The following is a 72,089-nucleotide window of genomic DNA, read 5'->3' as shown; positions in this document are numbered from 1 at the left end:
GAGTACACGACCTCTAAGAAGGAAAAGAAGTAGCATAGAAATTGATGGATTGAAGAGTTCAGGGTTGGGGGTTTGAGGAACTTCCCAACAGTTAGTTCATATAATCAAGATGGTTAGTATCTAGTTGGAAATTAAGGCTGGAGAATCGCCTGTAGGACTAAAGAGAGAGTCAGAGTAAGGATTTTGAGAACGGGTACCATGGGATGCTTTCGTGTTGATAGTCAGTGGCAAATACAGCATGTAGAGCATGGTAGAGCGGCAGGAGAGCCGCAACATTTTTCCATCAGCGAGCCAGTGGTGGAAGGTTTTGTAAGACTACGGGTAAGCCGCAACATTTTTCCATCAGTGAGCCAGTGGTGGAAGGTGTTGTAAGACTACAGGTAAGTCGTAGCATTCCCTAGCAGCTTAGTTAGCGGAGAGTGGCCGGAGGCCCGTATCTCCTAGTTAGCAGGGTTTGGGCGAGGCCCTTACCTCCAAGTGATCTAGGTAGGGATCAGGAATGGGTAGTTGATGAGAATAGTATGGAGCTAGCCTACATAGCCCTAGATAGGTGAGACCTTGGGAGAGGCCGCTCCAGGATGTAGTTGGGTGAGGCCCATGGGCGAGGCCCGTATGTGAGTAGCAGTATATGATAGACCTGGGAGCAGGGTTGATCAGTAATAGGGTTTCAGGTGAGATCCGTGGGCGGGGCTCGGGAGTTTATAGTAGCACAGGTGGGACCTGGTAGGGACCTTAGGGTCAAGTTAAGGGATCGAGGATCCCAGGACTTGTAGCGCCAGGGTGGCAGGATAGATAGAGAAGTTTGGATAGTAGAGGTTCCTTTCGGAAGTCGTTGGGAGCGACTAAGAGATTGTGACAGTCGTAGTAGCTGGTGGTTATCCAGTGACCCAGTCATCGGAAGAACCCGTTGAGAGCAGGGTGGTCTCAGTTCTTTTGGAAGGCAGATGAGAGACAGCAGAACTTTGAGGCGGGAGTAATGGATTCGGTGAAGGACAGGTCCTTCACAGTGACAGGGGAAGTAGTTGGTTATGGAACGTTGCTTTGGGAAGGCCAGAAAAACGCACAAGGAAAAAGGGGTGAACCCCTAGGATGTCCAACATCAGTACTCAGGGAGTACCGGAAGGATTGTCAGTTGAGTAAGTTTTGTTCCCAGGATGGACAGGGTAAGGGTGAACCCGAGAATTCTATCCATGAGGATTAATGATCATCAGAATGACCGAGCGGAAGGCCAGCGGAGGTAGGCAGCTGGTGTTAGATTTTTAAGCAGGGTGTTGAAAGAAGATTGTAGGGCGATTCGCCGTACAGAAACTTCGAGGACGAAGTTTAGTTTAAGTGGGGGAGAGTTGTAACACCCAGAATCAGAAAGACTAAGAAAAGAAAGGAAAAGCTATAAGTGAAGGAGTCAACTCGTCGAGTCCAGGGAAGAACTCGACGAGTCGGAGCAGGATCCGAGTTATAGAATAAGTGACCGACTCGGCGAGTGGACTCGGCGAGTCTGGTCTGGACAAGAAAATCCTTAATCTTAGGGTTTGCACCCTATTTAAAGGACCTTATGTCCTCTCCTCAGCCCCCCCCCCCCCCCCCTTTTGGCCAATAGCTTCTTTAAGAGATTCCAAACCCTAATTTGAGTAAGAAGAGGAGGAAAGTGAGCTTGGGACTTTTGCAAGAGGAAGATTCGGAGGATTTGACCACTAAGGAGCTGGAGGATTCAACTCTTTGGTTGTGAGCATCAGTTTGAAGGTAACAATCTATCACCTTGCCTTGTTGCTTCTAGATCTTCTCTTGGATGATGTTTTGGGGCCATTTTGGCATGTTAAGGAGCCATTTCGAGTTAGAAGTCTAGATCTGAGGTTGCTACTTCAGATTTAGGCTTGTCTTGGTCCAAAAACCCATAAAGTATCAGCACTTAGTGTGTTGGTGAAGCATGTTTGTCATAAAACCTAGCCCTAGAGTGTTTTAAGCCTATAGCTCCTTGGTTTCACGTAAAGTTGCAACTCTACGTGAGGAATAGACTTTGGAAGAGTGGATCTATGAGTTGGAGCCCCTGCATGGCTCGAAAAGCCACTATATGGATTAAGAACTGAAGCTACTTGGCGAGTCACATGGGTGGACTCGGCGAGTTGGATGAAGATAGGCAGGAACTCGATGAGTTAGAAGGACAACTCGGTGAGTCTGTTGAAGATTGTTGTGGACTCGGCAAGTCAGTTCTTGGACTCGACGAGTTGGATCGCAGAACCTCAACCTTTTATGGTTAAGACTTAGATCGGTGAGTTGAGTAGTGACTCAGTGAGTTGGACAGGATGAGACTCAGAGATCATTGAACTCGATGAGTCAGTGGGGTGACTTGGCGAGTCAAGGTGTATTGTGAGAGTTTCAGAGTATAAGGACTCGACGATTCAACGGGTTGAATCGACGAGTAGATTTAGTCAGGAAGGTTGACTTTGACCAGGACTTTGACTTTGACAAGAGTGGACTTAGTTGGCTTCTAGAGTTCTGTTTGGATCTAAGTGATATGTATATTGATATTGGTAGCTCAGGGAGCTAGTGGAGCAGCGATTCAGAGAATTGTTGGTCAGCAACCAGAGGGTTATCAGCAAAAGTTCAGCAGTGCAGGTGAGTTTCCCTTTGTGTGAATGGGTCTACGGCCACAATGTCGGCCCATGTAGTTATAAGTAGGAAGACCTGGGGTTTAGCCCTAGGCACAGTATGCTAGTATGACATTCGGGACTAAGGTCCAATGTTAGCGGGCAGGTGCCCAAGGAATGGTTTGTATGATAGTTATACTTGTTGTCTATGTTATACATGTATGTGCTTGGTAGGGTGGTGAGGGTAGGCGAGGTCCCATATCTCACCAATAGCAGAGTATGGACGATGTTCCATATCTCATTAGCAGCAGAGCAGGGGGTGAGGCCCAAGTTAGGAAAGGAGTGAGTGTTGGTTGGGCACGTATCTCACTATCAGAAGGAGTGTGGATAGGGTTCCACGACTCATCAATAGCAGGACAAGGGCGAGGCCCAAGATAGGCGAGGCCTTAGAACAAGATTTAGTAGTATATGTTCAGTTATGTGTTATATGCTATGTTGTACTATAGGTTTAGCGGGCAGGGCCCAGAGACAGGCGGGGACTAGAGCGGCGGGGCCGTTGTTGCGGGCGAGGCCCGAAGTAGCGGACGAGGCCCAGAATAGCGGGCATGGCCCAGTATGTGTAGTATGTGTTTATGCAGGGTATGTGGTAGGTTGGGGGAACTCACTAAGCTTCGTGCTTACGGTTTTCAGTTTTGGTTTCAGGTACTTCCGGTAGCGGAGGGAAGAGCTCGGGGTGATCGTATGGCACACACCATTAATTAGACAGCCTGGGATGTTTTAATTTGATAATGAAAATATGCTTGGAATTAATACTGTGAATTATGTTATGGCTTATGATATGTTTTTATGAATATGGTTTTGGTAATGAACTAAAGAAAATTTTTAGTCGATATTTTTGGGTTGTTACACCGTACCCCTTACAATGAGTTTCAAAAAGCTCACGCCATATATCATAATTCATTATTTCAAGGTCGAGAACTAGAGGAACCGCATGTCTGATGTTAATGGACGAAGAAGGTTTGTCAAGAGGAGAAGCAGAAGAGGAAGAATCCTTGTCAGACATGATTGGCGAAAGAGTGGGAGGGAAGCAAAATCGAGGATAAGAAGAAAACAAGTATCGATTCGGTGGCTAGGGTTGTCTGATACCAAGTAATTGTGATAAAATTTCATGCCTTGTATTACTTCATTAATCGTATTGTAACACCGTACAAATTTAAACAATTTTTCACTTTTTATTAAACCCATATAATATCATTCACATTCACTTTTCAAAACATTGTGTCAACATTATCTTAATACAAAACCCCAAGATCAAAAACACATAAACTCCGGTGTGCTTGTGTACACATCATGTCGGCGCCTTCCCTTGATCATCGTTGGTACCTGAAAAACATAACAAATAACACTGTAAGCATAATTGCTTAGTGAGTTCCCCAAAATACCACTCTAACACATATTAGCCACTCTAGGCTATAACTCTATTGACCCTCTGGCCAATGTGTCTCAATGGGACCCTCCAGCCCCAACTCTCTGTGGGCCCTCTGGCCCTAACTCTATGGACCCGAAGGTCCTCACTCTATGGACCCACTGGTCCTATTCTGTAAACTCTGAATCATGCACATCACATATCACAATAAATCACAACACATAAATAACATGCAAACACACTGGCACATATCTCTAAAATACAATGTTACATAACTCTGTTACCACACTAGGTAAAGTATAGTGAGAAGACTCACCTCAGATGTCTCGGTAAATCTCTGACTCGGTAGAGATACGATCTAGCCTCCGCCTAATCACATAAAGTAAATAATCTCATAAATATGACTCTCGAGACTAGACTCATCCCTCCCTTGGCACCCTTAGAAGGGTAAAAGACCATTTTACCCCTCTCTTGGCTCAAAGGCCTCATTGTTGACCAAACCCTAAAAGTCAGCAAAAGTCAACGGTCAAACTTTGACCCGAATCGTCGAGTGCACTTGGGCAACTCGGCGAGTCTACTCGTGTCCACTATCTCTCTAGTCTCGCTTGGCATGTCGATTCCCTCCCCTTGCTCGACGAGTTACACCTGGCATGAATCGCGGGGCCACCCCGACTCAACTCGCCGAGTCTCAAGATCAACTCGGCGAGTTGCGCCTTGAACTCCAGTCTTCTGACCCCCTTCTGACTCACTGAGTCATTCCCCCAACTCGGAAAGTAACTCACTGAGTGATTTACGTGAAACCCTAACCCTACTTGCCGAGTCTGCCCTTGGACTCGGCAAGTTCATGACATGCACAAACTCAATAGACCTCCTGAGGTCAAATCTATTCCTTTGATTCATAGATCTGACCTTCCCAATCCTGATAAACACGTAAAGCTCGAATCTTGACACTCATGGGACGTCTAGGAGGTTTCACTTGGTGATTTAGCCCCAAAAATAACATCCTAAGCTCATTATCTCCATAGCATAACATAAAGCAAGCTGGAATAAGCTCTTTAGACCACTATGGGTCCAGATCTGAAGTCTCAATACGAATAGGGGCCATTTCTCACAATTCATTCCAATAAAGGACATAAAAACTCTACATCTATGGATTCCTTCAACCAAACAGATAAAGGGGCGATATAATACCTCAAATATGAAGTCTTTTGATTGAAATCCACAGATGCACAACCTCCTTGGCCTCCTCTAAGCTGGAATCACCTCCTTCTTGCAAGAATCAATCACAAAGATCAAGAAATGGCTCCTTTCCTCTCACACACGCTGTAGCTCCTTTAAGGTTTCTCTCTGGGGTTTGGTAGCCGCAAATGACGGACCTAAGGGCCTTTAAATAGGTCCCAAACCTGGGAAATTAGGTTTTCATTAAATAGCATGGACTCGCTGAGTCCACTCATGAACTCACCGAGTGCAGTCATGAACCCGGATAAGAATCCGCGACCCTACTCGGCGAGTCTAAGCACCAACTCGCTGAGTTTCTCCACAAACTCCAAAAATAAATGAATAAAATAATATACCTAGGAATCCGGATGTTACAATTCTCCCCCACTAGAATCAGACTTCGTCCTTGAAGTCTCACTCTGCAAACAACTCTGGATGCTACTCACGCTTGGCTCCCAAGCCAACTCTGACCCTTTCCGATGCTGCCACTGGACCTGCACCAGAGGCACTTCCTTGTTCCTCAAAACCTTGATATTCCAATCCTTAATCGCCACCGGTCTTTCAACATAGTTCAGGCTCGCATCCACTTGAAGATCCTCTAATGGTACCACTGCCGACTCATCGGCTATACACTTTCTCAGCTGCGATACGTGGATGGTGTCATGAATCTGGCCCAACTCTGCAGGTAGCTCCAAACGGTAGGCTACCCTGCCTACTCTCGCGATCACCCTGAAAGGACCAATATATCGGGTCCCTAGCTTGCCCCTCTTCCTGAATCGGATCACTCCTTTCTAAGGAGAGACCTTCAGGAGCACAAAGTCGCCGACCTAAAACTCGAGCTCGGACCGGCGCCTGTCTGCATAACTCTTCTGGCGACTCTAAGCGGTCAACAACCTCTGTCTGACCTGTTGTATCTGCTCTGTCGTCTAAAGCACGATCTTTGTACTACCCATCACACGTTGCCCTACCTCTCCCCAGCAAATAGGGGTCCGACACCTCCTCCCATACAACAGCTCAAAGGGTGGCATACCAATGCTCAAATGATGGCTGTTGTTGTAGGAAAACTCTGCCAAGGGCAAATATGTGTCCCAACTCCCACCGAAATCCAACACACATGCTCGGAGCATGTCCTCGAGCGTTTGAATCTGCTCGCTCTGCCCGTCAGTCTGTGGGTGGTATGCGGTACTAAAATGCAGCCTCGTGCGCAATTCCTCATGAAATTTCTTCCAGAATATGGAAGTGAAATGCACATCTCAATCTGAGACAATCAAGATTGGCACTCCATGCCGCGATACCACCTCCCTCACGTACATCTCTGCCAACCTCTCCATGGAAGAGCTCTCACTGATAGCAAGGAAGTGAGCGCTCTTCGTCAACCTATCCACAATCACCCAAATTGCATCGACACCTCTCGCAATCCTTGGCAATTTGGTGATGAAATCTGTGGTAATTTGTTCCCATTTCCACTCGGGAATCTCTAACGGCCGCAGCGTACCATGTAGATGCTGGTGCTCGGCCTTAACCCTGCGACATGTCAAGCATCTCTCTACAAACCATGCGACGTCCCTCTTCATACAGGGCCACCAATACTCTCTCTTCAGGTCCAAATACATCTTAGTGGCCCCAGGATGGATCGAGAACTTCGATCGATGTGCCTCTTCCATCAAAATGGTACGCGTCCCGCCCACAAACGGTACCCAAATCCGACACTGAAATGTCATAAGCCCCCGGCTATCGGTAACGAACTCTGATACTTGTCCGATAACTCGCTCTCTCTTCTAGTTTTCTGGTCTCACGGTCTCAACCTGGGCCCCTCGAATGGTTTCCAACATCGGGGTCATCACTGTCAATCTCATGCAAATGTCTTGCATCGGGATACTCTCCGCCCTACGGCTCAAGGCATCGACTACCACGTTAGCCTTACCCGGGTGGTACAAGATCTCGCAATCATAATCCTTTACCACGTCTAACCATCTCCTCTGACGCATATTCAGGTTGGGCTGATCCATCAAGTACTTCAGGCTCTTGTGATCCGTGTATATGGTACATCGGACCCCATATAGATAGTGACGCCAGCTCTTGAGGGCGAACACTACTACCCCTAACTCTAGATCATGGGTGGGATACCTCGACTCATGAGGCTTCAGCTGCCTTGATGCGTATGCTATCACATGCCCCCTCTGCATAAGCACCGCTCCCAACCCTGATATAGACGCGTCACAATACACCACGAAATCCTCCATTCCCTCCGGAAGGCCTAACACCGGGGCTTCGCATAGTCTCTGGTGAAGTGTCTCGAAGGAGGCCTGCTGCTCTGGGCCCCATGAAAAAGCAACACCCTTCCGGGTCAACTTGGTGAGTGGCACAGTGATCTTGGAGAAATCCCTGATAAATCTCCGATAATAACCAGCCAACCCTAGGAAACTCCTGATCTCGTTAGGTGACCTCGGCACCTCCCAACTCATCACTGACTCAATCATGGCCGGGTCGACCAATATCCCTTTCTGGTTAACGAGGTGCCCTAGGAACTGGACCTCTCGCAACCAAAAATCTCACTTGGAGAATTTGGCATAAATCCTCTTCGATCTCAAAACTCCGAAGATCTCCCTCAAATGCTCCTCATGCTGCTCTCTGGATCTCGAATACACCAATATGTCGTCGATGAACACGATCACCGAGCGATCCAACATCGGCCTGCACACTCTGTTCATGAGATCCATGAACACCGCCGATGCATTGGTGAGCCCAAAAGGCATCACCACGAACTCGTAATGCCCATAACGAGTCCTGAACGCTGTCTTCCGGATGTCCTCATCTTGCACCCTCACCTAATGATATCCAGATCTCAAATCGATCTTGGAGAAACAAGATGCTCCCTGTAACTGATCGAACAAATCGTCGATCCTCGACAACGGGTAACGGTTCTTGACCGTCAGCTTGTTCAACTCCCGGTAATCAATGCACATCCGGTGTGAACCATCCTTTTTCTTGACAAAAAGGATAAGCGCTCCCCATGGAGAACTTCTCGGCCGAATAAACCCCTTCCCCAGCAGCTCCTGAAGCTGCGAGGATAACTCCTGCATCTCTGGAGGCGCAAGGCGATAGGGCGCCTTAGCGATAGGCGCTAACCCCAGAACCAAATTGATACTGAACTCAACCTGCCTCTCAGGAGGCACACCTGGCAACTCCTCCGGAAATACATCTGGGAACTCACGCACTATCGGAACCTCATCAACTAACCTCGATCTCTCTGAATCAACCCTCGCATCCATCACATACGCTACAAATCCCCTACAGCCCTGATGTAGACTCTATCTCGCTCTAGTGGCCAAACAAAATGCTGACCCAGAACGTGTACCCTCGCCGTACACCGTAAGAACTCCCCCACTAGGGTCACGAATGGTCACCAGCTGACGCTCGCATCTCCCGTCGTGATAGGGACTAAGTCAATCGGAAACTCCACTCCGAAAATCTCGAGTACACAACCTCGAATCACCTCTGTGGCATACACCGCTCTCTCGTCAGCTATAGAAACTCTCAGAGGTCGACTCAACGCCTCCTGACTAATACTAATGTGCTGGCTAAAAGCCAAAGATACAAAAGATCAACTCGCACCCGAGTCAAATAACACTAAGGCAGGTACAGAACTCACAAGAAAAGTACCTATGCATATCATAATATAAGCACCATATCTCAACATAAAAATAAATACATGAAAGAATACATACCAGCCACGACATCGGGCACTGCGCGGACCTCCTCCGCGGTCAACTGGAAGGCTCTCCCTCATGCCTTCGGTGCCTCGGTGTTTACGGGCCAACTATCTGTAGCTCTCACTGCAGTCGGGGTAGACCCCTAAGATGCTCCCTGAGCTATCCCTCGCAATTGTGGACACTCTGCCTTCCGGTGTCCAGTCTGGTTGCAGTGAAAACTGATGGGTTTTGAGCATTCTAACACTTCCTAAGTGTACATGCAACCCTAATAACCTTGGATCTATGTTTGTCTAATAATCATGCAAAGTTGTTTTCGAAGGTTATGAACCTATCTAGCATACATGGGATACAATTTTCTTTGTATAAAAGATAGAACTACATACCTTGTTGTTGAAAGTGTTCCTTGAAACCTTGTGAGCCTAGCACCTCAAGTGTGATGCCTCAAATGCTTCACACAACACCAAATGCAAAGAATAAACTTGAGAGAATACTCTAACACATGCAAAATCGGCCAAGCCCTCTTGTTTCTTAGTGTGTAGCCGATTTTGGGGAGAGTTACATTGCTTACATAGTGTGTTGCACTAGGTAAACCCTAATGTAACATGACTCCTCATTTCTTGATCCATGGGTTAACTCCATGGAGCATCCTATGGGTGGAACCCCACTTGATAATCCATGGAGCCTCTTAGCCTACTATATAAGATATGGAAGATTTACATAATCTACCCATATATTTAATTAGTTATCTTTTGATCACTTAATTAATTCTAAATTAACTCTTGATCAAAACTAATTAAATAATATTATTAATATATTAGAACTTATAATATATTAATAAACCATATGTGTTATTTCTCTCATTTAGTTCATCCAATTGCATGGTGCCATGCAACCCAAATGGACCATGCTGGGTCGGGTCAAGTACTTACCAGAAATAGTTATGGACTTAGACACCTTATACAACAGTCTCCCACTTGGATAAGTCTAATAACTATAACTGCAATACTTCAGGAACCGATCGGCAATCGTAGCTCTTTCAAGGTCTCTTGGAACTGAGAAGATGTTGATACGCCATTTAAGATAAGTGATCATATAATCCTCTGTTCTGGATATCAGCCGGACAATTACATGGAACAATGTCTTACTTATTGTCCAGCAGTTTGTTTCTCGATTCCCGATTTGTTTGACAAAGAACTTAATTGAACACATCAACTTAGTTTTGACCGGGCCCGGTACATAGGTCAAAACAAAATCATCGAGGGGCCCAGATATCAGCTTCTAATCCAAGAAGGAACAGATAAACTTCGACTCATATGTTTGTTCTACTACTAGTTGAATTATACACAAAAGCACGTTTTATAACATCGAGTTACCAATGCGGTTTCATACAATCAATGCATAATCAATTCATAGGTAACAAATCATATCTCTTCGTTTGAAGACTTATATGATATTACCGTCTCACGATCACTCAAGATAAAATTCCATGAATTGATTCCAGTGAGCGTGGGTTGATTCCAATACTCAGAACTTATGAGCATTCATGATTACTGTAGCCATGTCCAACACCTTAGACCTTTGCAACCAATCATGACAGTCTTACTTCATATCTACTTCCAACATATGACCGACTATGGAAAATTTGAATAATATGTAAAACCACAACATACTATTCTGGAAGTCAAAACATGCAAAAGAAATTATAGTAAACGATTGACAAAAGATAGTAACGCTTTACTCATAAATAAACACAACTTTTATTCATCATCAAATGTTAATTACACTTTACAAATTTCATAATTTATCTAACTACTAAAACTTATATCATCCTTTAGCCCTATGCTCCGAGCATGCTGAAGATGCTTAACCCTACTCAGTCCCTTCGTGAGGGGATCTGTTGGGTTCTCATCTGATGATACCTTCTTTGCCACGAGGATTCCTTCTTCTATGGATGTCTGATAAAATGATATTGTCTGTCGATGTTTCTGGATCTCCCATGATCCCTTGGTTCCTTGGCTAAGGCAACAACACTTTCACTATCACAGAAAATTTCCATGGGCTCCTTTATAGCTAGTACAACTCCAAGGTCTCCAATGAAGTTCTTCAGCCTTATAGCCTCCTTTGCTGCCTCGCTCGCTGCTATATACTCTAATTCACAAGTGGAATCAGCCACTGTCTCCTGCTTGGAACTCTTCCAAGTGATTGCTCCTCCATTTAGGGTAAAGACCCAGCCCGACTGAGAGCGGAAATTATCCCTATCAATCTGGAAACCAGCATCACAATACCCTACAACTCTCAAGTCATGACTCCCACCGAGGGTAAGGACCCAGTCCTTAGTCCTCCGTAGGTACTTGAGGATATTCTTTACCGCAGTCCATTGAGCCTTGCCAGGGTTCCCCTGATACCTGCTAACCATGCTCAAAGCAAAGGCTACATCAGGTCGAGTACAAGTCATAGCATACATGATCGAGCCTAATGCCGAAGCATAAGGTACTCGACTCATTTCTGCTATCTCAGCCTCAGTACTAGGGCTTTGTGTCTTACTCAATCTGGTGTTACTCTGGATGGGTAACTCTCCTTCCTTGGAGTTCTACATGCTGAATCTCTTCAACACCTTTTCCAAGTAGGTACTTTGACTAAGTCCAATTAGTCTTTTACTCCGGTCTCTCAAAATCCTTATCCCTAGAATATAGGCAGCTTCTCCTAGGTCCTTCATAGAGAAACACTTCCCAAGCCAGGACTTAACTTCCTGCAGAGTTGGGATGACATTTCCTATGAGTAGTATGTCATCCACATACAATACCAAAAAGCTCACTATACTCCCACTAGCCTTGACATACACACAAGATTCATCTTCACTCCTAGAGAAGCCAAATTCCTTGACTTTCTCATCAAAGCAAAGATTCCATCTGCGAGGTGCTTGCTTTAATCCATCAATGGATTTCTCAAGCTTACACACTCTATTAGGGTACTCGTTACTAACAAAACCTTCTGGCTGACTCATGTAAACATCTTCAGTCAACTTTCCATTAAGTAAAGCGGTTTTGACATCCATTTGCCATATTTCATAATCATGAAAAGAATCTATGGCTAACATAACCCTAACAGACTTAATCTTGGCTACCGGAGAAAAGGTTTCATCATAATCCACTCTAGGAGTTTGAGAGAAGCCCTTTGCAACCAGTCGATCCTTATAAGTGTGTACATTACCATCCATGTCAGTCTTCTTCTTGAAGATCCATTTGCACCCTACAGTCTTACGACCTGGTACATTCCCAACCAAGTTCCAAACTTGATTGTCATACATGGATTGTATCTCGCTATCCATAGCCTCTTTCCATTTAGCATACTCGGGGCCTGCTATGGCTTCCACATAACTGTTAGGTTCATCCAGACCTACTAGTGTCACATCACTAATAAGTGTCTCACCTTCCACAGTAATATGGAAAACATAGTAATGCTCAGGTGCATTCCTAACTCTCGTGGAACGCCTCAGAGGTACAGACTCGTCAATTGGCTCAACAGGATTTTCCTCCTCAAGTTGAGGGCTAGGGTTTGAAGTTCCTTCACCACTTGACTCTTGAAGTTCTTCAAGGTCAATTTGCCTCCCACTGTCTCATTGGCTTATGAATTCTCTCTCACGAAAGACTCCTCTTCTTGCTACAAAGACCACATTATCACTAGGTCTGTAGAAGAGGTAACCAAAGGATCTTTGTAGGTAGCCGATGAAAATACACCTCTCGCTTCGGGGTTCAAGCTTATCATGAGTCTCACGTCTCACGAAAGCTTCACAACCCCAAATCTTGATGTGGTCTAGTTTGGGTACTATACCAGTCCACATCTCGTGAGGAGTTTTGTAAACTTTCTTTGTAGGGAATAGGTTAAGGATATGGGCAGAAGTCTCTAAGGCATACCCCCAAAATGAGGTTGGTAGCGAAGCTCGACTCATCATGGAACGAACCATATCCAACAAGGTTCGATTACGCCTCTCAGCTACACCATTCAACTGCGGTGTCCTGGGAGGTGTCAATTGTGAGACAATCCCACATTCCCTAAGATAGTCGAGGAACTTTGAACTAAGATACTCACCACCTCTATCGGATCAAAGCATCTAAATGTTCCTGCCCAATTGATTCTCGACTTCCTGTTTAAATTCCTTAAACCTTTCGAAAGTCTCTGACTTATGCTTGATTAAGTAGACATATCCATATCTACTGTAATCATCAGTAAAAGTCAAATAATAACGATTAGCATCCCTTGTGGCATGTTTGAATGGTCCACACACATCCGTGTGTACATGTTCCAACAAAACTTCACCCCTCTCACAAGAACCTGTGAAGGGTGACTTTGTCATTTTTCCAAGTAAGCATGATTCGCAACTATCATCTGACTTTAGGTCAAATGACTCCAAGACTCCATCCTTTTGGAGTTGGCCTGTGCGTTTCTTGCTTATATGTCCAAGACGACAATGCCATAATGATGTTTTATCCAAGTTATTATTATTAACAGAATCAATACACAAAACATTATTTCCTAAGTTATCAACCACAAATACAGTTTCATACACACCATCACAAGGTAATGCTTTAAAATAAAGAACATTATTAAAGAAAGCATTAATCGAACCAACTTCATTATCAAATGAAAAGGTAAAACCTTGTTTATACAATGCATGAAAGGAAATAATATTTCTTGCCATTATTGGCGAATAACAACATTTATTCAAATCTAAACTAAACCCACTACTTAGCGATAAACTATAAACTCCAATCTTAGTGACAGGTGAAGCTTTCCTGTTTCCCATGATCAAGTTTATTCTTCCTTGCTCCACATTCTCACTTCTTCTTAGTCCCTGCAAATCAGAACAGATATGAATACCACAACCGGTATCAAGGACCCATGAGTTAGAATGGGGTGAGTTATTAGATAAGATAGTGTAAATACCTGCATGGTTGGGTTTAACTTTCCCATCCTTCACATCTTGCTGGTACTTTGGGCAGTTCCGCTTCCAATGTGCCTTTTCATGACAATAGAAGCATTCATCCTCTTTTGGTTCAGAAGAAGGAGTGATGAAACCTTTCTTGGTTCCACTTGAAGAAGAGCCATCAAGGGTCCTAGCCTTGATACCCTTCGAAGAATTCTTTCTCTTCTTCCCTCGTCCTTTCCCGATTGCCAAGACAGGGGCGGAGTTGGTAGGAGTAGGAGTAGTAACAACTGCCTTACCCTTAAGACCACTTTCCGCGGTCTTTAGGAGTCCTTGAAGTTTGCTGAGAGTGACCTCTTCCTTGTTCATGTGGTATGTCATGCGGAATGGATCATAACATGAAGGTAAGGAGTGCAAAATGATATCTATTGCAAGCTCCTCGGGGAAGTTCACATTAAGCTTCAGCAAACGGTCCACAAATCTTTGCATTTTCTGCATGTGGCCCGTGATGGGTTCACCATCCTTCATTCGGGTTGTTATCATGGAGGAGATGATTCCATACCTCTCTTCTCTTGCACTTTGATGGTATCTTTCCATCAAATCTTGGTGCATTTCAAAATGGTAGAAGCCCTCGTAGGACTTTTGGAGGTCGGCTGTCATAGTGGCCATCATGATGCATGCCACCTTGGTGGCATCCCTTTCATGTGCCCTAAAGTCAGCGATCTCTTGAGGAGTAGCAACTGTCTCATCAATCTCCTTAATCTACATATTGAGGACATATTCTTTGTCCTCGTAGCGGGTAATCATTCGGATGTTTCTGATCCATTCATTAAAGTTGGATCCATCAAAAGTGACTTTCCCACACAAGTTCATTAGAGAAACGGAGCCATTACGATTAGAGCCAGAAGCAGTAGTGTTTGCAGACATCTGAAAAGAAGAAAAGTTTAGTTTAGAAATAGAGATAGTCCTTAATAAAACACCCAAATGTAGTATTAAGGCTAGGACCCAATCACAATATATTATACTTAGAAGAGGTATGCCGTAATCTAAGTAATAGCATATTTGAAAGGTAGGTGAATGACGATTCACCAATTTCCACCAAAGACGAAATATTAAAAATATTTAATTTGGTTCTTAGAAACTCCTAGATTCTTTTGAGATTCAATGAACTTTTCAAAGGCATGTTTCAATCTCGAGTGTGCCCTCCAAGTTTTGTGACTGGGATGTCGAGGATCACAAAACGAGGTGTGAAGTAACCATGCAAATCACTTGGCACCCTTAATGTATTACCCCTCAATCGATGTGTTGGTTAACCACACACGCTCCATCGATACTATGATAAACATTAAGTCACCCTTTACCTACCTTGTTAAGTTCAAGTTAGTGTGCCGGTTAACCACACACGCTCCACTAACGACTTAGACAAAGTGTAAAGTGTAATTTCATGGATTAGCACCTTATTCACATTTTTCCTAAAGTAACTAAGATTGAGAATTTAATAAAACATTTAGTTACTTTATAATTATCATTATACTTTTAATGAGAATTTATAAGTCCTTTTCCAACCCGTTTGGCTAACGACCCTCCACCAGTCAAGCAAGCGATGGGTGAGAGTAGACACCCATTAAGTTGTCATTTTATAGGCAACAACCTTATACCCACCTTATAGACTGGCTTCGTGAATGAGGCGTACTAGCGGTAAGACGACTTTGATCTTATACATACATATATATATATATATATATATATATATATATATATATATATATTATTAACTTATAATATTATAAGTATAAGGGTTGAATTTTAACTTTTAAAATTCTAAGGGTTGGAACTAAAGTTTTAATCAAGACTTTACTTGTTCCAAAACTTGAGGACAAGTTTTGTAAACTTTCAAAACTTTTTATTTCTTGTAACTTATGAGTTAATTAGAGTATTAAAAATGAAGACTCTTCATTTTTTATAACCCATGTGTTCTTTTAATGGTTTTAAAACAAAGTGACTTTTGGTTTTCCATAACTTGAGGACAAGTTATGGGACTCCATTAAAACACATAATGATCATGAATTAATCGACCACATAGGTTACAAATAATTCCTATGATCATCTAAACATCATAAGATCAAGAACATGAATATGAACACTTTCATGAATCAAAAATTACACTTAAAACTTGTAATTTTGATAATATGTCATTGTAAATGGATTAACATGAACATTACACCAACTAAAACAAGTTTTAAAACACCAAAACAGTTTAGGGTAATGTTCCTAGTCCATTTCCAGCAACAAAAATCGAAATTTTGAAAACTGCAGCCTCTACTCGTCGAGTGCATGAACTGGCTCGACGGGTAGCTTGCATTTGGTCATGGACTCGTGGAGTCCCCCCATGGACTCGGCGAGTTCATATGGGCAGAAAACTCGATTTTTCAAGCAGTTTGCACAAAAATCAAACAAGCAAGCCTAGGCTCTGATACCACTGATGGGTTTTGAGCATTCTAACACTTCCTAAGTGCACATGCAACCCTAATAACCTTGGATCTATGTGTTGTCTATTAATCATGCAAAGTTGTTTTCCAAGGTTATGAACCGATCTAGCATACATGGGGTACAATTTTCTTTGTATAAAAGATAGAACTACATACCTTGTTGTTGACAGTGTTCCTTGAAACCTTGTGAGCCTAGAAACTCAAGTGTGATGCCTCAAATGCTTCACACAGCACCAAATGCAAAGAATAAACTTGAGAGAATACTCTAACACATGCAAAATCGGCTAAGCCCTCTTGTTTCTTAGTGTGTAGCCGATTTTGGGGAGAGTTACATTGTTTATATAGTGTGTTGCACTAGGTAAACCCTAATGTAACATGACTCTTCATTTCTTGATCCATGGGTTAACTCCATGGAGCATCCTATAGGTGGAACCCAACTTGATAATCCATGGAGCCTCTTAGCCCACTATATAAGATATGGAAGATTTACATAATCTACCCATATATTTAATTAGTTATCTTTTGATCACTTAATTAATTCTAAATTAATTCTTGATCAAAACTAATTAAACAATATTATTAATATATTAGAACTTATAATATATTAATAAACCATATGTGTTATTTCTCTCATTTAGTTCATCCAATTGCATGGTGCCATGCAATCCAAATGGACCATGCCGGGTCGGGTCAAGTACTTACCAGAAATAGTTATGGACCTAAACACCTTATCCAACAAAAACATACTGCAAACCCCTTGGGGTAATCCTTGGCCATATGCCCCTCCTTGCCACATTTGTAGCAAGACCCTGCTCTGCACACCCCCTCATGGCTCTTGTCGCACTTGCCACAAGTGCGGCCCCTCTGACTCCCAGATCTCAAATCAGCGGGCTTGGCCCACTGGGCTGCCGGCTGAGATGGCGTCGGTCGCCGATCTCTCCCCTGAGACTCAGCCTCCTCCCTAGCCTGGGTCTCCAGCTCTATCTCCCTCTTCCGGGCATTTTCCTGAAGCTCAGCAAATGACCGGTACGTCGAGTTCGCCACGAACTCTCATATATCCCTCCTCAAAATGCTCAGATATCGTCTCATACGTGCCTACTCGAAGGACACGTGCTCTGGGCAAAGCATCGCCCGCTCATGGAACATCCTCATAATCACTGTAACAGACTCAGTACCCTGCTTGAGGGTTAGGAACTCCTGGGCCAAACGCCCCCTCTCCACCTGGGGAATGTACTCATCTCGAAACATAGCAGTGAACCTCTCCCAGGTCACTACAGCAAGCTCGGCAGGCGAATAATGCGCCGTCACAAACTTCCACCAATCCTTCGCTCCCAAGCGAAGCTGGTTCAACGTAAACCGGACTCTCAAATGCTCCGGAGATGAGCAAGTAAAGAAACACCCCTCAATGTCTGAAATCCACCTCATCGCTGCAATCGGGTCCTGGGTCCCATCAAACTCTGGTGGTTTTGTGTTGCTGAACTCTCGGAACAGCAACGCATCACCACCCTACGGCCTAGTCGCAGCTATAGCTGCAGTGGCCGCAGCAACCGCAGCCTCAGAAAGAGCAGCGTATCTCTCGTCAAATTTCTCTATCAGAGTGGTCTTGATAGACCCGAACATCTCTGGTATCTCTGCCCTGATGGCCGCAGCCACCTCCTCATGGATGATCCTACAGATCTCCTCATCACTCGTATCGCTGGCCTCTGGTGTGTGGCGTGTCCCTACCATGATCTCTCTCTGAAATATAACATAAGGAATATTAGGGACTCGCTCGAGAATACTCACACTCGAAAACGCCACCCTACTTGTTCCTTAGTACTATGAGGATTCTTACTTGGACTGCGCACTGATCTGGTGTCTTCGGTAGTTTGGGCCCAATACTACCGTCCACACCGCATCAGCATTCATCCCAAGTCCTCCTCCCAGAGTCCCAGATCCCAAGTACTCTACTCTCTCTACTCATGTACTACTTACTAGCAGATCTCTCATAAGCTCCTCGCTGCTATCTAAACACTCACAAGCATTTCTAGCAGCAAAACTCCTAGACTAAGGCATCATATCACATATCAGGCCACTCTAGTCCTAATAAGAATACCTAGTCTACTCTAGAATGCATAACATAACTCATCATATAGCATAGCATAACATTTCTTATAACACTTATTGCAAGGGTATTTTGGGAAATCACCGTTCGGGTGCTGGCTGATCGTACACACGGCTCTGCTCTATTTGTCTCAAAAACTCCTTTTTAGTCTTTAAAAATTCACTTTATTATCAAAATATTTCCTCAAATCCTCAGTTTGAGTTCAGATACGCCCGAAGATGCATCTGAATCCCTCAAACCAAGGCTTTGATACCAACTTGTAACACCGTAAAAATGTAAACAATTTTCACTTTTTTTTGAACCCATATAATATCATTCACATTCACTTTTCAAAACATTGTATCAACATTATCTTAATACAAAACCCCAAGATCAAAAACACATAAACTCCAGTGTGCGTGAGTACAGATCATGTCGGCGCCTTCCCACGATCATTGCTGGTACCTGAAACACATAACACATAACACTGTAAGCATAATTGCTTAGTGAGTTCCCTAAAATACCACTCTAACACATATTAGCCACTCTAGGCTATAACTCTGTTGACCCTCTGGTCAATGTGTCTCAGTGGGACCCTTCAGCCCCAACTCTCTGTGGACCCTCTGTTCCTAACTCTATGGACCCGAAGGTCCTAACTCTATGGACCCACTGGTCCTACTCTGTAAACTCTGAATCATGCACATCACATATCACAATAAATAACAACAGATAAATAACATGCAAACACACTGGCACATATCTCTAAAATACACTGTCACATAACTCTGTTACCACACTAGGTAAAGTATAGTGAGAAGACTCACCTCAGATGTCTCGGTAAATCTCTGACTCGGTAGAGATACGATCTAGCCTCCGCCTAATCACATAAAGTAAATACTCTCATAAATATGACTCTCGGGACTAGACTCATCCCTCCCTTGGCACCCTTAGAAGGGTAAAAGACCATTTTACCCCTTTCTTGGCTCAAAGGCCTCACTGTTGACCAAACCCTAAAAGTCAGCAAAAGTCAACGGTCAAACTTTGACCCGAATCGTCGAGTGCACTTGGGCAACTCGGCGAGTCTACTCGTGTCCACTATCTCTCTAGTCTTGCTTGGCACATCGAGTCCCTCCCCTTGCTCGACGAGTTACACCTGGCATGAATCGCGGGGCCACCCGACTCAACTCGCTGAGTCTCAAGATCAACTCGGTGAGTTGCGCCTTGAACTCCAGTCCTCTGACCCCCTTCTGACTCACTGAGTCATTCCCCCAACTCGGCAAGTAACTCACTGAGTGATTTACATGAAACCCTAACCCTACTCGTCGAGTCTGCCCTTGGGACTCGGCAAGTTCATGGCATGCACAAACTCAATAGACCTCCTGAGGTCAGATCTATTCCTTTGATCCATAGATCTGACCTTCCCAAGCCTGATAAAGACGTAAAGCTCGAATCTTGACACTCATGGGACGTCTAGGAGGTTTCACTTGGTGATTTAGCCCCAAAAATAACATCCTAAGCTAATTACCTCCATAGCTTAACTTAAAGCAAGCTGGAATAAGCTCTTTAGACCATTATGGGTCCAGATCTAAAGTCTCAATACGAATAGGGGCCATACTCTCACAATTCATTCCAATAAAGGACATAAAAACTCTACATTTATGGATTCCTTCAACCAAACAGATAAAGGGGCGATATAATACCTCAAAGATGAAGTCTTTTGCTCGAAATCCACAGATGAACAACCTCCTTGGCCTCCTCTAAGCTAGAATCACCTCCTTCTTGCAAGAATCAATCACAAAGATCAATAAATGGCTCCTTTCCTCTCACACACGCTCTAGCTCCTTTAGGGTTTCTCTCTGGGGTTTGGTAGCCGCAAATGACAGCCCTAAGGGCCTTTAAATAGGTCCCAAACCCGGGAAATTAGGGTTTCATTAAACAGCCTGGACTCGCCGAGTCCACTCATGAACTTGCCAAGTCCACTCATGAACCTGGATAAGAATCTGTGACCCTACTCGGCGGGTCTAAGCACCAACTCGCCGAGTTTCTCCACAAACTCCAAAAATAAATGAATAAAATAATTGATGGATTTTAAGCATAAGAAACGTTCCTATGTGCTCATACAAACCCTAATGCTTGGTCATCCTAAACTGATTGTAGCAGGAGGGCAAGGGGTGGAGGATTATGTCGATAGCCAAATCCTCATCAAACTTAACATTAAGTTTGAGAAGACGATCAACATACCTTTGCATTTTCTGCAAATGAGAGGTTAGGGATTCTCCACTCCCCATCTTGGCGGTGATCATGTTAGTAATGATCTCATAACGCTCTTGCCTCGCGCTCTGGTGATACCAGTCCAGCAAATCCTGATGCATTTCATATGGATACATGTCCTCATAGGACTTTTGGAGTTCAAGGTTCATGGTGGCCAGCATGATGCAGTGAACTTTTGTGGCATCACGCTCGTGGGCCTCAAAGGTGGCCAATTCCTCAGGAGTAGCAACATCTGGGATGATCTTCTCAAGCTTTTCATCGAGGACATATTCTTTGTCCTCGTAGCGTGTGATCATTCGAATATACCTCATCCACTTGTTGAAGTTTGAACCATCAACTGTCACTTTCTGACACAAGTTCATCAACGAGAATGACCCAGAAGCGTTGTTGTTGTTGTTGTTTGCAGACATCTGAAAAAGAAAGGAACAAAGTTGATTAGAAATGAATCCCTAATTAAACACCCAAATGAGAAATTAGGGCTAGGATCCAACAACATTATTTACAACTTAGAAAGGGATGTCGTACTCTAAAAGTAAATAATTCGAAGGTAAGTGAATGACGATTCACTAATTCTCACCATGAAAAACGAAAAAGCAATTCAGGTTTTAAATGTATTGAAAACTCCTAGATCTTTGAGATTCATTGAACTTTTCAATGGCATGTTTAAATCTCGATATGCATTTCAAATTTGCAACTGGGATGCCGAGGATCGCAAACAAATTTGTGAATAACCATGCGAATCAACGTGGTGCACTAAATGTCTCTATCACCTAATCAATGTGCCGGTAAACCACACACGCTCCATTGATCTATGACAAACATCGAGTCACCCTTCGCTACTAATTTCATCCCCAAATTGATGTGTCGGTTAACCACACACGCTCCATCAACGTTTGACAAGGGTACGAAGCGTAATTCCATGGATTAGCATTATTTTCACATTTTACCCTAAAGTAACTAGGAATGGGAATTTGTAAAAAAAACATGTAGTTACTTTATATTCAACATTATACTTTTAATGAGGAGAGGGTTGCCCTATCCTACCCGTTCGGCTAACGACCCTCCACCAGTCAAGCAAGCGGTAAGTGTGAGTGTACACCCATTAAGCTCCATTTTATAGGCAGCAACCTTATATCCACCTTATAGACCAGCTTCGTGAATGAGGCCTAGTAACGGTAAGACTAGCGTTTTAAGTTATACATATATATATATTAATTAAGCTTGTAATAATATATAATAGTATAGGGTTGAATTTTAAACTTGTAAAATTCTAAGGGTTTGAAATTTAAATTATTCAAAATTAAACTTTTAATTACAAAATTCAAATTTCAAAACTTGAGGGCAAGTTTTGAACTTTTCAAAACATAAGGGATCAAATAACAAATAATTCAAATTAACCAATAAATTTCATAATTATCTATATTTGACCAAATCTTAATTTTAGTCATTAGATAATTACCAAATAACTTTTAAATAATCCATATTTATCACATAAATAACTAATATTTAAAAAGATTTGAAATTATCTATTCTTTTGGCAAGGATAAACACTTAATTTAGATAAAATTCGGATTTTAACTTCATAAAACAAATTAAGCATCAAGTCCAAGTCAAAACAGCACCCAAAACCCGAAAAACCCTAATTCTGACGAACTGACTCGCCGAGTCAGACCTGGACTCGCCGAGTAGGGGCCAACTCGCCGAGTCCAGATACTGACTCGCCGAGTTGAGTCGGGTAGGGACCAAAAAAAATCGATTTTCAGCAAATAAAGCAGTTAAGCATCACATACAAGTGAAACTAATCACAGCTCTGATACCACTGATGGGTTTTAAGCATAAGAAACGTTCCTATGTGCTCATACAAACCCTAATGCTTGGTCATCCTAAACTGATTGTAGCAGGAGGGCAAGGGGTGGAGGATTATGTCGATAGCCAAATCCTCATCAAACTTAACATTAAGTTTGAGAAGACGATCAACATACCTTTGCATTTTCTGCAAATGAGAGGTTAGGGATTCTCCACTCCCCATCTTGGCGGTGATCATGTTAGTAATGATCTCATAACGCTCTTGCCTCGCGCTCTGGTGATACCAGTCCAGCAAATCCTGATGCATTTCATATGGATACATGTCCTCATAGGACTTTTGGAGTTCAAGGTTCATGGTGGCCAGCATGATGCAGTGAACTTTTGTGGCATCACGCTCGTGGGCCTCAAAGGTGGCCAATTCCTCAGGAGTAGCAACATCTGGGATGATCTTCTCAAGCTTTTCATCGAGGACATATTCTTTGTCCTCGTAGCGTGTGATCATTCGAATATACCTCATCCACTTGTTGAAGTTTGAACCATCAACTGTCACTTTCTGACACAAGTTCATCAACGAGAATGACCCAGAAGCGTTGTTGTTGTTGTTGTTTGCAGACATCTGAAAAAGAAAGGAACAAAGTTGATTAGAAATGAATCCCTAATTAAACACCCAAATGAGAAATTAGGGCTAGGATCCAACAACATTATTTACAACTTAGAAAGGGATGTCGTACTCTAAAAGTAAATAATTCGAAGGTAAGTGAATGACGATTCACTAATTCTCACCATGAAAAACGAAAAAGCAATTCAGGTTTTAAATGTATTGAAAACTCCTAGATCTTTGAGATTCATTGAACTTTTCAATGGCATGTTTAAATCTCGATATGCATTTCAAATTTGCGACTGGGATGCCGAGGATCGCAAACAAATTTGTGAATAACCATGCGAATCAACGTGGTGCACTAAATGTCTCTATCACCTAATCAATGTGCCGGTAAACCACACACGCTCCATTGATCTATGACAAACATCGAGTCACCCTTCGCTACTAATTTCATCCCCAAATTGATGTGTCGGTTAACCACACACGCTCCATCAACGTTTGACAAGGGTACGAAGCGTAATTCCATGGATTAGCATTATTTTCACATTTTACCCTAAAGTAACTAGGAATGGGAATTTGTAAAAAAAACATGTAGTTACTTTATATTCAACATTATACTTTTAATGAGGAGAGGGTTGCCCTATCCTACCCGTTCGGCTAACGACCCTCCACCAGTCAAGCAAGCGGTAAGTGTGAGTGTACACCCATTAAGCTCCATTTTATAGGCAGCAACCTTATATCCATCTTATAGACCGGCTTCGTGAATGAGGCCTACTAACTGTAAGACTAGCGTTTTAAGTTATACATATATATATATATATATATATATATATATATATATATATATATATATATATATATATTAATTAAGCTTGTAATAATATATAATAGTATAGGGTTGAATTTTAAACTTGTAAAATTCTAAGGGTTTGAAATTTAAATTATTCAAAATTAAACTTTTAATTACAAAATTCAAATTTCAAAACTTGAGGGCAAGTTTTGAACTTTTCAAAACATAAGGGATCAAATAACAAATAATTCAAATTAACCAATTAATTTCATAATTATCTATATTTGACCTAATCTTAATTTTAGTCATTAGATTTCATAATTATCAAGGGCCACGAATGGGCTAACTATCTAAATACAAATACAATACATAATAATTGTGTATGCTAAGAGACATGGTCTAATCGCTTTGACTCAAGCTTGAAGGTTTTTTACAATGTGTAGAAAGAAATGGCTTGTGATAGTGGCTTTATGGAGTTTCCTTCGGATTGAAACCAACCGATTTTTATTTTCTTTGGCTTGAAATCGGATTTTGAAAAAAAAAAAAAATCAAAAGAGTATGAAAAGCTATGGCTGGGTTTAAATTTTCAATTTGATTATAGGGAGAATGAAAAAAATATGGTCTTAAATTTGGGGATGATTAGAATAAGAATCAACATTAACGGGAAAAGGGATTCGACAATAATACATTTGTACATGAAATAAACCTGAATCGTAATGAGGAGGGTATTTTTGAAATTTAACATTGAACCAATGAAGCTCTAAAAATGTCAGGTAGCATTTCGATTTCTTCACAAACAACTTGTGTTGTTTTAAAGTTGAAAACACTATCCTCAAGTGTTGCAAGTGGCTATCGAGGCTATCACTGAAAATCAAAATGTCTTCAGAAAAAAAACAGTAAAAATTTCTTAATATAATCCATGAAAACCTCATTCATTAAAGCCATTTATTATAATAGAGATATTATGTTAGAATCAGGACCAAGGGTGATGATAATTAGATTCCTAGATGTCATCGTAGACCGTGTAAATTCACTTTTTTTATTGCAAGAGAATTATCCCCAAAAATGACACGAGATGTAGGCACATGATAAAAATGCAAACTATTAAATTAAGGGGTAGGGAGAACAAAAAACGTGTTACAACAACATCAATTAATTAAATTAAGAGACTCAGTCACGGTGCTTATACGAAAAAGAAGGCTGCCCCTTTCAGGCTTCCACCAGCGTGCTCCTCCAAATACCCACCTCTGAGCGATACCTCTGGCCACTCCATCAGCGTGCTTTTACCCTAACGCCTCCACTCCAGCGACTTCCTCCGCCACTCCATCAGCGACTACCTCCGGCCACCAGACATGAGCGCCGCCACCCCAGCGCCTAGCCGGTAAGATTCTCTTCTCCACCTATGAACCGAGGGTTTTTTTGGGTGATTATTATCGAAATCATCAAATCATCGACTGTTTACTCTATCAATGTCAATTAGATTTGAAATTGATTAGTTTTTTTATGAATAAAGTGTAATGTAATTTTGATGTTTAAGTTAATGTTGTTATTGATTTCCATACGAATGCTGCTCTTTTGTTGTGTTTAGGGATTCAGAGTTTCAGCTATGGTTGCTGATGAAACCAACCTCCAACGCCACCTCTCAACTTTCAAACGAGCGATACCCACCTCCTCCAGTATTGCCCCTTCGCAGACTACACCAACCTCCTCTTGGTGAGTTATTATCTGAAATCGAGATAAAATCGTTTTTGTTTTCTGAGTCTTAGAAACTGTGCTATAAAATCGAATTCATATGACAGTATGAGCTTCGATGTATGTTTATAATTCCAACTGAGCTCTCAATCAAAGTACTAATAAGTCTATTTTTTTTAACACAAATGATCATGTCAAACTTCTTTCTGTTTGTGTATACCATTCTCATGTCTTGGATTCATGTGTATATTAATCATGCAACTTGCAATATAGAGCATGTTTTCTTTGTTTCATCATAATGAGAAAACATGTTCTATATTTACATTTTTCTAAGAGTAAAATACACGAATGGTCCCTATGGTTTGGGTAATTTGCACGTTTGGTCCCTAACTTACTTTTTTAACTCGGAAGGTCCTTACTGTTTGTTTTTGTTACGTGTTTGGTCCCTTCTATTTGTTTTTGTTACGCGCATGGTCCCTATCTTACCTAAAAAGACTATTATTTGATTAGGGAAAGATGATGGGATAGGTAGGGTAAGGTGAGTGGAGTGGGGTTGGGAGTGTGTTTATTTAAATAAATTAAAAAATCAAGGGTAAAATAGTCTTTTTAGGTAAAATAGGGACCAAGCGTGTAACAAAAACAAACAGTAGGGACCTTCCGAGTTAAAAAAATAAGTTGGGGACCAAACGTGCAAATTACCCTAAACCATAGGGACCATTCGTGTAATTTACTCTTTTTCTAATTCATTGTGTAATAGTCAAACCACATAAGTATGTCAAAACTAAAGGACAAAATAGATGAGAAGGAAGAGTCAGTTGCCTTCTATATTTTACAAGTAGAAAAATCCACATGTCAAATTGTGTCATTGGATTTCTAGATATTTTTTATGATTATAAAAAGTCTGAAGTCCTTTCACCTCATTATCTGACCATATATAGTATTATATTAAGTCAAGCTCATATTGTAGAATGTGAAAAGGTTCTACAACAGCCATAATGTGTATAATAGCAAATACATATCTTTTGCTTATTAGATGTGACATTGATCAAATGATAAATTCTTGGGATGTATAACTCTGATCACAAGATTATTCTCTATCATTTATGAACTAGTATATGTTCTATTTTTTATTTTATTTTTATTTATTATTATTATTTTTTTTTTTGTATGTCATTACATACAAGATTCTACAAGAATGGGGGGGCTTTTGCTGCTCAAAAACTTTAAGAAGAAAACAGGAGGTTCTTGACTTCTTTCTCTCTTGGCATTTAATTTATATTTTTCTTAACACCATTATTTCTGATTTGAAAATTGAAAATGTGTTATTGTATGTGATGAAGACCTCATATATAAAGATTATGAGAGCGAGTCCAAGCTGAAGCTATCAACCCATTCTGCCAACGGGGTGGTATAATTCTAAGATTATTCATATTTTAAGAATATATTTTTCCGACTACCGTATTAAAGTTTTATTTTTCACAGGGTCTTACAGCTTCAGCCTCAAAGCTAGGGAAGATGCATTTTGCTGATGTTAATTTGGAGATGAAGCGCCAAGCAATCACTTTCGAAATGAAAGTAAAATCTGACTCGAATGTAAGAAATTTTCCTATATGTATATGTATATGTATATGTATACATATACGTATACGTATACATTAACTTTTTTTCCTATTGATTATAGGTTGCGGTGTCTGCTATGCTCGGAGACCCTAACCGGGATTTGACAACACATCTCACTTTGAAATTGCCATCTAAACATGCAATGGTATTTTAGTAAATATTGAACATGCTATATATATATATATATATATATATATATATATATATATATATATATATATATATATATATATATAAATAGGGTTAGGTTCATGTGAGACGGCTTAATTTTGTGAGACCGTGAGACGCATTTTTTTATTTATTTATTTATTTTTTTAATTTTTTTTAGTTAACTCAAGTTCCGAAAATAATATTTAAAATTTTTTTTGGATTTTTCCATTTATTTTGCATTTTAAAATTATTTTTTAGAATATGTCAGTGTAATATTCTATTAGAATATTTCACGTATTTTTCAAAAAAAAAAGGAATTTATTTTTATTTTTTTTAATTAATTCAAGTTCCGAAAATAATATTTAAAAAAAGAATTTTTAGATTTTTCCATTTATTCTGCATTTGAAAATTAATTTTTAGAATATGTCAGTGTAATATTCTATTTAGAATATTTCACTTATTTTTCAAAAAAAAAAACGGATTTTATTTTATTTTTTAAAATTTTATTTTAGTTAATTCAAGTTTCGAAAATAATATTTAAAAAAAGAATTTTTGGATTTTTCCATTTATTTTGCATTTTAAAATTATTTTTAGATTTGGTCTCAAGGTCTCACAAAATTAGAATCACACACACACACACACACACCACCCACACACACACACACTTATTTATTTTCATTTTCATTTTCAGGTGGAACTGATGTACATGAAGAAATATCTCGCACTCAGTGGAAATATCAGCATAAAAGGCCATCCATTTATGAGTTGTTCAGCAACTGTTGGAAATAAAGTGATATCAGTAGGTGCAAATGTCGGTTTTCATATGAAATGCCAACGTCTCGCTGCATGCAATGTCGGTTTAAGTTATACGAAAAACGATCTTATGGCATCGTTCATTGTGTCAGTACCTCTCTCTTTTTCAATTACAGCATTGTACTATTTTACATCACTTATTGATTATGTTCTTCATTAATGTAGGTCGGACAAAGGGGACACGCTTACCTTTGCTTATCACCAGGATGTGAATCCTTCCTTGAAAACAGCTGTTGCAGGTGAGCTAACACACATCGTGTCGAGCAATGACACGTTGTTCATTCTTGGGGTCCAGCATGGCTTGGACCCACAGACGATCATCAAGGCCCGTGCAAGTAGTATGGGTAAATTAAGTGCCCTAGTTCAGCACCAATTTTCCCGCAGGGCGCTTATCACAGCTACTTGTGAAGTCGATTGCATGGATCTAAACAAACGATCGAAGTTTGGATTAACATTGGCATTGGATCCGTGATTATTCAGAAGTGTTGGGGGGTGGGGATGGGGGATTGTGGCGGAGTGATTGTTAACTTGTCCACATCGACACTAATTAATGACATATTGGGAAGTTGGACTCACATTGACACTAATTAGTTTATGAGTTGATATTGGGTTATTGAAATACAATATGGTCACATGAATATGATAGTTTAAAGTAAATGCGTTTAATGATAATTTTTATGAGTTTCGTCTAATAGGTTTTAAAACTACCATAGTTATAAATTTGTTTCATTTAAAAAATTATAATCTTGATCTACGAAAAAATCATATTAGATTCATATGTCCACCTACATATCTTTCGTTCTAATTATTATGTGAATATTAGTTTTATTAGTAGGCATATATTGAAAATTATTCATACTTCTTAAATGAATATTAGTTTGATTATGTTTCTTGTCATTTTGTATTTTATCATGGAAGAAAATATATTGTTATATGCATTTTAATTTGATTATGTTTATGATAATTTTAATATTTCATCATAAATATTATTTGTGACTATTTGTTATATATTCTCAATGGAAGACAATATTATTCATATTAATATGTTCCCTTTTAAACCACCCGTCGTGTATAGTTTAGTCGTCTCTCGAGGGTTGATTCTTCGTTTTCGGATGCGGGGAAGAAGCCCTAATAATATTTGAGGCAGGAGATACCTTGAAAACAATGATTGTTAGTATATCTGAGTTCTACTTAAATAGTCTAGGTTTTTATATTATTTATCTTTAATACGTGTAGTCCTCAATCATCTCTTGGCTGGCTTCCATCCCCTTGCTATATTCATATTTGAATTTGAATAACCACCACAATAAATATTCTCTGATGAAAAATTATGTCACTGTTACTGTGATAGTACAATATATATCTGAATATATTATTTTTCATATATAGGTTCATAATTATTTCCTAACTTTATTCGTGTGTTTATCTTTATCTTTAACGTTTGATGTCAACATTTTATAGATAAAAGATTGAAAATCTTTGAAGGCGAAGACAATTACTAGATCATTGAACGAAAATGACAGTGTAAAATTATGTCAAATTTGCAACCATGTTTCAAGAAAACATATTCAATGTATTTGTTAGTTCGAATTGCATTTAACAAAATTGTCGTGTTAATGGAAATTTTAATTGTATATTCACATGGAGTTTTATAAAAACTAGAAGGGAAGCCCATGCTTTCCATGGGTTAGAAAAAGGAATCGTGATGGCATATTAATATTCTTCATCCAAATCTAAAGAATATGGTAGATAATATCTAATATGAGGGATTTTCTTTTCTTTCCATCATCAACTCATTAATGAGTAAAGAAACATTTACATATACAAATTGAAATGGCTCCTTTCGAGACAACATATGTGTGTCCTGTTAAAAATCAGAAAAAATTTACTGTTCCAATTGTAAATGTAATTACCACTTCTTGCCACTACACAAATATTGTCAATTTTTTCCAACATATCAACTTCAGGAACCGCAATTGCATGGACAAAAGCAAGGTTGACGCACTGGCCTATTACTGCTGCTCTATGGATCGGATTTACCTAAAGGAATAAGAATATATATATATATATATATATATATATATATATATATATATATATATATATATATATATATATATATATATTTAAAACTAAGCAAGTCATAAACATCTTTTGGACATATAAATTTGGCATAATCATACCCAAGTTCATAACTTTCAATGGGCTTCCTTTGGAGAAGTCTCACATTATAAGCTTTGAATCAAGCCCTCCAGTGATAACTGCAAAAGAAACATACATCATCTTAATTTATTAAAGGGTAATATACATTTTTGGTCCTTGACTTTGTAAAAAATTACAGTTCTAATCCCAAATAGTTTCCTTTTGAAATTTTAGTGTCTATTTTTAATTGTGTAACAATTTTGATCCCTAAGAATGTTCAAAAACAATATTTTCAATAGTTTCCTTTTTGCAATTTTGGTGCCTATAGGGACGAAAATGGTTACAACAATTGATAATTGGTACCAAAATTACAATAGGAAACTATTTGGGACCAAAACTGAAACTTTTGAACAAACTCAAGTACCAAAAAGGTAATTTACTCTTCATTAAATTATAGCATTCAATTTCTTCCTATGCAACATTCTACTTCGAAAAATCTGTAACCAATTATAGCAATGTCATCCATAAACAAGTATCATTGATGATTTGATATGCCCTAAAATTATTCATAGATTCAAAGGCAATATAAGAAAGTACATCTTCTCAAGGTCTCCAAGGAAGAAACTACACGCTGCTACATATTTGAAAACAAATTAAGATGAGAAGCAAGAAAATTGTATGTGTATGTTAGGTGTTGGATGAAATGTTTGCTACTGTTATGTGTGTGTATGTGTGTGGGGGTGGGGGGTTTGCAACAGTAGCAGTAACAATGACATAGAAATTAGAACCCAACATATTACATATATACATCTTCTTTACCTTATTTTCAAAGTCATTTGCATAACCTAGTGTTCTTGTCATTGAAACCAAAAGCATGTGATATGATTAAAAAAATGTATTTGACCTGGAAAAAAAAAATAAAAGAATGTCATTTGATAATTAACACTTTATTTTTCTAAATATATTAGAGAAAGAGAGAGAGCGGGTGTGACTGAAAGCTTATGTAAAAGCTTACCTAGAGGGAAGCGGTATTGTTCATACAAAAAGATGTATATATTAATCATATGATCTTTTTGGGAGTTATATAAATCGAGTAAAATAAAAAAAAAAAATACATCTTTCTGAGTGGAATGTTAACTTGCATATTCAAAATGAAGAAAATGATCTTTTTTACATTCAAATATGCTTTGCTTTATATCAAATTTGTTTTCAAAGTAAAAGTTGATTTATAATATGCTTTGCTTTTTATAAAATTTGATTTAAAATATGGTCATTCATTCATCACACCTTAATACATGAAAATACAACAATACTATGAACTTCACCAAAATAAGGCTGTACAAATACTTTAATGTTGGTAGATGTGCAAGGTCATTAGGAGGACATCCGTAAAATGCAACACCAGCATCAACCTAAGGGACTAAAATGGAACTTGCAATAGAAAGAGAACCACGCATGAAATACCCATTGACACCAACCTATATCAAATTATCAAATAGCAACATCAACATCAACCAAACTACATTTCTATTTGCATAACATAGCAAGGTCAAAATCATCATAATTTATATTATATTAAACTAAAAGCAGATAAATAAAAATGAAAATTTCAAGCGTAAAGAATTACCTAAAGCCCCATTTTTCTTTTTCCTCATATACTTTTAAAGTCATTTACTATGGCAATACTAAACTTGAAGTTGAAGAGCAAATAAAACAACAAAAATAGATAATTATGGACTATACAATAGCATGAGAACTATTATGTCAAATATAAGTGTTCTAAACAATAAAGAAAAAACAATTTAATTTTAGTACCGTTTCTTAACATTTTTGTCCCATAAGTAGGCTAAGTTAAGAAACCAATTGTTATCGATTAATAAAAATTATCATCATACCCTTACATCTTTGAATATACAAGTTGGGATGACAAAATACTCCTATTTGCTAAATGTTGAACACGACTCTTTTATATGGGAAACAACAAGACTTTTATTATGACACTTAAGAAGAACTTACACTTTGTGAGACTACTACACACTTTGCTTTCTTTGAGGCTTTCTTGGATGGTTTGGAGCAAATGAGCTCCATACCTATTTATAGGCCTCTTAGGATGGTTCTAGATACTAGCATACACTTACTACATACTAGATAACTCTAGAACTATCTAACATACTCTACATCCTTCCATATGTTTCTAGAACGTTCTTCCATGTTCTGGAGAAGTCTAGGTTGCTCCAGTGTCTTCTAGAATGATCCATAACCTTCCAGGGTCTTCCATGTCGTTCTAGAGTATTCTAGACTCTTCCGGTATATTCCAGAGTCTTCCATAGTCTTCCATAATGTTCTAGAATCTTCTAGATCATTCTAGAACATGCTAACTTCTTCTAGACAATGACAAGATTCTATCGGGCTAGTGATGACCTTCAACACTCCCCCTCAGCACTAGCCCCCATTCTTCGTATCATGTTGAGCTGACATCTAAATCTTCACTTTTTCCTTTACTCAGCCCTTCGGTGAATAATTCTGCTATTTGTTTATCAGTCTTGATCTGTCGCATATTGACTTCTTCCTTGAGAACTTTTTCTCTTCCACATGCTTGGTTTTTTCTTACTTGTTGCAGTCGTTGCTTCGTGTATTGTTTTCGTAGTTGACAACAACATTCGTGGTTGCATTTTCTAGCAGCATAATATTGTTCCTGACTTTGTTGAACTATCTTGTGTAGTTTCTTATGCCTCCCTTTGAGAAACTTGTAAGCATGTGAGTTGTCCCTTTTACAAGCCTTGGAAAATTCCCACAATATTAACATGTTATGACGTGATCCCTTATTGATCTGCTCATCTCGTTTAGATGTTGCTCTGTTGAGAAATTCTACTTTGCTCTTACGAATTAATGTGTTTTTCTTCTTTTTCGCCTTATCCAGTTTCTCCATCACATGTTCCATTTTTCGTCTAAGATGAGACTTTTTATGCAACTCTGGTGATGTCATGTTATTATTCTCCTTTGGAGTATCCATCTTCGAATGAACGTCTTCCTCCTTCAAGGTTGTCATAAACTTTGTCTCGCTCTTCTTGATACCTTTGTCGAGTTTCATAGTTGATAGCATTCGGGATCCAATCATATTTCTCTTCAAGGGTACAATGTGAATTATTGAACCCTTAGTGATACGCATGGTATCATCTCTCTCAAATGACCAGGGTCGTACGTTGTCTAGGAAATCCATTCCCAATACCATACGATAGTCATCCATATGCACCACTGTCAAGTCTATGGTTCCTTCCCATTCTGCTATCTTAAGAGGTACTCCATATGCAACACCAATGATAGGCTTGGATAAAGAGTTGACGACTTTCAACCGGCCTGGATTTTTGGTGTATTTGATGCCCAACTTTTTAGCTTCATCTTTAGCAAGGAAATTATGGGATGCACCTGTATCTACCAATGCCTTGGTGTATCCTCCATTTACCCTGGCATCCACGAACATTAGCCTTCCTCTTGTAGTCTTATTCTCTTCAATAGCACATAGTACCTCAGCATCCCATTCATCATCTACTTCCTTTTTGGAGTTTACTACATTGCTTTCCACAGACTTTTTCTTTGACCAACAATCCTTGGACATGTGGCCCCACTTTCCACAATTGTTGCAGTTGCCTTCGAACCTCCTCCCCCGAGAACTCTTATTTTCGGTCTTTTGAGATCTCCATGGTTGTGAGGTTCTTGGCTGACTCTTCCCTTTGTCAGCATTTTTGTATCCTTCTTTAGAAGGTGGCTTGAAATTCCTCCGACTTTTACTTGTGTAGAGTGCTTCTTCTTCACTCTTCAGCGTGATGCCTCCCATTCGCTTAGCCATAGCTTCTTGGCTGGCCAACAAATTTTCAAACTCTACAAGTGATGGTTGAACGGGCCATCCTTGTACAGCAGTAACAAAGCTTCTATATTCCGGCCTTAGTCCATGGATAATGATCCTCTTCATTCGAGCTTCTGCAATGACGGATTGCGGATCTAGTTCAGTAATCTCCCGACATATCGACTTGACCTTGTGGAAATATTGAGCAATCGTCATGTCACGTTGTGAGATTGATAATAGCTCGTTCTCCAAAAGTTGTAGTCTCGTATCATTCTTCTTTGAGAAAAGCGTCACAAACGTGTCCCAAGCTTCTTTCGGGGTGTTCTCATCCCGAATATGCTCCAACATCTCTTCTTCGATTGTGGTCTTCAAGGCAAACATTGCTTTGCCTGCTTTGATTTTCCATCTACGCAAAGCACCATTAACGTCTTCCTCTGGTGGTGTAGTTTCGCTTCCACCAACGACCTCCCATAGATCTTGTCCTTGTAAGTAGGACTTCATACATGTTTCCCACGTTTTGTAGTTGTTGTTGTAGAGTTTCTTGATTCCTCCGACGACTTGGAGATCACCCATCGTGTTGGCAGTACCTCGGTAATACCAAACAAGCTAGTTTCGATACTAAACTTGCAGAGTCACAAACTACTCACGATACAACGAGAATCACTCGTTCTCACTATCAAGAAACTTTGCTCTGATACCAGATTGTTGAACACGACTCTTTTATATGGGAAACAACAAGACTTTTATTATGACACTTAAGAAGAACTTACACTTTGTGAGACTACTACACACTTTGCTTTCTTTGAGGCTTTCTTGGATGGTTTGGAGCAAATGAGCTCCATACCTATTTATAGGCCTCTTAGGATGGTTCTAGATACTAGCATACACTTACTACATACTAGATAACTCTAGAACTATCTAACATACTCTACATCCTTCCATATGTTTCTAGAACGTTCTTCCATGTTCTGGAGAAGTCTAGGTTGCTCCAGTGTCTTCTAGAATGATCCATAACCTTCCAGGGTCTTCCATGTCGTTCTAGAGTATTCTAGACTCTTCCGGTATATTCCAGAGTCTTCCATAGTCTTCCATAATGTTCTAGAATCTTCTAGATCATTCTAGAACATGCTAACTTCTTCTAGACAATGACAAGATTCTATCGGGCTAGTGATGACCTTCAACAATTGGCAGAGTCTCAAGATCAAGAAGGAGCAAAACCTAAATTTATCTTTCAAAAAGTAATGAAATTAATGCAAGAAGACAAATACTTTCTACATAATTAATAGATCAAAGGAGAAAATATGTGTACACATTAACATGACTTGCCTTGAATTGCTTCTACTTCTCCACTTTGAGTAAATATCATAACATTTTCCTACAATGATGGTTTATTGGAACTGTCGAGTACAAAGCTAAGTGTAAACAGAAGTACAGAACACTAAATTGGTTATATGCAGGAACAATGTTGGAACTTTCCATAACAAAAAATTGTAAAGATATGCTAAGCAGCTCTTTGCTCTTAATTACATCGCAAAATATTCAACATTGTTGCTATTAAAATACACCAAAAACAGGGGGAAAGAAAAGAACTGTTATTTGCTCTAACTTGATTAAGCTTTAATAGAAGGACCAAAATCACATTTGGAAAATATCTTTCAAAAATCAATTAAGCAATATTACCATTATTTTAGGTGTGAATTGTTGATTAACACTCAGTAAGTGCTAAATATTAAAAAAAATAATAATAAATAAATAATCAAATACCAGGTATGTAGCCGATAGATTCTCTCTTGTACAAAGTAGGAAACCAAGTAAAGAAAAGTTTCATTCAGCAACTATAAATTAGAAACTACCTTCAAGATCACAATTGAAGAAGGATTTTGTATAAATTGAATAGTAAAACATTATAAAGTCCCAAACAAATTAAACTCGCAGTGGTGTTTGTATCAGGCATTTTATCGAGTACTTGATGTGCGTCTCAAAACATGAAATATTGTAACATACACGTTTTGAAATTGTGTTTTAAGTAAATAATATTATGTGAATTTGAATGTTGAGTTCTAAAAAATTGTTTTTACTAGAATTGAAGTAAAACTATGCTTAGAATCATTCAGAAAGTATTGGAAGTCTTATGAGATTCCAATCAAATGTCAAATAGTGAAATTTAATGAAAATATAAAATTTGGAATAAGTAAAATTTTATTATTGAAAGTTGTAGATAATCTTGTTAGAAACATTTAGGCGAAAACCTCATCGAAATCCGAGTTATAACGAAGAAGTTATGACCAATCGAAGATCCGCGACAAAACGGGCACGGCGCCGAATGACATAAAAGTGATTTTTTGATAAACTACTTTTTAGCCTTAGTAATCTAAATTAAAGTCGTAGTATTCGTTAAACCGAGAATTTCGATAAAAAGAACGCCAAAATCTGACTTCGTATGAGGAAGTTATGATTTTTCAAAGTTTCAGCTTAGCAGTAGACAGCTAAAAACTCGAATTTTAGATCGAGTGATTTTTAGCCGACACAACCTAAACGAGAATTGAATTTCTCTTCATTAGTAGTACAACGGTAAAAAGTCTGACGAAAACGGATGTCAGATGAAGAAGTTATGAATTTTTAACGGATTTTCCTGTCCCGGTCTGTTAAAAATAATAATATTAAAAAATAAAGTCAAAATTAGCCGAAGAAGTCTAAACGAAAGTTGTAGATCATAATTTTACCTACGCGTGCATATAAAGAACGTCAAAAACAGAGCCCGTATGAGAAAGTTATGGATTTTACAAGATTTGGCACATTTTTCGAGAAATTTCGCATGAATAATGCTGCCACGTCATCCCTCGCATGCAGCCTCCACGTGTCGCCTTCTTATAGGACCGAGGTTTGCTGTGTCGCCTTCTGATTGGACCAAGTCCGCGATCCACTAAGCTTCAGACACCTTCACATGAGACACCCCTCGGATGACCCTCGCACCTACGTGGAGCCTGCCCATTGGACCGAAGTTAGGTCCAATCCGAAGCTGCTGTCTGCGAGCCAGCTGTTCCGACCCTCGCACCCGAGCCTCGCTGAAGTAGCCAGCTGGTCCGAGCCTCGCAGCCACCTGCCCTCTTCCCCTCGCTTTGGATCCGAACCTCGGCCCTATATAAGGGGTGCGAGACCTCCCGGGTAAATGTTAGAAATTTGCCACTTTTTACCCCTAAACTTATATTTCTTCTACTTCCACTCCCCCCAAAGCCCCGGTACTAATTCCAAAGCCCGAAACACGTCCCGAGACTCCCGAGAATCCCGAAAAATTTATCTTTTCGGTTTTGAAAGTCTACCTTCACAGAGCCCGGTTTTCAATAAATCTTCCGGTTTTCAACGAATAAAGTTATATTTAGAGCCAAAGTGTTGTCTAAATTAATATTTTAGCCCCGGTTATTTCACGGTGAGTTTAATATATAGGAACAATTGTATGCTATGTGTTATATGTGCTACGTGCTTTTCAGTGTTATTATTCCGGGTTATTTTCCCGTGTTATTTTTATTCACTATTTTTAATAGCAAAGAAATACCTTTGACCATGTGATCAGTGAAAGGACTTAGATTCACATTGGTACTGGTATGTAGCCTCTGTCCATGTAGAACATTTCTCCGTAAGAGAATGATTTTTATTCTATGGTATTGGCAGAAGGTTAGACAGGGCTATAAGCCTGAAATCTACCAAAATGTTAAATCCGAAGTTGTATGTCTTCTGTGCCATTTGGGCCAAAGCTTTATTGATGTATATCAAGTATGGAAATTGTTATATCTCATTGATTGTATATCTTTGAATCAAATCAATGATTGATATGGAAAGTTTGTCACATGATTCACATATCCCCTTGTTGTTCCTTGTTCCTCTTTGCTTCTGCCATATTGAAGTATATATATGATATAACATTATATCGTATCTATTATTAAACTCACTAAGCGTCACCGCTTACCCTCTCAACGTTTAACAAATTGCAGGAGATAAGCATCCAATATAGTTATATACTGGTAGAAGATTTTTGAATAGTTTGAAACTATTGTATCGATAGAAGCTTATGAATAGTTTGAAACTATTGTATTTTGCATTCCCATATGTATAAAACTATAGAATCATGGGAAGTAATATATAACACTTTAAAATAATCTGTTTGTATCCAGTAGTTTGTAACCTCTTTATCAATGTAAAATATTGTTTTTATGAATATGCAAGTAGCATGTTTTGGAGTAACTATATTATCAAGTATGAAAGTTTGGGTCTTTCATACATACAAAAGTTAGGGTCTTTCAAATATATTTCATTAAAAATGTAAAAAAAAATTCAAAAAACTTCAAAACAACAACAAATTACAAATAGCATGTTTTAAAATCCTTCCCCTATTAAGCTTGAATAAGTAAACTTAACCCTCTCCATGGTGGAGTCGTCTTCTCCTACCACCAACTTTGGTTGCTGGAAAACTCATCACCGCCACTAAGGCTATCTCCAACCCACCCCCAAACTCTATTTTTTTCCCATTTCTTCCCCCGTTCTCCTCCAACCTTACCTCATTTTCATCTCCATTTTTGGATATATGAATAGTATTCCCCAAATACTATTTATATCTCAGAAAATAAAATATGAGGGAATATTATTCTTATCTCCAAAAATGGAGTTGAAGTTTCGGTTGCCAATTTTAGTCTCTCTCATTTTTATTTTATAAATTTTTAGTTTGTTTTTGTCTACTAATTATAATTTAAATGCAATATTTAATATTTGTAATATCATGTTATATACTAATTTATATTAATTAATCATAAATATAGAGTTTAATATTTATTTATCGAATTCATATAAAAAAATTAAATATATACTAAAGACTTGAAACATAATAACATAATTTATAAAATATAGTAATCATATATGATCGTTATTTTGATATAATTATTATAAATATAAGATTATTTATAATAAAGTATTAATTAATATGAATTTATTGTATTTAAACGTTTTATTTATAATAATATAATTTGTAATATTCTTGTAATAAAAAAATATAATATATATATTTGTTAAAATCTAATTAGTAGAGGAGTGTATTTGACAATGTATATCAGTTATAAAAATAAAATATTATAAGAATATATTTTTTGGAGTAAAAAATAGGATAAAAAATGAAATAAGATTAGAGATGAAACACTATTTACTATGTTTTTTACTTCGGGGAAAATTTGAGATGGGTCGGAGATAGTCCAAGCACACTGCTTTTGTTCTTACAACATGTAATCAATGTACAACCAACTGAAGCATATGTACAACCACATTACTACACCACCTGATTTTCTCCATTCCCTTTTTTTCTGTGTTCTCCGACCACACACCACCATCCCCTCCCCACCTACATCGTCTTCTCCAGTGAGCTCAAAGAATTCAAACCAGAAAAAATCCAAAAAAAACCTGATGCAACCACTAAACCACTTTAGTAACCATATGAGAAATTTGATAATCTAAATCAAAATCGCCGTCGTTGATTTTTCTGATCAGAAAACCCCCACACACAAAGAAATCAATCGGAGACAATTACGTTGAAAAAAGAAGACCATTCCTCCATCTCCTTCCTCTCTTTGATGGAACCACCACCAAATACCGTCGCCGCCTCTCATCAATCTATAACCCCCACCAGTAACCCCTGTGATTACAATATGGGTTTCTTTACCCGGGCATTGGTCATATTCTTTAACAAGCACTACCACTTGTACTAGTCGTCTTCTCCGTCCAACAACACCACCACCGATGATATCAACCATTTACCAAAAACTCGAATTCATTGAATCTGATTGATCCACCATTGATTCATGACAATGGGTACGGCTCATGAACTTTGAGTCGATGATGACGAATCCCAACTCACCAACATTTAACCTTTAACCTGGCGAATACAATGGCTCGAGTCACTGTTACCATCAGAGACGGGGAGGGAGGGGATGAGGAAACATGTTCTTTAACCATACCGATCTGAGTAGGTGTTTGGTATAGTTTTGAAAATAGCTTATTAGCTTTTTTGTTTTTTAAAAATTTAATAAGCTAAAAAAGTGTTTGTGTATTTAAAAAGCGTTTTTTAAAACAGCTTTTTGGATTGAAAAAAATAAAGCTTTCAAAAAGATGGAAAATCCTAGTTTTTAGTCATTTTACTTCTAAAAAACAGTTTTTCTTATCCAAACATTTTTTAAAATCCGTTTTTTCTAAAAATCATAAGCTAATAAACATTTTTCTTAAAAATCACTTTTGCGATAAAAAAGCTAACCCAAACACACCCGGAGAGAGTTTGGAGAGATAGATAGAGATAAGAACCCGTGAGAAAAAGGAGAGGAAACCTAGACACAATTTTCTTCATCAAAACTCTTTGGTTGTTAGCTCAATTTAATCGGTTTGCTTTAATTTCATTTTCTTGGTATTACACGGGTTTCAAAAATGGCAAACATGACACATGATAGGAGGGGAAGGGAAAGAAACGAGGGTTGGGGTTGGGTCAAGTGGGCCTATCTAGAAATACATAAATAATAGAATTAATTAAAAAAAAGATATTTATAAGGATACAATAATCTTTTTAGTTGAGACATGGACCAATCGTCCAATAAAAACAAATTATAGGGATGATCCGAGTTAAAAAAAAATTAGAGACTAAACACATATATTACCTCAAACCATAGCGACCATTTGGTGTAATTTACTCAATTATTTATAGTCAATATATATACTCGTCACAATTCTCAATATGTTCCATACCATTACCTTTGGTGATCAAGGTTATTTACATTTTATTTAAGGTATCTTGATCTTTTTTGGAAATAGGATTATGGTTTGCACTTTGATATTAGTGAAATAGAATATTAGTCTGATTTTGGTGAAATAGAATATTAACTATACAATGACACCAAGTTTATGAGTTGATATTTTAAAGTAGAATATTAGTCTGATTTTATGGTCACATGAATTTGATATTTTAAAGTAAATGTGTTTAATGATATTTTTATATGATTTTCTAACAAATATATTTCCACAAGACTTTGTACTGTATAATGACTTTATTGTTATCGATTTATATTATCATATCTGAAAATGATTGGCTCGACAAGCTTTTTACATTTACGTTTTTCCATGTATAATCACTCAAATATTGTGTTAGAATGTTAAATATTGCTTTTTAAAGTGTTAACCATGTAATGAGTTTCGACTAATACGTATATAATCACCATAGTTATAAATTTGTTTCATTTAAAAAATTCTAATTTTGATTTACTAAAAATCCATATTAGACACATATGTCCACCCACATACCTTTCTTTCTAATTAATATGCGAGTATTATTTTTATTAGCCGGCATATACTGAAAATTATATATAATTCTTATATGAGTATTAATTTGATTATATTTCTTGTCATTTTGTATTTTATCATGGAAGAAAATATATTACTATATGCATATTACTTTGATTATGTTTATAATAATATTAACATTTCATCATAAATATTATTTATGACTAATTTTTATATGTTCTCAATAGAAGAGAATTTATTCATATTGATATGTTTATATTCATATTTAATAACCCCCATAATAAATATTCTCTGAAGAAAATTTATGTCATTGTTATTGTGATAGCACAATTTTATTTGAATATATTATTTTTCATATAAAGGTTCATAACTATTTCCTACTTTATTCGTGTGTTTATCTTTAACGTTTGATGTCAACCTTTTGTAGATGAAAGATTGAAAAGTTTGAAGACGAAGACAATTACTAGATCATTGAATCAAAAAGAAAGTGTTAAATTGTGTCAAATTTGTAACCATGATTCAAGTTATGTCAAATTTGCAACGATGATTCAAGAAACCATATGCAATGTATTTGTTAGTTGGAATTGTATTTAACAAAGTTGTCTTGTTAATGGAAATTTTAATTGGAATTTGTTAGTTTGTATATTCACTTCAAGTTTTATAAAATTGTTATGTTTTGGATATTCTAATATGAATATGTACTTTTCATATGTTTTTAGTATATAATATACTTTTTATAGAATAATAAGTAAAACACCAATTAAGAGTTCTAAAAAATGTTATTTGGATCATGGTGACATGGTAAGATAAGTGGAAGATATGGTGAATAACATATTGACTCATGTTCAAATCTTGACACTACTCGGCCTCTGTTGCCCTGGAGGTTCGTCTGCAACAACTCCAGGTCATGAATCATAGTCTCATGTTTGCAACGGGGTTGACAGTACGAGAAAGCTAGCCTGAAACCCTTGTTAGAGAAGTTCTTTTTTCCCGAAAGAAAGAATTCTAAAAAATGTTGTGAATAAATATTTATATTTTGGATATTCTAATATGTAGTTTTAATACGTTTTTTTAATATATAATAATATCTTATTTATCTCGTTATACTAATAAAAGATTATTTCTTTTGTCATATGTCATCATATTAAGTCTCCTAATTAATGTTATGTTACTTGTCAATCTATTGATTCTCTATTTTAAATTTTAATTTTCTCACTCTAATTACATTAAATTAATTTACAATAAAAAAATTAAATTAAATTAATAAAGATTATAAGATGATATAATTTTATGAATTTTTATTTAAATCAACGATTATAATTTATATAATTAAAAATATATCTCTTAATTAATAATTTATTTAAAATAATTAATTAATAGTTTTGAGTTTTTACTATGAAAGTTTAATTAATTTTATAACTGTGGTTTCACGGATTATAAACTAGTAGAATAATAAACAAAACATCAATTAAAGATCCTAATTAATCCTACAAATCTGCAATCAATGTTGATACGAATTTTAAAATTTTGAAATTCTATAATACCATGTTTAATGATTTTTAAATAAAACAATTAAATACTTAAGTTCAAATCCTGACACCATTCGGCCCCTGTGGTCATATATGTTCATCTGGTGACTGCTGACACTATTCAACCCTGTTTATATAATTATTCAGGTCTAACATTATACACTTCCATTATATACATAATGGAAGAGTGTAAAAGTGATAATTCCATTATATATCTAATAATGGAAGAGTGTAAAAGTGATTTTGGCCGAGGTTTGTATCTTCTTGTATGTCTAAAGAAAATATCAAAATACACATTATGTCGATAAAAACCACAAATCATTTCTAATTTCCTGTTCATCATTAAAGATGATAAAGTTGAAATTCGTCCATAACAAAGAAAAATGGGCAATTACTAATCTAGCAAAATTAAGGAAGTGATTAACAATTTTTAGCCAAAAATTTGGATTTGTCCTAAACTAGCCCACGAAACCGTAGGTGGTTAAAATGGCCTACTGTTTCGCCCATTTACCTACTGTTTTGATTTTAGTATATAAAGATTTTTTTTTTCATTTTTCACTATGAAACTGTAGACGAAAAAATGGTCTATTGTTTCCTCTGAAAAATCTACTGTTTCCCAAAGAGTAGATTAAAAATGATCTACTGTTTCGTCTAAAAACCTACGGTTTTGGGTTTTTTTTGGGTATGTGACTACTAATTCATGTATTTTGACTATTATATCGTACCTACTATATATTAAAAGAAAAATCTCTTTTAGAGTAAAAGTGAGTGTATTTTTTAATCTTAAAAAAAAAAAAAACAAACAAACAAACAAACAAAAAAACAAAACCGCTTTTGGACGAAACAGTATATTATTTTTAATCTACTCTTTGGGAAACAGTAGACTTCTCAGAGAAAACAATAGACCATTTTTTCGTCGACAGTTTCGTAGTGAAAAATGAAAAAATAAAATTATATACTAAAATCAAAACAGTAGGTCATTTTAACCACCTACGGTTTCGTAGGCTAGTTTAAAACAAATCCTAATTTTTCGTTAAAAAGTGAGAAATCATTAATGAATTTGGTTGAATTTGGTTAGATTATTAATTTTCCAAAGTAAAAAACAACAAAACAAAAAGAAAAGGCGGTCACCTCAAAAGATAAACCAAACAATATTAGAAAGACAAAATTGCAAAAATGTCCTGTGATATGCATTTTTTGGGGTTTTAGTCCAAACCTCGACTTTTTTGGATTGGTGATCCTTATGAGCTGATTTGCTTGTAATTTTGGTCCCTCGAAAAACTGAAAAGACTAAAATACCCTTGAAGTATTTCTTTTTCATTTTTCTTTCATTTTTTTTTTATCTATTTTTACAATTAAAAAAATTAAGAAAACTCCCTCTCCCTCCCTCTCTCTCTCTCTCTCTCTCTCTCTCTCTCTCGTTGAACCACCACCAGAGGTGGAAACCGGCCGTCGGAAAAGTGCAGCAGCCCTCCTCTACCTTTTTCTCTTGTCAACTAATAACCCCAACACCATCTTCTACATGGGTACTTTCTCCGTCGCTCTGAAAGCTGCCAAAGATGAAGAACAAGCCACGAAGGGCTCGTCGGAGACACCAACTGCCACCTCTACCCCGTCTCTTCCATTCGTCAAGTAAGCACCTCCGACACCCCACTAGAATTGTTTTCCATTACAGCCTTCACCCCCCCCCCCCCCTATTTGTTTCCGGCAACGAGGACTCGACTCCTCCTTCTTGTCGAACGGAACAAACCAAACACCACCTGAGAATTGCCACTCCTGCCATTTCCGTTTGTGATTTTCGTCAGATCAGAAAAACAGCCAAGGGAAGTCGCCGCCTCTTTTCCTTCACTAATCGTTACCGGAGGTCGATGTCCGCCCCTCCTCGCGATTTCATCAGCCACTCCGATGTCAATGTTGCTGCCGATTTGTTTCCTCTTCCCCCGATCAGATGAAGACGCACTCCCTTTCGATTGTTCGTATGTGTTAAAGTGTAAATCTATAAATTGATTTCCAAATACGAAACGAAAAATAATTCCTGCCCAAAAATATAAACCCATGTGAATCATTTTCCAAATTTTATGTGTGTATGTGTTGAAGAACTTGTGTATTTTGAAGAACAAGATAAACGATTGTGTGTTCAGGAGAGAGAGAGAGAGAATGGGGTGTGGGCCCCACTTTATTATCAATAAAACATCAAATTAAATAGAAAAAAATATAAAAAATATATTAAGAGGTCAATTTAGTCATTTCAATTTCAATTTTCGGAGGGACATTTTTACATACAAACTAGTCCAAAATGACCACAAATCCAAAAAAGTCGTGATTTGGACTAAAACCCCAAAAAAATACATACCACAAGACCATTTTTGCAATTTTGTCTATTAGAAATTTAATTAACGTCACCAAAGAAGATCAAAGAAAATAAGAATTTTAATTCAAAATTCAGAAAACATGACAAACAAACAATTTAGGTATTATCAAATGTTAAGTGATGTGATTTAAGCATCATCGATTTGGTAAAAAAATATAAGTGTAACTTCTTTTGATTAAAGATTAATAACTAGAACTAGTCAGTAGCCACACATCATACAAAAACTCAATTTGCCGATAAATGAATTACAATTTACTCGGTACAAAAAATTCAATTCATCAATAACTATGACCAAAACCGCTAAAAAAATAGCATATCATACCCATAGTATCAAATCCCATCAGTCAATAATTCCATCACTACTATTGAAATGCCTCCTTTTATCACTAGGCAGATATACGCATGTTATTTCATTGATAAAAGTTCAACATCTTTCTTTTGCCACTAGATCATCTGAAGGTGCAGATCAGCCGCCTGTTGGGCAAGCTCCACCACCATAGCCTCATCAAAGAACTTATTGATGCTCACATCCTCGCTCATTCCCTATCAAAAAAAATATATATATATTTTAATATATATAGGGGTATTTTGGTCTTTTAAACAAAAATAAAATACCTTCCTACGCCTTGTTTTGACCATAAATTCACGTGCAAGGTACTGAATGGGTGCAGGCTCCAGTGGTCTTAACACAATGCTTTTGTCGAGTGGATCACCAGGAACAATTGCCCAGTGATCGAAAGCTGAAAGGGCAAATGCTTGACCTTGGGTATGATACCTTAAGTCTGTCTCAAAACCAAATGACTCGATTACAGGTAAAAACGCCTGAAAATTCAAAAATAATATATATTAAGTTGAAGTTAGAAGAAACAAGATAGAACCAATTGTTATCATTGTAGATTTAAAATACTGACCTTCACTATATAGGCTGGAGTTCCTGGTTGGGGTACATCAGCAGTTATATGTCCACGTCTACGAGATAACACCGTGTATATAGCAGGAACACAATCTATAGGTGTTTGAATCTGAAATTTAAATTTAAATTTAAATATAGGGAAAAGCAAATATATCCTATGTGGGCCCATCTGTTATGTAGGAAGGACATGACAAGATAAAACAGGTTGTACTACTGCATTTGGCATGCATTGGACTATGACTGATGTCAAAAGGACAAAAATTCTCAAAGGTGGGACAGAGACTCGCTCTCGATCTCTCATCTGTGCAAAAAGACGTAAATCGTCATCGTCTAAAATATCCCTAAAAAGCTCCTCCGGTCCCGTCCAGGTAAATAAAAGCAGCCTAAGGCTGGCTGCGTTTGTTACACGGGATAGGACAAGCTTTCTAGGGATATTTATTTAGACAATGATGAGGGACGAGAAGGGCATTTACGTCTTTTTGCACAGATGAGAAATCGAGAACGAGTCTCTGTCCCACCTTTGAGAATTTTTGTCCTTTTGACATCAGTCCTAGTGCAATACATGCCAAATGCAGTAGTACAACTTGTTTTGTCTTGTCATGTCATAAGTAATTAATAAAATAGGCCTAAATGCTGAAGTTTATTTAAAATTTCTAGAATATTTAGCTAGATAAAATGCAAATATAATATTTATAGGTATTATTACCTCAACATAATAGACAGGCTCCATAAGGCGTGGTGTTGCCATAAGAAAAGCTGAATAGGCGACACGTCGAGCTGTTGGAATGATTTGACCGGTTCCACGGTGTAATGGCTCTGGTGCAATTCTCGCATCTACTATTTTGAATTTAACATTACGGATTGGCTCATCACAAAGTGGGCCCTCACGTGCACCCCACTGGAACCTGTTATGTTTATATTATTATATATTAGTACTAAAGTCTCGAAACAAACTAAGGTTCAATATTCCATTCATTCCAAAAACCTTATGTAACTTAACTTTCTCTTCTGTTACAAAATGATATTATTTCTACTTTCCTTATCAATCATTCACATTATCACAAGATTGTATTGCTAACAGATAAAAGATAAAAAGACCAACTTACCCTTGAACAATGGAATCCTTTACAGCATTCAACAAGCTTTTGTCAACTTCACTCGAGAGGGTATCGTCCAATAATATATTAGGACCCTGTAACATGATTAAAACGTAATTTAAAATAAAAAATATGAAATAATATATTTGGCTATTTGGTTTATATTTTTGTACCTGTTTATCGGGTCCAAAGGCCCATATAGATCTTGCAGCAAGAAGATCCCAATCATATTTGGTTTGAAAAAAGTCTCCTAATTTCTTTCTAGGCCAGTCCACACTTACAATACCATTCTCAATATCTTCTGCAAGTCCTCTCTCCAATGGCTCAGCAATCTAAACAATAAAAATAATATTAGATACAATTTTTTTATTAAAAAAAAGAGAGAGAAAAAAGATAATTCCAAAGAAAGGGTGTATAGCTTACGTACCATGGTAATTTTGTTTTTCTTGTTAGGAGTTTCAGCAAAGCATTTCATTGATGAAGACTCCACCACTGTTTCACAGAATGAAACAACTGGATCTGCCACCTGTTTGATACATAGAAATAAGTAAGGATTTGTTTGGATTGGATGTAATGGAATGACAAAAGAATGGAATGGAATTAGAAAAATGTAATGGAATGAGTCATTATATTCCATGATCATGTTTGGTAGAACTGTTCAAATGGAATGGATTTTCAAATGAATTTTTATGTTATATGTAAATACCATGTATATATTTTAAAACCACATGTAAATACAATTCATAGCTTTAACTCTACTCTAAGTATTACTTAATTAATATGAATGAATTTTTTATTTACAAAAAAAAAAAAAAAAAAAAAAAAGATAAATGCTCATTAGAGTGCAACTAAAATCATGATAGAAAGTATTAGAAAATAAAATAGTAATATAAGTAAAATTGTAAAAGTTTTTTCGTAAGAGATTTGTGCCATTAACATTAATTAAAGAAAAATGGATTATATTACATTTTTTTCATTCCATCCCACAATGGAATGAAAAAAGAAACATAATAAATGTATACTTTATTTGATTACAATTAACACATTTCTTATTTACAAAATTAAAAAAGAAACATAATAAATACTCGTTAAAACCCAAATAAAACTATAATAAAAAGTATATTCCAAGTTATTCTTAGAAAACAAAACTGTAAATTTAATCAAAATCGTAAATTATTAAAAAGGTTTTATATCATCAAAGATTACATTAACAAAAATCGATCACATTCAATTATGAAAATGGAAAGAAGCACATTCCTTCAAGAATGATCCACTTCCATTCCATTCCATAAAACAAAACAGACACTTTTTTTCATTCCAATGAAATAAACCATTCCATTCCTTTCCCAAAATATAACACTAAAAAAAAGTATAAACCAAATATTAGAAAATTAAAAATAATCAAATTACCTTAACTTCAACTTCTGAATACAATTCCCTGAGATCTTTCATAATCGAATCAAGATACAACTCTCCAGTCCCCAAAATCGTATGTTCACCAGACTCCTCAACTTTAGTAATTGCAAGTGGATAACTCTTACTAATCTTCCTCAACCCCTCCACCATTTTAGGCAACTCACTTGGATTCAAAGGCTCAGTAGCTGTTTTCACCACAGGAAGTGTATTAAACTGAAGAGCTCTAAAAATACACACATCCTCATCATATTCCACATTACAAAGTGTAGCAGTTTTCATAATCGAAGCATCAACACCTTCAATCAAAACCCACGAGCCAGGTGGCGCTTTATTAATGGGTATCCTATATCGCGCTTGATACACCCATAATTTTGTCACTTCTTTCACAGTCATATCTTCTTCATCATCTGGTGAATACCCTTCTCCAAGAACACGAACAGTTTGCCCTGTGTGAAGTTCCCCACTATAAACCCTACCAAATGCATCAAAAACACTACAATCTGATTTGGGATAGAGTTTAGTAATGTTGACCATGAGTGGACCAGATGGGTCACAACTTTCCATGGCTTTATAAATTCTTGAATCTTTGACTCCAGTGTAAATATGGTCAACCTTTCGAGGGGCAGCTTGTTTAGCAGAAGGGATGTGGTTGACCAACATGTCTGTAAATCCAGTAGCTGATCCAAAAACTGAACTACAAGCTAATCTAAGTAAGGGTCTTACATTTGATTTATATGCAGCATTGCTTAAAGTGACACCAAGTTCAGCTAAAGTTGTCTCCACACTCTTTTTATGTTCACCGATTACTTGACTGTAGATCTTGTAAAGTGGTTCTAAAATGAACTGGACAAATGACCGTTCTGCCCCTGCACTTGCGGCTTGTTTCTTTTTGAAAGCCCGAGTGGCAGGGTCGTAATAGTAATCTCCCCAAAGTCTTGAGGCGAATTTGTTGGCATCGAATGGGATTCCGTGAAGTTTGACATATAATTTGGCGAATGATTGGAGAGTGAAACACCAGCCTGCACTTCCACTAGCGAAACAGAGGTTGCCAGCTGTCGGGTCGATGACCTGGACGTTGCCAGCTGTCGATGAGACTGCTGTGATGTGGTTGTTGATGACTTCGATTGTGTGTCTTAGTTTATGGTAGGCGTCTCTAGGTGGTAGTTTGAGCTCTGTTATTAATCTGTCGACCTATATCAAGGGGTAGAATTGGAATTTCAGAAATGTATGTTACTATTATGAGTAAATAAATGCAAGTATATTGCTATTATACGTTAAGTATAAAGTAAAAAATTAAAAAGAATACCTTGTTTATCACAACTACAATAGGTAAGCGTTCTTGAATTGCATGCCTGATTGCTCTCTCTGTATTCACCTGTTGATAATCATCAATGTTAAAGAATACCAAAAATTTCATGTTTATGAGTTTATGGATGTAAAAAGTTTATATATTTATGTAAAGATCAAAGAAATGTTGTAACAGATGACTTACCATGACGCCTTCAGCAGCATCTACAATCAAAACTGCCCCATCAGCAAGCCTAAGAGCAGCAGTCATTTCATCAGAAAAGTTAACATGTCCAGGGGTATCCATGATATTACACATGTAGGATTTTGAATTGCTGTCTTCAAGAACAAGTGACATGGGAACTGCTTTAATTGATATCCTTCTCTCTTGTTCATCTACCCTTGTATCAGTGTATCTCATGTGTTTTTCACTGTTTTGATCAAAAGTTGAAATATGGTGTGTTTGCTCAACTAACATATCCATGAAAACAGTTTTCCCATGTTGTAAGTGTCCTACCAAAGCAACATTCCTAACCAAAGTGGGATTTGATGAAAGGCCTAAGAGAAATTGGGTTGACACATAGGTGGATGAATCTTTAACACCAACTTCAAACTTAATGTCTCTTACTGGTTTGATTATAGGTAGCTCAAGGGGTTGTTCATCTTCATCCATTACTAGTGTTTCCACATCTTCACCATAGACTTCTTCTGCAGTAGGGTAATACTTTTTGTCCTCTGCAAGAACAATCTGATTCTCCATATCAACATCATCGCCAGTTGTCATCCATCCATTGGGTCCAGCAGTTCCATTCTCTTCATCAGAATCGGCCCTCTCGTCTTCAGGCTTTTCTTGGAGATCTTCATCTTCATCTTCTCTATCACTCTCTTGATCAGACTCGATTTCAGGTCCAATGTAGTTTCCAAACTCATCATACAAGCTGTCATCCATCCTGCTATCACCAAAAAACTAAACAATTTCAGGATACATCAGTACCTAGCTACTGACACATGTTATGTGCTTTTTTTGTGAAATTTCTTACTTACAATGCTAACATTCTTTTAATTCCCATTATAAAGATTCACAACTATTTGTCAAAATTGCAGACTCCAATCAATTTAAAAGTAAGCTTAAAAACTAATCCGCTAAACCTCCACGACCTTTCTCTTTGGGACCGAGGGATAATATTGTTTCGATTATAGACATACACAAGTTACTGAAAAAAAACCAAAATATACACTAGATTTCACAGCGTAAATCGAGCAGTTGCATAAAGAATGAAAAGAAACACGACCTACCAGTAACTAAACTGTTAATAAAGTTTACCTATTTAGGTTTTGCTCGATGCATATACTTTAAGTAAACAAATACAAAACCGTAACAATGAGCAGAAAATGTATGTTTAAACTTCAAGGTAGAAAGAAAGCTAACCTGAAGCGTTGCCGGAGAAACTGCGAGTGGAGGGTCGGAGGAAGGGTTTCAGAGGTTAACGACAGAAGGGTTTAAACTCTGCGTGATAGTGTGGGAGAAGGGTTCAGATTTCACCCTTCGCTACGAATTCTAAAGGCGGTGTGGTCTAATTTAATAGGTTTCAATTTCGCCGCCTAATCTTTCGAATAATTCCACTTTAAACCCTATACTTTATTTAAATATTTTTGGATTGGTCTAAAAGAAGACCAAAAACAAACCTGTCTAGACGAGACCGGATCAAGACCCTCTTAACTGGTCCAAAAAAAAAAGGACCGTTACAAGACCGGACCGACCCAAGATCGATTAAAAACTAACCTGATACCAGTTTCATAAAGAAACAAAGTCAAAGTTTATATACATATTATGTTTGTGTTAATTAGTACATGTTTTTTTACACACATTATCCAATTTTTTCCTTATTTCTTTAACTAAAATTTAATGTATCATTTTTAGTAAATCTTAATTTATCATTTTCGTGTTATTCACGTAACCCTAAATTGAAACCCAAAAACTGAAAAACATCTAAACCGAACCGAAAAAGACACAGACAAAAAATTGCTAGACATGGAAAAAACGAAGAACAGGCCGAAAAATACGTGGTCCAAGATCGTTTGTAACCTGTCTGAAAAAACAAGAATTTTCCAAGACCAATTTTATAATCAAATTATCACCATTCCGATAGGCAATGTACATCTTTTAACTAAAATTGCATAAAGGTCCAATGGGCCTCCCTTAAATATCCACACGATTTTGAAGTGATAAAATAGGTAGGCCTGGACTCGTTGAACAATCAAGGAAAGGAGGGTTGAAGACACCTTTTTTTTCTTACGCGTAGATTTTACTATTTTAGGATAAATGTAATTATAATAAAATTTGAGTTTTCTCTAGAAATTATATTTAAAAGGTTTTCTGAATTCAAATATGGTTCAATAACGTTTAATTTATTTGACCTGTTTTTAGTTTAGCTAAAATAATTTTCTGTTTTCATCCATCATTGCAATCTTACTGATTTGGAGGTACTAATTTTGATTTCTACTATCAAACTTTCTTATAATTCGTCAACATTTAGGATCCTTACCCTAATTAAAATAAAATTTTGTTTGGAATCATATTGATTAGTTCTGGTTTGCAGCATGATACAGTTATATTTCAACTATTTTTTAAAAGTATATACACATTATATCATCCTACTTTGCAAGTTTGCAATAGGATCCCAATATTTGACTTTACAGGTTAGACTTTGGCCAAAAAGTTACTTCTCGATCCCTTAATCTTTGGTTTAAGCCACTGAGTTTGTTATTACACAAACAAGATTTTATAACAATAACTTTTTATTATTGTTCGTAACAAACTATGGTGACCAAGTCTATTATTGTCAATTTGTTTTAAGTTTAAATAACAAACTATGTTGATTAAATCTATTATTTTAAATTTGTTTTAAGTTTAAAGGTAATCTTCATAATCTTTAGCTTACACTACTAAGTTTGTTATTCCACAAACAAGATTTTATAACAATAATTTTGTTATTGTTCCTAACAAACTATGTTGACCAAGTCTATTATTATCAATTTGTTTTAAGTATAAATAACAAACTATGTGTACCAAGTCTATTATTGTCAATTTGTTTTAAGTTTAAATGTAATTTCCTTATGACCAAGGGTATAATTGTCAACATGAGAACACACTCTACAAATTTTAATTTCTTTAATGAATCTTATATTCTTATTTATGCAGATTATCATTCCAATTATACCGTCAATCATAAACATTTTCCAAAACAATTATATGTATATTTATCATGTTTCAATATATAGAATGTAGACATTTATGATTAATTGTTTAATAAGTAAATATTATCTTTAAATCTTTTCAAAATCATGTACCCTTATCAATTTAGAAACAATCATTTAATTTAATCTTATTAAAATGGATTTAATTAATCTATTTTTGATATATATTTTTATTTAATATAAAATCACGACACATGTTTTCCAATTATATCTCTATATTTGTTAACCAACTTTAATTTGTTATTATCTTCACCAATATTCTTTAATTTCATTATTTGCATAATCATGAAGACTGTTATAGATGCTTCAACAACTCTATTTGCTAGATGTGTTGGCAAAACCATTATTTTCATATGTTCAGCAAATGGACATTGCTTACTTTTGATTTATTACCATATCACATTAGAAAAACCTCATGATTGCAGATACGTTCATTGAAATTAATAAGATATAAGTTTTTTAGATTGTTATACTAATTATTTTAAATTAATATATACTTTTATTTTAATATTTGATATATGATATGTAGGTTAGGACATTTAATATAATTATGCCCTATAGAACATAATATAACTTTAAGATCCATTTATAGGTTAAAATCTGTGTAATAGAGGTGTTTATAACATAAATGAGCAAAAATAACAGCGTACTTTGAACGTATGTTGCTATAAATAACAAAAATTGTTCATGTTACTATATTTTGTTAATAATTTTTTTTACAGTTTTTAGAACTCAATAAAATTATATATTTTGGGACATAACCCTAAAATAACAATCGAAATTATATAGGCTTTGCTCATAACCCTAAAATAACAAAGTATACTTTGATATTAAAAAAAACAAATAATATTTAAATAATAAATTTTAAAGACGTTTGTATGGTTTTTATGCGTTCCTCCGCGTTTAACGCGAGTTATAATCTAGTTATTAATTGTTTTTGAAAATCAATAAAAAAAAGACAAAAATAATAGATTGGTCTATTTAACTCTAACTCTAACTAACTCATAATAGTAATCTACAGGGATATTAACAAATAACCACTATAAATGAAAAAATTAATAAAAATAGCTAGTGGATTACGAAAATAGTTTTTTTTTTTTTTTTTTTTGTCTATAATCGGTAATTTCAGACTTATCAACATATATAGTGTATATTTTTAGGTTGTTGTCATAAAAGTCCCTAATTTTACAAAAAAAAAACAATTATGCCCAAAGTCTTTTTTTTTTTTGCCGTAGATGTCTCTACTACCGGAAAATTGGTTCACTTTTGCCCTTTAATCAAATTTTACCTTCTAGGGTCAGTTACATTTATCATAGAAACCCTTATATTTACTTATCACCTCCTCCACCACCACCCTTTGCTACCAGCACTACCATCAGCCACACACAAATCACCACCACCACTACCGTCCATCATCCACTATCACCACCACTACCATCCATCATCCACCACCACCCAACGCCACCCTTATCCCTCAATCACAGAAACCCATCATCATACCACCATCATCTTCTCTGCTCAAACACATATGGTTTCTTAACTGAAACACAAACATACACACACATCCAATCAAGAATTCAAAAGTCAAAGAAAATTTTCAGAACAACTCAAAGAAGGAGATGATTTCAGATTCATAACTCAAACACAATTCAGAACTCAAACAAGAAGAATCCAAACACAATTCAGAAATCAAACAAGATTTTGGAAACAATATTTTTTGGTTCTTAAAACGAGATTTTGGAAACACGATTCAAAACCCAAACAACTTCTTCAATTGAATTCAGAACTCAAAGAATTCAATTTCTTTTCCCATTGATCCTCTTGCAGGAAAAAAAAAAAGCGAAAGGCCTACAACCAGAGCCAAGTAGACAGATAGCCTTGTTGGGACCGATCCACCTAAGGGGAACCAATCAATCCCCAAGCAGGTCCAAGTATTGGTGATTAGACGTAGAGTTTGCTCCTTTGCTCTAGCCTCACCTCCCCTATCGCTTACAGTTAACTGCTACTACAACTCCCAAAGAGATTTTCCTACTAAAGAAAAGTTGGTAATCACATCGAGACTGTCTTTGATTCTATCCTTTGGGCATTCCCCTTTCTGCTCTTTATAATTGACCAACTCAAACCATGAATGTGAAGTCCTACATTCCTAAACTCGACCCTTCGATACCAAATTCAGAACTCAAACATACATATACATTCAATCAAGAACCAAGCCCCACCTATTATTGGTGATCGAAATCAAAAGAGGAAAAAAAACCTTTAATCGATTTTGGAGATTGAGATTTTTTTTTTTTGATCCTGTCGATCGAAGAAGCAGACGGTGGTGGGAAAAATCGAATGGTGGTGAAGGCGGAGAGGATTTGAGAAGAAGACCAGGTGGGCTACCGACCATAGAAGGTAAAATCAAGGTAAATGGCAAAATCGAACCAATTTTCCGGTATTTGAGGCATCTGTGGCAAAAAAAACGACTTTGGGCATAACCGGTTTTTTGTGTAAAATTGGGGGCTTTTATGACAAAAACCCTATATTTTTTTTTCTTTTCACCAAAATAATTTCAGAAAAAATTGGTTTACTTGTCTGCTTATGTCCTAAATAGTTATTTAAAATTATATAATATCATCGTTTTTCAATAAAATGTCAGCATTCTAAGCCATTGTGTTGTACCTCCTTCCCATTTATTATTTTTTTAGCTTTTTGTTAGATTTTAATAAAAAAAACATTTTCTCAAAATTTCGAAATGTTCATTGATATTTGGACTGGTTCTTGAAATCTTGGAAGAGTTTTTTTTTTCCCAAATTCAAAATGATTTGAAATAAAAAACGATCCAATTGAAATAAAGAGACTAGTTTTCAAAAAAAAAAAACAAATATACAAACTTGGTAACTTTATTAAGTTAGTCATTCATAATGACTAGTTTTGTTAATATCCCTAGTTTATATGTTATGATTTGTTATTTAACATCTCTTATTGTCTTATCTTGGCACATTTAGGGTAAACCAAGCATAAATTTTAATAATGAGACGGTCGAGCTTAACGATTCCAAAGTTTAAATGCATTCCATGATGGGTGATGCATAAGAGGGTTGTGACATTTATAATGATGTCATCACACAATCATCAAATGGATCAGAGTTTGATCGTATCGTTCTTTATGGCAAAATTGAATGAAGTTCGCATGGTCGATCCAAAATAAGTCAACAAACAAAACTTATCGTTAGTGAACGAAAATTGATGTTATTTATATTTTTTAGTATTATTCAATGTTGGTTTGAAAATTTTGGTTAATTGGCTATTGCTTTCGATAGGAAAATATTTTACTAAGAAAACTTAAAATCTAGGTTACGTCAATCTATTTTATAAGCTCTATGTTTATTTTTATTTTTCTCTAAGACTGATGTGGTATTTGTTTTTTCTTGAACTCTTATGTCGGTCGACGATCAAACCTATTTTTTACTGAATACTGTTTATTTTTTAGGGAAAAAACACTATTTAAAAAAAACATTTGTAATACGTATCAGTTCTATTGAATTTAAGAAAATCAATGTTGATAAAAAAATAGCATATGAACATATTTTCCAAATCACATAGAAGTAGAAACAAATTCTAGAACAAATAAAATCCTTCTAATTGAAGCAGAAGAAAATGCAACGTCATCTCTTTTGTATGTCATATTATGCTTCTTGCTTTCTCCTTTTCTCTCTTGATCTTTCACATCTTTCTTCATACTTCACCATATCAGTCTTTCACATAACTTCGTTCAAGCTTGAGACTAGCCTTTAAAAGAAAATGGAAAAAAAAAGTTATAGTAAAGTATAGAAGCATATAAGATTATTAACAGATACCATGCCATGACCAACCCTTTTGCAATAGAAAACAATAAAGTTTGTGAATGTCCAAGGGAATCATACATGTATAAGTGTATTTCTAATTTTTAAGGACCAAATAAATAATCATCAAATACATTTCATTAATTTTGATAATGAGGTGCCAATATTATTAAATTAATAATTAGGATTATATTTATCGTTTTGTTAAAATAGCCCTACATTCTATTAATTTTAATGATATGTAACATCCATAAAACCGCAGGAAATTTAAACTTTTACAATCAACACAAATTCATAAATTGTTCACAAATCATAGTTTTCAAAACATTTCCAAACATCAGAGTCTTCCAAAATCATAAGTCATAACAAAGAGGATGTGTACGGTCACACTTTCGTCTTCCCGCTGTCATCCGAAGTACCTGAAATATAATTGTAAGCCAACGCTTAGCGAGTTACCTCAAAGTACCACATCGTAAACATAATAACAAACAACATGTATACAGAGCCTTCAGCCTGACTGTAACGCCGCACCGGCCTACAAATTATCTGGAACGCTCACAGAACCTTCAGCATGATTGGAATGCCTCACCGGGCCTTCAGCCTATCTGGACCGTTCTCTGGGACTTTGGCCTGACTAGTACGCCTCTCAGGTTTGCAGTCTATTCGGGATGCCCTGGGTCTCGTGGCCTTCAGTTTACACTGGTCCGCCTCAACCCAACCACACATACCATGTCGACATATACATAACAGATAAACATACATATAACCAGTCAACAAACAATCAGACAGATCTTACAAATCACTAAGCATAACATCATCATATATATCAGGATATCGATCTAACAGATCGTTACAGTATGATAATATACTATCACATAATAGAATATTTAATCCAATGGGTCGGTCTTGGTGCCTTCGACCCGCAAGTATAGTAAGGAAAACTCACCTCACAAACTAGACAAAAGCTAATGAGGTCTTAACTCCGAATCTCAGCTCTAACTGTTACCTATCCAACCAATTGACCAATCACAATCAAAATCCCCAAATACCCAAAATTCCCTGAGGTCAAACTTGGTCAAATTCAAAGTCAACTTGGCCAAATGAACTTAATCAACTGAGCCAACCCAGTCGAGTTACCACAGAGTGAGTACGTGGAGCGTACTCCAAATGTACGTTGGCCATACTCGCATGTTGACCACCATCGGGGTGGTTGACCTCATATGCAGGGCGTACTCCAAGTACATGGGGCGTACTCCCAAAATCCCCAAGAACTAAATAAGTGCTTAATAGCTTAAGCACTTACGTCTATTTTTCATATCCATGGCCACAATACCCTCAAGAGTCATAAAGTTTCCAACTTTATCACTTTGCATGTCCATTAAGTGCTTAACTCAACTTCTTAATCCATTAAGACCTTCTAAATGATGCATGGAGCAAAACCAACCATTTAGAACCCATTTTTATGACCCAAGACCCTTCCAAGGGTCTGAAATGATAGCTTAATGGGTCAAGAACATGCTATGTTCATGAATCATCATTTTGGGACCAAAAAGTGACTTAAAAGAGCAAAGACCTAGATCTACAAGATGGAATGGTAAACATGCAAGCTTTATACCTTCAAGACGTTGCAAACCAAGTAGAAATCCCAGGTCTAAAGTGTACCCAACACCAAGATCTTCTCACCACCTTCTTCTTTCTTCAAAACCACTCCAAAACTCACTTAAAGGCTCAAAATTTGCTCTCTCTTGCTCTAAGGTTGCTTGAGGGTCGATATCATAGAAAAAGGCTAGATAAGAATGAAATGTGAGGTCTTAAGGATGCTTAAATATGAGCCACAACACAAAAAATTCAAGTTTGCATGTTTTTCCACGTACGCCCTATGTATGAGGTGTACACCCATCTTACTAAGGTGTGCCTTAGTACGCTTAGCATACTCCTCAAGTTTCAAATTTTACCAAAATGCTACTACGGGCCCTTTTGTACTCTTTCTTATACTTAGGGACCAAAATGCAATATAATTCAGTTATAGGGTCAAATTTAGAAGTACCTCATCATCAGTACGTTACAATTCTCCCCCACTTGAACTAGACTTCTCCCTCGAAGTCGGTTGTGGCGAATAACTCAGGATAATGCTATCGTATCTCAGCCTCCGGCTTCCAGGTCTCTACTCGAAGACTCTCTAATGTTGCCAATGTACCTTTATCAAAGGTATCTCCTTGTTCCGCAGGACATTCATCTTCCTTTACAAGATAGTCACCGATCTCTCAACATAGTTCAGGCGCTCATCGAACTGAATATTATCTAGCAGAACCACTACCTCACTGTCCAACACACATTTCTGCAACTGAGAGACATGGAAAGTGTTGTGGATCTGACTGAGCTCGCTCGGAAAATCCAACTTGTAAGCTACCTTGTTAACCCTGGCAATCACCCAAAATGCCTAATAAACCAGGGACCTAACTTCCCCCTCTTCCTGAAGCATATAACACCCTTCTAGGGCGAAACATTCAGGAGCACCATATCGCTGACCTGTAACTCCAACTCTTATTGGCGCCAGTCGGCATAACTATTCTGCCGACTCTAAGCGGCTTGCAGTCTCTACATGGTCTACTGGATAAGTTCCATGATATGTGTAACACCGTGAATTTCCAAACAAAATTTTCATTTTAAAATCATATAAATCTCATAATGCATTTCACAAAATCTCATTTATTTAGTTTACAAAACACATCTCCATAATTGTTTGATTAATAATTCAGGATCCTCAAAACATAACTCTTTCTCTAGTGTGTACAATCGAGTTGGTGCCTTCCCGTGATTCTGAGAAAAACCTGAAACACATAACACATAACACAGTAAGCATGGAGCTTAGTGAGTTCCCTAAAATACCACACATATCTCAGTAGCCTCTCATGGCTATATTCAGATAAGACCCTCTGGTCAATGTGTCTCAGTAGGACCCTCCAGTCCCAAAACTCGGGTGCACCCTCCGGTCCCAACTCAATAACTCATAATAACAATAATAATACTCAACATACTTCACAAAGACATAATGTAGAATATCACAATACACAAATAAGCACATAAGACAACTCAGTCACACAAGGATACCACTCATGGTAAGTATAGTGAGAAGACTCACCTTGAATGATATACAGCCCTTAAAAACGTTGTTGCCATGCACCAGCATCTAACTCTGAGCCAAGTCCACAATTAACCCAATTAGGAACTAAGTCCAGACTCTCACTCATTAGGTCTAAATGAAGACCACTAACCAACCCATTAATAGCCTAAAACCCATTGGGTCCACCAAGGCCTAATAATAAATGGGCTCACTCGAGGCCCACTCTCAAAACTAAAAGGCAAGCCCAACTCAAGGGCCTAAGAACGAATATATATATATATATATATATATATATATATATATATATATATATATATATATATATATATATATATATATATATATTCCTCTGGTCCAATACCCTATTACAACAAGCCCAAACTCCAGGCCCAACACTCAAGGCCCAAAATGAGACTTAGCCCAAAAGTCCACAGTGAAGTTACGCGGGGCATACCTCCCTTGGTACACTTAGCGTACTCACAATCCAGATTGGCCATCGGGGACAGTGGGGCAGTACGCGAGGCGTACAGGAATTACGCTAAGCGTACTACCCATATTCACTCTTTCTACTCATTCGGTTTTAATCAGTTAAGACATTAACTTAAATCCCAGATCTAGACTCCCTAATGGCTCTTACTCCATAAAGTCTGTGACTTTAAGCCTTTGCATGGATGGAATGGTCACAAAGACCCAAAACACTCACTTCTTTATCTAAAAAAGCTCATCACTCATGCGTGGCTTCATTCCAACAACCAAGATTGGATTTTTATGACATTACACTACTAATCACACTCAAAAGAGAGGGGGGGGGGGGTTGATCATAGCCTCTGGAGTTCACTATCTCATATAGTCTCCACCTTTTGGGACGAAACCCTAAAATACACTAATATGATGCACAAAACAAAAGAGTGAGAAAGATTGAAGCTTTATACCTCTATATGAAGCTTCCAACTCAGATATGCTCAGATCCAAGGCCTGGATTTCTCACTCCTTCTTCTCCAAAGCTCCTTCTTCACAACAAGAACACACCAAAACCACTCAAGGCTCTCAAATGCACTCACAAGCTCCATGAACGAAAGATTAGGGTTTTAGAGGGTTTATATACTGAGGATGGTGGCCTGGAATGAGGCCATCTCATTCTTTATATAGGGACACATCCAAAGTTAGGGTTTCCACTCTATACCTAGTACACCCAGCGTACCCTCTGGTACGCCCAATGTATTAGGTGACTCCGCTTGAAAATCACGCACACGAGTACACTAAGCGTACACATATGTACGCCCAACGTACTCAGCTGCTACTTTTCTCAAATAAGGGACTTATCTTGCCACAATCTTCAAACTTCCATTGCTTCCTCGATGTAACCTCGATTCCCATGAACCTCAAACCAATAGAAAGGTGACGAGATGCCCTAAGCTTCTAGCAGCTCGTCGTAACCCCGAGACCTCTTCATGCCTGGTTTGCAGCCCATGAACCATGATCACAGGCGATCTGAAACAGGATGTTACAATCTAAAGGACTACTTCGGTCCTTCCCATGACCATATGCCCAACCTCTCCCTAATAAACCGGGGTACGACATATCTGATTGTACAAGAGCTTAAAAAGGAGAGCACCAATGTAAAAGGGGAGCACCAATGTTGGAGTGATAACTATTGTTGTAGGAGAACTCCGTAAGAGGTAGGTAGGAATCCTAATTCCCACCAAAATCAATAACACAGACCCACAACATATCCTCAAGGGTATGTATAATCCACTTAGTTAAGCCGTTAGTCTGTGGATGATATGTAATGCTGAAATGTAACCTCATACCCAATTCCTCATGGAACTTCTGCTAGAAACGGGAAGTGGACCTAACATCTCGGTCGGAAACAATAAAGACCGGAACCCCATGACAAGCAACAATCTCATGGACATACACATTGGCCAACTTTTCGACCAAAGAGCTCTCCTGGATGGCAAAAGGCCGTCTTTGATAACTTGCTGATAAAATCCATGGTGATCTATTCCTACTTCCACATGGGAACCTCTAGAGGTTGTAGCTTGCCATGCGGCCTTTGATGCTCTACCTTGACCATCTTGTAGGTTAAGTACCTCTGGACATACCAGATTGTCTCCCTCTTTATACACGACTGCCAGTAACTCAATCTCAAATTTCGATACATCTTGGTGGCTCATAGGTGTATAGAAAAGTGAGACTTATAAGCCTCCTCCAACACTGTCTGTCTGATCCCACCAGAAACTGGAACCCAAACCCGACCACACCGGGTCAATAACCCTCGACTATCAGCGACAAACCTGTCGATCTCACCCCTGATCCTTTCATGTTTCCATTTCTCTTTCCAGATTCCCTCTGCCTGAGCCTCTATGAATAATCCCAAAAGCATATAATCAATGGATATCCTCATACATATCTCCCCAACCGAAGACCCAACCGACTTGTGGCTCAAAGCATCCGCTACCACATTTGCTTTAACCGGATGGTAAAGGATCTTGCAATCATAATCTGTGGCAACGTCCAACCACCTGTGTTGTCTCACATTCAGGTTCGGCTGATCCATAAGATATCTCAGACCCTTGTAATTCGTGTAGACAATACAACAGACCCCGTAAAGATAATGTCTCCAAATATTGAGGGCAAACACCACTGCCCCCAATTTCAGGTCATGTGTGGGATATCACGTCTCATGCGGCTTTAGCTGCCGTGAAGCATAAGCAATCACTTGTCCTCTTTGCATAAGGATCACCCCTAAACCAGTGATGGATGCATCATAGAATAATACAAAATCCTTGACTCCCTTCGGAAGGATCAATATCGGGGCCTCACATAACCTTGTCAAAGAGTCTCAAATGTCGACTGCTGCTTAGGGCCCCATCGGAAATCCACCCCTTCCTCGTCATACGAGTGAGGGGTACCGTAATCTTCGAGAAGTCCTGAATAAATCTTTGATAGTACCCTGCCAAACCCAAGAAACTCCTTATCTCTAAGGGAGATTTCGGAACCTCCCACTGCATCACAACTTCGATCTTGGTCGGATCTACCAAAATCCCATCCTGTTTAACGAGGTTCCCAAGGAACTGGACCTATCGTAACCAAAACTCATAGCCTTAGATCATTTAGTCACCTAACTTTTAAACTTGTGCTCATTTAGTCACCTAACTTTTAATATTGTGCTCATTTTTATAACTTTATTTTAAAAGTTTAGTGACTAAATGAGCAAAAAACCAAAAGTTAAATGACTAAATAAGCATAAAGCCATAAGTTAAGTGACTAAATGAAAAGTTAGGTGACTAAATCAGTACAAAGCCAAAAGTTCGATGACCTTTTAAAACTTAAAATGAGTTAAGTGGTCAAATGAGCACAAAGCCAAAAGTTAATGTCACATCCAAAAAATTTACGCCAAATTTAAACTTTTTCAATCATAAATAAAACCAAATAGTATTCGTTTACAAAAGGTTTTCAAATCATTGTTCATCAGAGTGTCCCAATAACTAGATTAAAAGGATGCGGAGCGGTACAGTCATGCCTTCGCCTTGCCATGATCTCCTGAAGTACCTGAAACAATAAACTAAAAATTGTAAGCCCGAGGACTTAGTGCGCTACCCCCAAAATACCAATACCACACTGATAATACCATATCAACAACCTATAATTAACAACATGCATATTGGGCCATCGGCCTGACTGGACCACCCAACAGGGCCTATAGTCTAACTGAATCAGTCCCGAGCCTTCAACATTATTGGACCGCTACGTGGGCCGACAATCTCCCCGGACCGCTCATAGGGTATGTTGGCCTTCAACACAAAGCAGGACCGCCTCAACTCAACCAACAAGCAAATAACCAAGTGCGCATAACTATCATTTACTGGCATATACAAACATCATACATATCTATCTCAATGATCATCGATCATAGAAATACCTCGTAACTAGAGTACCCACCTATCAGGTCACTAACATACCAATCCCTATGGATCATAAGAACATAATATACTATCTATCCTGATTCCGATCTAACAGATCATAACCACATGTAGCACATCATAACAATAACAACTTAAGGGTCGACCTTGGTGCCGTAGACGTGAGGATAACTCACCTTGCAGATGTCAACTCGGTAGATGAACTCCAACTCTCGGATCACTATCAAAACTCCACCACCTACTACAATAATATATTTATACCCATAAATTCCCAACCTTTCAAGGTACCCTGACAGTCAACTAATCAAACCCTGGACAAAAATCAAATCCATCAGTCAAGGTCAACAGTCCATGTTGACCCTAACTCGCTGAGTACCCTTGACTACTCGTCAAGTCATGGAGTAACTTGTTGAGTTTCTTTGGTTTACAATCGAACTCTAAGGCTACTTGTCGAGTTTTCCTTCTTGCAACTTGATGGTTACACCCGCATACAAAAATTAGGGAAAACTCATCTGACTCGCTGAGTGGTTCATACCACTCGTCGAGTTCCTTGGCAATCTTCATCGGACTCGCCGAGTTGTTCATCCAACTCGTCGAGTCCATGCCTATCTTCAAATCACTCGCCAAGTCAACCTTGCGACTTGCCGAGTTCCTTTAGTCCATAAGCCATACAGACTCTTTTTGAGCCATGCAATGGCTCCAAATTACAAATCCAAGCTTCTAAGGCATGCATTTCATGCAAAGTTGCAAACTTTACATGCATGGATGGCTACAAAGGCTCTAAATGACAAATTCAAGATTACAATGGGGTTTCATACTCAAGGAAGGTTTCATACATCGCTAAGTTCATAGCTTTCTGACTCTAGAACACATGAAAGGTCCAGATCTGAAGTTACAACTTCAGATCTAGTTCATACCCCACATTATCATCTCAAATATGCCATAAAATCCCCAAGTATCAATCAAATGAGGTCTAGGAGGAAAATGAAGTTAAGGTGGTGACTTGATACCTTCAAATGATGCCAACCGGGGTAGATTTTGGATTCTCACACCTTCCTTGCTCCTAATCTCTTGTCCTCCAAGATCTTCCTTCCCAAAACTCCTCTCTAAAGCTCAAGATACACATGGATGAACACCACATGAATTAGGGTTTCTCAATGGATTGCAAAGAGGCTAAAGGGGGCTTATGCTTCTTTGAATATGGTGAATAACCCGAGATTTAGGGTTTCATCTGCCAGCTCCTACTTGTCGAGTCACTTTATGGACTCAGCGAGTAAGCTACTAAATACACGATCCCACCTCGCTGCTACTCGATGAGTAGGGCATCAAACTCGTCGAGTAGGTCTCAAAACCAAATAACTTTAATTTAAACCCATACCTGAGAATCGGGGCATTACAATTCTCCCCCACTTGAGCTAAACTTCACCCTCGAAGTCTGTTGGAGCAAACAATGTCAGGTAATGCTCGCGCATCTCCGCCTCCGGTTTCCATGGCCACTCGGATCCCCTCCGATGTTCCCATTGCACCTTCACCAAAGGTATTTCTTTGTTTCGCAAAATCTTCTTCTTCCTCTCCAAGATAGACACAGGCCTTTCGACGTAATTCAGGTGCTGATCAACCTGAATATCATCCAGTGATACTATCGCCTCTTGGTCCATAACGCACTTTCTCAATTGTGAAACATGAAACATGTTGTGAATTCGGCTGAGCTCTTCCTGTAGCTCTAGCCTATAAGCCACTTTGCCAACCCTAATAATGATCCTGAATGGCCCGATATAACGGGGACCCAATTTTCCCTTCTTCCTGAAGCGGATCACACCCTTCCACAGCGAGACCTTCAGATGTACCATGTCACCAACCTGAAACTCCAAATCCAATACGTCTATCAGCGTAACTCTTTTGCTGACTCTGAGCGGTCTGCAGTCGTTGTCTAATCTGCTGGATCTTTTTGGTAGTCTACAAGACTACCTCCGTCCAACCCATCACTTTGTGTCCAATCTCACCTCAACAAACTGGGGTTCTACATCTCCGACTGCACGCCCTCAACATATCTTCGAGGGTTTGAATGGTTTGCTCACTCTGTCAATCGGTCTGCGGATGGAACGTTGTACTAAAGTGCAGCTGCGTACCTAATTCCTCATGGAACTTTTACTAAAAACGGGAAGTAAACCTGACATCCTGATCAGAAATGATGGAGACTGGAACCCCATGGCGAGAGATAATCTCGCTGACGTACATGTCGGCCAATTTCTCAGCCGACGAACTCTCTCATATGGCCAAGAAATGGGCACTCTTGGTCAACCAATCCACGATGACCCATATAACATCGAACCCCTTCACTATCATTGGCAACTTCATAATGAAGTCCATCAATATCTGCTCCCATTTCCACATGGGAATCTCCAGAGGCTGCAGCTTACCATGCGGCCTCTAATGCTCGGCCTTGACCATCCTACAGGTCAGGCACCTCTCAACAAACCAAGTGATTTGCCGCTTCATACTAGGCCACCAATAACTCAAACTTAGATCACAGTAAATCTTGGTGGCCCCCGGGTGTATAGAAAAGTGAGACTTATGAGCCTCCTCCATCACTGTATGTCGGACCCCTCCGTCCATCGGAACCCAAACCCGACCGTGTCGCGTTAATAACCGACGGCTATCCTGAACAAACCGGGCGCTCTCGCCCTTAATCCTCTCCAACTTGTAGCTCTGGTCTCATACCCTCAACCTAAGCATCCCTATCAAGCTCACAAGCAGGGAATCCACCGTTATCCTTATACACCTTGTCGGGGTAGAAGACCCAACTGTCTTGATGCTCAATGCGTCCGCAACCACATTTGCTTTACCAGGATGGTAAAGAATCTCACAATCATAGTCATTGACTACATCCAAACACTTGCACTGCCTCATGATCAGGTTCGACTGATCCATGATGTGTCTCAAACTCTTATGATCCGTGTATATAGTGCAACAGACCCCGTACAGATAATGCCTCCAAATCTTGAGATCGAATACCACCGCTCCCAACTCAAGATCATGCGTAGGGTATCTCGTCTTATGCAGCTTCAGCTACCGTGATGCATAGGATATCACTCGTCCCCTCTGCATGAGGACTGCCCCAAGCCTGCGATGGATGCATCACAAAATACTACAAAATCCTCAACTCCCTCGGGGAGCATCAACACTGGCGCCTCACATAAACACCGTTGGAGGGTCTCAAACACCCTCTGCTGCTCAGGGCCGCACTGGAAATCCACCCCCTTCATCGTTAGATGAGTGAGGGGTAGTGCAATCTTGGAGAAATCTCGAATGAATCTCCGGTAGTACCCTGCTAATCCCAAGAATATCCTGATATCTGAGGGAGATTTCGGAATCTCCCACTGCATAACCACCTTGACTTTGGTCGGGTCGACCAAAATCCCCTCCTGGTTAATGAGATGTACGAGGAACTAGACCTCTCGTAACCAAAACTCACACTTCGAGAATTTGGCATACAACCTTTCTTGCCGCAGAACCTCCAGCAGCTACTTGAGGTGCTCTTCATGCTGCTCTCGGGTCTTGGAATACACCAAGATATCATTTGTGAACACAATGATCGAGCGATCGAGCATCAGTCTGCAGACTCGGGTCATCAAATCCATGAACACGGACGGTGCGTTGGTGAGCCCAAACGGCATCACCACGAACTCGTAATGACCATAAAGAGTCTGAAACACGGTCTTCTCCACGTCTTCCTCCCTCACTCTAACCTGGTGATATCCGGATCTCAAATAGATCTTGGAAAACCAAGATGCACGCTACAGCTAATCGAAGAGATCATCTATCATCAGGAGTGGATAACGGTTCTTCATTGTTAACTTGTTCAACTCCCTATAGTCAATGCACATCTTGTGCGAACCGTCCTTCTTCCTGACGAAGAGGATCGGTGCTCCCTAAGGAGAACTACTCAGACGAATAAACTGCTTACCCAACAGCTCCTGCAACTGAGATGCCAACTCCTGCATCTCTGGCGGTGCCAGACGGTACGACGCCTTAGTGATAGGGGTCGCACTCGGCACTAGATCAATCCTGAACTCTACCTGCCTCTCTATAGGCGCTCCAGGTAGATCCTCTGGAAACACATCAGCAAACTCTCTAACCATTGGAACCTCTTAAACTGAAGCATGATCTCCAATCCGCGTATCCATCATATACGCTAGATAACCGGCACACCCATGCTGAATGAACTGCCGAGCTCTGGCGACTGAACAAAACCCTACTCCCACTCTGGTTCCCTCACCATACACCACCAGTTCTCCCCCACTTGGGGTTTGAACTACCATTCGTTGTCCCTCACAGTCGATCATGGCGCCAAACCGATTGAGCCAATCCATCCCTACGATCACACATACTTCCCTCATGAGAATAGGAATCACATCTATTGGGAAGGATACCCCGAAAATCTCCAACTCGCATCCCCTTTAGACCGAAGAAGCAGAAACCTCATGCTCGTTGGTGATCGAAACTCGCTACAGACACTCAAGCTCATCTACCGACACTAAATTATCTACTTAAAGTCTAAAATACAAACAACCGACTCACGGTGGAGTCGAATAGAACCAAAGCAGGCAAAGAGTTTACTAAAAACGTACCTAATCATAGGTACAACTGATAAGCATACCACACATACAATAACTGAAACAAAAAATAGAAACATACCAGCAACCACATCTGGTGCTGCCTTGACCTCCTCGTCCGTGAGCTGGAATACACGCCCCTGAGCCTTCAGAGGCTCCACCTTGACTGGCCTCCCATCCCCAATCCTCAAAGTAGCCGATGCGGATCCCTGTGCCGGCTTGGCGGCGAGCTCCAGACAGTTGATCTTCATGTGACCAACTTGATGACAATGGTAACAAATCCTCATATCTGGTGGAGGGGTGGACTGGCGATAGTCCCTGGCATAGTTCCCCTCCTTGTCACATTTATGGCAACCACCTCCTGCTCGACAAACCCCATAATGACCTCTTCCACACTTTCAACAAGTGCGACTCTACTAACCCCCGATCCGAGTATCAGCGGTCTTGGACCGCTTATGTGCCGGCTGAGACTGTGTCGGACCCTGTCGCTACTCCTTCAATTGCAGCTCTATCTCCAAGTCACGCCACCTTGCGGCTTCTTAAAGATCCAAAAGAGACTCGCAACGTTGCGTAACAACAAACTGTCAAATATCAGTCTTAAGTAGGGATGAGCATCGAAACCGGGTACCCACTTTTGGAACCGCAACCGCCTCGAAACTGCCGGTTTTGGAACTGGAACCGCCTTAGGTGGTTCCGGTTCCGGTTCTGGTTCCCAAAGTTATGGAACCGCCTTAAGCGGTTCTGGTTCCGGTTCTCGTTTTTTCGGAACCGCTACCCACTAGGTACCCACCGGAACCGGTTTATATATATATATATATATATATATATATATATATATATATATATATATATATATATATATAATTTCATATAAATGTGTGTTACTTAGACCGGTTTAGAATATATTGATCCGATTTTGTCCGTCTTTGGTCCGAATTGATTTGATTCAGATCGAACTAAATTGAGGTTTTGTCGAAAAAAGTTAACAAAATTAATACGACAGGGTTACCCGCTCCCGGAATCGGAACCGCCGGTTCCGGGACTGGTTCCAAACATTTAAGAACTTCCTAGTGCAGTTCCAGTTCCGGTTCTAACTTTCTAGGAACCGCCGGTTCCGGTTCTCCCCAAATGAGGCGGGTACCCGCCTACGCTCATCCCTAGTCTTAAGCATACTCAGAGACCAAGTAATCTGAGACTGCTCTGAAGCAAACTCCGGGCAAAGCATAGCTCTCTCTGTGAACATACGAGTGATCTCCATCACTGACTCCCCATCTTGCCTCAATGTCAAAAACTCCTTAGCAAGCCACTCCCGCTCAGCGCGTGGAACGTAGAGGATGCAGAACATATCCCAGATCTGCTCCCAAGTAACAATAGCTCGCTGATCATCAATATATGACCCTGTTGTCAATCTCCACCAATCCTTCGCTCCAAGCCTCAACAGGTTCAGGGTACACCTGACCTTCTGGTCAGTAGGACATGAACACGTGAAGAAACAGCCCTCCACGTCAGATAACCACCTCATAGCCTTGATCACATCCTGCGTACCATCAAACATCGGGGGCTTCGTGTTAATGAAGTCCCGATACTGGAAAGCCCCACCGGCTCCTCCTCCAACCCCTGCCGCAGTTACAGCCGATGTGGCTGTTGTCTCTGCTAGAGCTACATACCGCTCATCAAAGTACTCAACCATCACGGTCTTAATCGACCCAAACATCTCCAGTAGCTGCGCTCAGAATTCCGCAGCAATCTCATCGTGCAAAATCCCCCGGATCCTAGCATCCAACTCCTCTGTCCCTATCTGTACCATGGGCTCAGGTGCTACCGGCACCTCCGAACCTCCGTCTCCCAATCCTAATCCTAAACCGGATCTAGTAGTAAAACGTCTCGTCACCACCATACTGAAAAATATAACCAAGATGTCAAATAAACGACATGATATCGGAAGACCAATTCCCACAACCCTAGGGGTTGTGACTTCCTTGCTACGCGTATGGGTCCTGTGCTTTCAGTAGTACGGGCCCATACTACCTTCAACACCTACCCATATTTGTCTCAAGTATCATCACAACGCCCTAACACTATCATCAACATAATATGCGCTCAACCCTCACTTCTAGGGGAATATCGATTATCTCGCAACTGATCTCACAACTTTTCACAACTCACACATTCATGGAACTTTCACCAACCCTGAAGCACTAGTGTATGCTAGCCACACATAACGTTGGACCCGATAGACTTTTGAATATCCAACCCTACACAAAGGTCGAATCAGGCATTCTCAGGCTATAATATCTTGATTATACACAACCATGATGCATACACTAAACATCAAAAGTTATGATGTCAATTCCATATACAAGAAACCCTAGGCTAGTAGGCATCATATAGTCAGGCAAATCTTATCATGCGATTCCTGAGGACTCCTAGCCTAGCACTAGCATGCTGTTCTATCATATCATAATATCAAATAACTGTATTGTGTTTTGGGGCTTACTTACAGGCTCCGACTAATCGTACCCTCTGCATCCTCCATCCATATTTTGAAAACCATTTTAGTATTTATTCCAAAATTTTCCTTGATTTGAGACTGCATTCACACAAGTGTTCCTCCAATCCACTCAAAGCAAGGCTCTGATACCAACTTGTCACATCCAAAAAATTTACAAAATAGTATTCATTTACAAAATGTTTTCAAATCATTGTTCATCAAAGTGTCCCAATAACTAGATCAAAAGGGTGCGGAGCAGTACGGTCACGCCTTCGCCTTGTCATGATCTCCTGAAGTATCTGAACCAATAAACTGAAAATGTAAGCCCGGGGGCTTAGTGAGCTACCCCCAAAATACCAATACCACGTTGATAATACCGTATCAACAACAGACAATTAACAACATGCATACCGGGCCATCGGCCTGACTAGACCGCCCAACAGAGCCTACAGTCTAACTGAATTTGTCCCGATACTTCGGCATTACTCGACTGCCACGTGGGCCTATAGTCTCCCCGGGCCGCTCATAGGGTATGTTGGCCTTCAGAACAAAGTAGGACCGCCTCAACCCAACCAACAAGCAAATAACGAAGTGTGCATAACTATCATATATTGGCATATACAAACATCATACATATCTATCTCACTGATCATCGATCATAGAAATCCCTAGTAACTAGAGTACCGACCTATCAGGTCACTAATATACCAATCCCTACGGATCATAAGAGCATAATATACTATCT

The 72,089-nt window shown here is 38.3% G+C and overlaps 2 protein-coding genes across 4 annotated transcripts; one reads left to right on the top strand and one right to left on the bottom strand.

The window, feature by feature from the left end:
• Nucleotides 1-25,034: 25,034 nt before the first annotated feature.
• On the top strand, nucleotides 25,035-28,853 carry LOC145047179 (mitochondrial outer membrane protein porin of 36 kDa-like). Its single transcript, XM_078995412.1, has 8 exons — nucleotides 25,035-25,287; nucleotides 25,495-25,619; nucleotides 26,783-26,839; nucleotides 26,939-27,006; nucleotides 27,081-27,191; nucleotides 27,280-27,363; nucleotides 28,060-28,268; nucleotides 28,347-28,853. Exons 1-8 carry the CDS (start codon nucleotides 25,259-25,261, stop codon nucleotides 28,651-28,653), a joined length of 990 nt encoding a protein of 329 aa, XP_078851538.1. The 5' UTR covers nucleotides 25,035-25,258; the 3' UTR covers nucleotides 28,654-28,853.
• A 16,693-nt stretch (nucleotides 28,854-45,546) lies between these two features.
• Nucleotides 45,547-51,663, bottom strand: LOC144997966 (110 kDa U5 small nuclear ribonucleoprotein component CLO). Of its 3 annotated transcripts, none has more exons than XM_078957820.1 (11): nucleotides 51,533-51,663; nucleotides 50,309-51,070; nucleotides 50,123-50,191; nucleotides 48,811-50,007; nucleotides 47,828-47,926; nucleotides 47,574-47,732; nucleotides 47,410-47,495; nucleotides 47,010-47,208; nucleotides 46,302-46,412; nucleotides 46,006-46,212; nucleotides 45,547-45,933 (listed from the first exon to the last, which is right to left on the bottom strand). In XM_078957820.1, exons 2-11 carry the CDS (start codon nucleotides 51,050-51,052, stop codon nucleotides 45,835-45,837), a joined length of 2,970 nt encoding a protein of 989 aa, XP_078813946.1. In that variant the 5' UTR covers nucleotides 51,053-51,070; nucleotides 51,533-51,663; the 3' UTR covers nucleotides 45,547-45,834. The 3 variants fall into 3 exon arrangements, with proteins under 3 accessions (XP_078813946.1, XP_078813947.1, XP_078813945.1); XM_078957821.1 differs by having other exon boundaries at nucleotides 50,309-51,056; XM_078957819.1 differs by having other exon boundaries at nucleotides 50,309-51,053.
• Between the last annotated feature and the right edge of the window lie 20,426 nt (nucleotides 51,664-72,089).

Source organism: Lactuca saligna, chromosome 5 (assembly GCF_052625555.1).
Source record: "Lactuca saligna cultivar CGN05327 chromosome 5, ASM5262555v1, whole genome shotgun sequence".
In the NCBI taxonomy this organism is placed as follows: domain Eukaryota; kingdom Viridiplantae; phylum Streptophyta; class Magnoliopsida; order Asterales; family Asteraceae; genus Lactuca; species Lactuca saligna.
This window is presented reverse-complemented; position numbering and strand designations above follow the sequence as displayed.

Bases quoted from the DNA above. Each gene is read 5' to 3' on its own strand.
- LOC145047179 (XM_078995412.1), top strand. From the start codon at position 25,259: ATGAGCGCCGCCACCCCAGCGCCTAGCCG. The intron at 27,364-28,059 runs GTATTTTAGTAA...TTTCATTTTCAG, and splicing joins TGCCATCTAAACATGCAATG to GTGGAACTGATGTACATGAA. The intron at 28,269-28,346 runs GTCAGTACCTCT...TCATTAATGTAG, and splicing joins CTTATGGCATCGTTCATTGT to GTCGGACAAAGGGGACACGC.
- LOC144997966 (XM_078957820.1), bottom strand. From the start codon at position 51,052: ATGGATGACAGCTTGTATGATGAGTTTGGAAACTACATTGGACCTGAA. The intron at 50,008-50,122 runs GTATTCTTTTTA...CCCTTGATATAG, and splicing joins TTGTAGTTGTGATAAACAAG to GTCGACAGATTAATAACAGA. The intron at 47,209-47,409 runs GTAAGTTGGTCT...TAAACATAACAG, and splicing joins AAGGATTCCATTGTTCAAGG to GTTCCAGTGGGGTGCACGTG.